The following is a 72,089-nucleotide window of genomic DNA, read 5'->3' on the forward strand; positions in this document are numbered from 1 at the left end:
GTTTATGTACGTGTAACCTTTGTTGAGTGATGTCGGTTTTTACAAGCATGTCTCGTAAACTGCGTCCCCTCTTGTAGCACGGCATGATGGAGGTATTTCTAAAGCAAGGTAGTGTTGGGTCAGTGTTCAGCGATATTACAATCCGCCCGGCGGACAAAGGGGGAGCAATCATCATTCAAGACAAAAGCGCTTACATTAGAGAAATTGATTGGCAATTATCGGACATCAGCACCTATAAAAAGTTACGGAACAATCCTACTGCTAAATACAAACTAGAAATTGATGGCATCCTTAAACAAGCGGTGCATGACGGCCACATCAACTCTAAAACAGTGCATTCATTAACGCAAATGCATCCCATCATTCCTGTATTGTACACCGTACCTAAAGTTCATAAAGACAGTCTGAATCCACCGGGACGTCCAATTACATCTGCTAGGGGATCTCTGACTCAATCAATTTCATTATTTCTCGATTCACTTATTCAACCATTAGTGATCAAGCAAGCTACATATTTAAAAGACACAACACACTTGTTACTCTTGCTCAATGAGATAACAAACGTTCCAAAAAATACCATCATGTGTACGATGGATGTACAAAGTTTGTACACCGTCATTCCACATGATCAGGGTCTTTTGGCAATGCGACAGTTCCTTGAAGAAGAGAATTTCCAGGGCCTGCATATTCCGTTATTTTTGCAGTTACTGGAATATACTCTTACCCATAATTATTTTTTACATAATGGAGACTTCTACGTGCAGCTTACTGGCTGCGCAATGGGGTCAAATGTAGCTCCAAGTTACGCTAATGTGTACATGTTTGCGCAAGAACATAGGTTCTTTGACACAGTGATCATTCAAGCAAACATTTTGCTATACAAGAGATACATTGACGATCTCCTCATCTTTTGGACCAGCGGGGAGTCAGACCTGCTTGATTTGCATAAGAGAATCAACAACAGCGATACTCCAATTAAATTAACCATGGAATTCAGCCGGACGGCGATACACTTTTTGGATGTACAGATTGGCATTGATGATGGAGGTATCCACACAGCCATTTATCATAAGCCAACGGATCGTAACACTTTATTAATGAGCAATAGTTTCCATCCTCCAGCCCTGAAAAAGAGCCTTCCAAGATCTCAGATGCTAAGGGTCGCCCGGATCACGAGTAACAGCGAGCAATTAGAAACAGCATTAGATCAAGTGATCACACAATTCCAACAAAGGGGTTATGACAAACGGCAGTTGGAACAAACAAAGCGGGAGGTTTTGTTGATTCCCAGAACCAAGCTATTTGGATCGCTTAGATGTCAAACCAACAACAAAGAAATACCCTTTATCACACAATATACTACCGCAAGTTCTGTGACCACCAGGGCAACACGAGCCTTATGGCCTATTGTGAACACTGACCCAACACTACCTTGCTTTAGAAATACCTCCATCATGCCGTGCTACAAGAGGGGATGCAGTTTACGAGACAAGCTTGTAAAAACCGACGTCACTCAACAAAGGTTACCTGTACATAAACCAGGGTGTCAGCACTGCCTTTCATGTACCACCTGCAAACACATGGTCACAGGCTCAGTCTTCATTCATCCTAAAACCACGCAAAAGTTTAAAATCAAACATTATGTCACCTGTACGACACAATATGTTATTTACATCATTACGTGCCCATGTGGACTGCTATATGTGGGTCAAACCACTCGTACTTTTCGCGAGCGAATGGCTCTGCACAGATCAGCCATTTAGGCAGCCCTGGAGGGCAAACCAAACGAACAACCAGTGGCGAGACATTTCAAACAAGCACAACATCAACTGCATCATTTAAGGCACATCATTATGGACCACATACTGCCTCACACGAGGGGAGGTGACCGTGCTAAAGTTTTAGCACAGAGGGAAATTGAATGGATCCATCGTCTATCGTCCTTAGCACCTGAGGGTCTCAATGAGCACATCGCTTGGAGTGTGTTCTTATAAAAGTCCTTACCTGGTTTAGATCCTTATTACGCATCTTAGTGCATTGGACAATGGCCCTCATTCCGAGTTGTTCGCTCGGTAAAAATCTTCGCATCGCAGCGATTTTCCGCTTAATGCGCATGCGCAATGTTCGCACTGCGACTGCGCCAAGTAAATTTGCTATGCAGTTAGGAATTTTACTCACGGCTTTTTCATCGTTCTGGCGATCGTAATGTGATTGACAGGAAATGGGTGTTACTGGGCGGAAACAGGCCGTTTTATGGGCGTGTGTGAAAAAACGCTACCGTTTCCGGAAAAAACGCAGGAGTGGCCGGAGAAACGGAGGAGTGTCTGGGCGAACGCTGGGTGTGTTTGTGACGTCAAACCAGGAACGACAAGCACTGAACTGATCGCAGATGCCGAGTAAGTCTGAAGCTACTCAGAAACTGCTACGAGGTGTGTAATCGCAATATTGCGAATATATCGTTCGCAATTTTAAGATGCTAAGATTCACTCCCAGTAGGCGGCGGCTTAGCGTGAGCAAATCTGCTAAAATCCGCTTACGAGCGAACAACTCGGAATGAGGGCCAATATTCACTTAGGGAGCATGATTCATTTGAAGTCGTTTAATGTATAGCATTTGCCATGATATACTGATCAGGCTATATAAGATATGATTTAACTTTATGGTCCAAGCTGGGCCTATATTCTTTATATATATTTTTATAGTCTTGTACTGGTGTTGGTTTAAGTACCTAATAGGTTTTTAACATATCACACATGGTATAACTACCAGTTATTCGTCACTATTATTCACATCACGCATTCTTTGGCACAGGGAGAGGCACTGCACAAAGAGTCATTTTTAATGTACGCACATTCACTTGGAATTACCCAATATAGCACCCGGCTTCAGCGGTATACCGCTGAATGTTTCTAGTTCCCCTTTTGTATATTATGTGTCACTTTTTGTAGCTTTTGCACAGAGCTTCTAGTTACTTGTCACCATCACTTATGTTATGTATTTTCCGCTAGGAACAGCGGGTTACTAGCGGCGGTGGTGATGCCCGCAGTTGCCTGGTTACCATAGGACGTCACTTCCTGGTAACGGGTTACAGGAACTTACCGGAAGTCCCGCCGGACGCCGGCTCCCGCTGTCCCAACGCGCGGTCTGAATGATTCACTAGCATATAAAGATATGTGTCACATTCTGTTTGTTTTTCGGTTCCTGCACTGCATATAGCCTTGAAAAAAGCGTCCTGCGTGGCGCTGAAACGTCGGCAAGATATGCCTTTGTTTATCACTTTTTGATCCAGTAATACACTCTATTTGAGTTTACAAGTCCCTGGAGTGCCGCTTGGTTTTTATTGATTGGGAGCACGCCGAGGCTAACCCCCTCTCTAGAAGACCACAGATTCCTATACACTACAAGGAAGGCACTGGGGCAGTTGCTTTATGGGCATGGAGTGCCAACCATTCCAGTTTGCTATATATATGTATATGTATATATATATATATAGTAATTATTACAATAACAACACCTTAGTATCCTGGGGTGATTTGAACTTCTATGGTAGAAACTAAATATATTTATTCAAAATATAAGGTAATACACCAAATGGTATTCTGGAGGATACTACTCCCACAGCGGGAAAACATAAACATTAAAAGGAGACCAGTAAATATCTCCTGTAGCATGCAGAATTTAAAATTCAGCACAGAGTGCATTATTATCTAGCAGAATATGGTCTCTGTTGACCAATGATGATTTTTTTGCCATTTTAAATTAGCAACACATGCTGCCATTCCCACTGTAGCAGAATTCAGTGCAAGGCGCAGCGCTATAGCCAAGGGTGAATATCCTACTAGGCACTTGAGGCACATGCCTTGGCGTGGCACAAGCTGGGGGGCGGCACACCAGGCTGATGAAGCCAGGTGATTCTTTCTTTTTTTGTCATTGTCAATATAATGGAAGTGGGACAATGGGCAGCAAATTGTGGTCCTGGAGGTAGTAGTGGGATGACGTTGAGGCTACTTTGGCAGCCTTGAGGAATTCAGACTGGTTCCAAAATGAAGGGGGCAGTGATGGAGTGGTGGGCAGCCAATAATGTGCCTATGCCTACGTAGATTTCTGAATACATCGAAGGACGTCTTTTATCTTTTCAGGGCGACTCTTCACATGCGAATTTTAGCAATAGCAGATTTGTGAACATCGCTATCTCAGCCGCAATAGCGATCCATAATGAACCAGACCCTGTAGCCGATCCTGGCTATAGCATAGGCATGCTCCAGGCACCATGTCTCCACATTACACCTCTGACTGCAGGGGATTGGGTAGAGAGCCAGTACATTGCAAGATGTTCAATCATATTAAACACATTGCAACTGCTGTGGCTCAACTGGCAGGAGTGCTGGTCTGCAGTTCCAGCCTTCACCAGACCAAATCCTGTAGAGTACCTAAATGGTTTTTAGTGGATGAACTTGACACCATACTCCTAACATTACTCCTTCTTGGGTAGGGGTCAAGGGACCCCAATATTGAGGTTTGGATGGATGTGGCTTATGAAAGGTTCTCTTTAATCTACAGGCACTCAATGATTTTGCAGAAACCCAAGATATTTCTTCAGACCCATATCATTTCCAATGTACCAAGTATTTGGCTTGACTGAAAACTCTTTCCATAGCATAACGTACCCTAGATGACTATCCACAAGGACTGGAGGGAGAGAGAAATCATTACACCACACTTTCATAACTCAATATTCGATACCACATTAAATTAACAGTAAAGAGCTAGCAAGTCCCAGCAAAAAAATTCACTAATAATGGGCAAGCACTGTGCAAAATCTGTGCATACAGTAATTATTAGTGAGAAGTTCATCAGTAACCAATAACATTTCCTTCAATATACAGTATAAGTCAACAGAAGAAAAAAGGGGGGTGTTGTAGGTGCACTGTCTCTAGCATTACTGATATCATACAGCTTAGCATATAATAAATAGTGGAGTTTAGTTATGAATTGATCAATGCATGAAGCTGCAGCCCCGCGGCAAGGGACTCCCTTGCCGCGGGGCTGCAGCTTCATGCATTGATCAATTCATAACTAAACTCCACTATTTATTATATGCTAAGCTGTATGATATCAGTAATGCTAGAGACAGTGCACCTACAACACCCCCCTTTTTTCTTCTGTAGAACTACAAGTCTCAGTAGGTAGCACCTCACATTACTGGCAGCTATAGGTGTGCAGTCTAAGGCCCCTCCCTAGCATACAGTCTAAGTCAGCTATACAGTTATATTAGGATGGTTTGGACCCAAAAAAAGAAACCAATAAATCAATAAATAAAAATAGTGTGTACAGACACAAATGAATGTGTTAAAGCAATGATCCATTGACGTTCGGTTTATGGGGGTAATTCTGAGTTGATCGCAGCAGCAAGTTTGTTAGCAATTGGGCAAAACCATGTGCACAGCAGGGGGGGGGGGCAGATGTAACATGTGCAGAGAGAGTTAGATTTGGATGGGTTATTTTGTTTCTGTGCAGGGTAAATACTGGCTGCTTTATTTTTACACTGCAATTTAGATTTCAGTTTGAATACACCCCACCCAAATCTACCTCTCTCTGCACGTTATATCTGCCCCTCCTGCAGTGCACATGGTTTTGCCCAATTGCTAGCAAACTTGCTGCTGCGATCAACTCAGAATTAGGCCCCAAGTGAGTTATTAAATTAAAATGGGCTTAAAGCTTAATATCTCCGGTTCTGAGGGTCCAATCTGCTCAGAATCGGGTTGAAATGGAAGGGGAGACGATTAGCTACTGGCGGATACAAACCACAAGTTTCTGTGACCCCCACAATGCCCATGGCAAGCATTGGAACCCATGGGTGCGTCTGAATTAATGGGCCCATTATAGTCTGTGGGAAAATGGGTCCACTTTGCATCCTGATATCTCTGGTTCTGGGTGTCCCAGAGTGTCAGGCCCAGTACCATACAAAAGAGGAGACTCGTGGCTTTCGGGTTAGACCAACCATTAGTTTATGTGACACCACAAAGGGAAGCAGCAAGCAATCACGTGTCGGGTCCCCTCCAGTTGTCCGCCCAGTTTGCACGGGATATGGGGTTTCTGGCTAGATAGAATATAGTACTGTACAGAGATGCTAAGCATGGTAATTTGGCATTCAGGAATTTAGGGAGGAGCTTTTATCTCTCCCCATTATACTTAGAAAGATAACACTTGCCACAGTACATTACAAGCTGTTGGCGCTATTCAGTACTCAAATGCAAAATACTGTACAGAGATGCTAAGCACAGTGATTTGGCATCCAGGAATTTAGGGAGGAGCTTTTATCTCTCTCCATTATACTTAGAAAGATAACACTTGCTGCTGTAGCCTTTGGAGCAGAGTACGTTACAAGCTGTTTGTGCTATTTAGTACTCAAATACAAAATACTGTACAGAGACACTAAGCACAGTGATTTGGCATCCAGGAATTTATGGAGGAGCTTTTATCTCTCTCCATTATACTTAGTAAGGTAACACTTGCTGCTGTACGTTACAAGCTGTTCGTGCTATTTAGTACTCAAATACAAAATACTGTACAGAGATGCTAAGCACAGTGATTTGGCATCCAGGAACTTAGGCCCTCATTCCGAGTTGTTCGCTCTGTAATTTTATTCGCATTGCAGCGATTTTCCGCTAATTGCGCATGCGCAATGTTCGCACTGCGACTGCGCCAAGTAAATTTGCTAAGAAGTTTGGTATTATACTCACGGCATTACGAGGTTTTTTTTTCGTTCTGGTGATCGGAGTGTGATTGACAGGAAGTGGGTGTTTCTGGGCGGAAACTGTCCGTTTTCTGGGAGTGTGTGAAAAAACGCTGCCGTTTCTGGGAAAAACGCGGGAGTGGCTGGAGAAATGGGGGAGTGTCTGGGCGAACGCTGGGTGTGTTTGTGACGTCAAACCAGGAACGAAACTGACTGAACTGATCGCAGTGGCAGAGTAAGTGTCGAGCTACTCAGAAACTGCTAAGAAATTTCTAATCGCAATTTTGAGAATCTTTCGTTCGCAATTTTGCTAAGCTAAGATTCACTCCCAGTAGGCGGCGGCTTAGCGTGTGCAATGCTGCTAAAAGCAGCTTGCGAGCGAACAACTCGGAATGAGGGCCTTAGGGAGGTGCTTTTATCTCTCTCCATTATACTTAGTAAGATAACACTTGAGATACAGTGCTGACCACACAAATACTGAACAAATGGATAAACCACCTGTCAATCTTGCCTGTTATTTTATACAACTTCGGGAATTTACTAAGAATTTGTATTCTCAATCACTGCCGACAATAGCCAAACACTGTTGGGAAAGCATAGAATTTGTAAAAATATGGAGCTTTCAAATAGAACTGCTTTTTGCTGGCATGTTTGGATAGCCATGCATGGATCAGTGAGATCCGTGCATGCTTCTCTGTGTAAAAGGGTCAGAAATAGTTAAAAATGGGAAAAAAATTGTGTGGGGTTACCCCCTCCTAAGCATAACCAGCCTCGGGCTCTTTGAGCCGGTCCTGGTATTTTAAATACCGGGGGGAAATTGACTGGGTCCCCCAGTATTTAGACAACCAGCACCGGGCTCTTGGCCCGGCCCTGGTTCCAAAAATATGGGGGACAAAAGACGTAGGGGTCCCCTGTTTTTTTTTTTTAACTTCAAGAATTTTTATTGAGAAAAAATATAAAATTTTATGGGGTACAGAAAAGAAAAGAGGGGATGAGTAGTACATCATACAACATGGTATATAGGTATACAATAAAACATAAATCAAACGGAGGGGTACAGGAGGGGGGAGGGTAGGGAGTATCCAGTAAATCCAGAGTGCTTGTACTCTCACGGGCTAGAGAGGAATCAAGTGAACCTTCTCGAGAAATAGAGGGACAGAATACGCCCAACAGTTACAGATGTAATACTAGAGATCCTAAAGCGATAGTACGAGGAGGGAGATAGAACCAATAGCGTTACAAAGGGAAACCTAGAATCCAACATAGTGAATAGAGGCTATTGAAGAGAAAGAAAAAGGAGGAAGGTATGTAGGAATGTGACCATCGATACATTTATAGGAGATAGTGTTGGCTGGAATAATTGGAGGAGGAATCTCAGTAAGCTGGTACAGCAACTCTTTACTCACTGTCCGGTTGTTCGATTAAACTAGTCTGAGGAGGGTCGCATGGAGAGGGGTTGCGAAATTAATGGGAGCCCTCGCCAGCCGTAACAAACTGCTGCCACAGAGACCAATTTTTCCTTGGAGAGGGTGAACTGTCAGGAGGGGGGAAATATTCAGTTTCCATAAGAAAGTGGTGATTCGTTTTGGGGATTACTTTTAGTAAAGTAGGGGGCGCAGGTTGTTTCCAGAGTTGGGCCAAGTTAGAGCGAGCGGCAATTAAAATGTGACCTAGTACATATCTGCTAGATGGGGGGACCGACGAGGGAACAATATGTAATAACGCGAGGGCAGGGTCCGGGGTTAGGTGAGTATCGAGAACTCTATTAATCAGGTCAAAAACTTCAGACCAATAATTAAGAAGGTGTGGGCAGGACCAAAATATGTGGAAGATGTTTCCCACAGAGCCACAAAGCCTCCAGCATTTATTACTGCTGGAGGGCCAAAATCTGTGCAGTCGGTCGGGGGTCAAAAATATTCTGTGGATTAGTTTTATGTGCATCTCGGTGTGGTTCAGGCATCGGGACATGGAGTGGGAGGCTAAATAAACTTTTCGCCAGTCAATTGGAGATAGCATCCTGCCTAAATCTGATTCCCATTTCAATTGTGCGTTAGATTTGGAAGGGGAAATAGGAGTAATCAGTAGGTTATACCAGAATGTGATATTACCCCTGGATTTATTCAAGGAGAGACGAGAGAAAAAAATTTGTGAGGTCATGTCCGATGACAATGAGGCATTGGGAATCGATCTCCACCAGTGTGCGATTTGCAAGTAGTGAAACAGTTCTGAAGTGGGTAGAGAGAACTTAAGTTGAAGGGCTGGAAAAGGCAATAGAGAGAGTCCGTCGAGAAGAGCACTTAAACATGATATACCTGCTTGTTTCCATTTAGAGAGATTCAGATGGGGTATCATCTTTGTGAGTGTAGTGATGGAGATCTGGGTGAGACAACTGGTAGGAGTCTGTAAAGTGGCAGATAGTTTGTCCCAGGATGTTAGCGTAGCTTGTGTGGATGGAAGCAGGTGTGGAAAGGCAGGCCGGAGCCTATTGGTAATGCGGTATAAATCTGCAAGGGGGAGCGGGAGGGCTCGAGTCTGTTCAAGGTCCACCCAACCTATCTGGGTGTTGACATCGAAATAGTGTTTAAGAGAAGCCAGGAGACAGGCTTCCTGATATAGGAGGATGTTAGGTAGATATAGACCTCCTAGTGCTTTAGGCAGGACTAATTTAGAATGTGCCAGGGAAGGCGGCTTCGAGGATCAAACATATCTAGTCATTATAGAGGAACAGGTCCGGAGGACCTTCTTTGGAAAGTTTTATGGGATCGTACGGAACAAGTACATTAATTTGGGGAGAAGAGACATTTTAAAAGCAGCCATACGGCCTAGCCAGGAGACCTCATAGGAGGCCCAGGATTTCGCCAGGGCCTCAAGCGTCTCTATTAGAGGGGAGAGATTGGAAGTGAAAACATCGGGAGTATGGGTCGGGATGTTAATACCAAGGTATTTTATCTAGAGATGAGCGGGTTCGGTTCCTCGGAATCCGAACCCGCCCAAACTTCATGTTTTTTTACACGGGTCCGAGCGACTCGGATCTTCCCGCCTTGCTCGGTTAACCCGAGCGCGCCCGAACGTCATCATCACGCTGTCGGATTCTCGCGAGGCTCGGATTCTATCGCGAGACTCGGATTCTATATAAGGAGCCGCGCGTCGCCGCCATTTTTCACACGTGCATTGAGATTCATAGGGAGAGGACGTGGCTGGCGTCCTCTCCGTTTATAGAGATTCGAGAAGAGAGTGAGACAGAGAGAGACACAGTAGTAATTTGGGGAGCATTAGGAGGAGTACTACTACTACTAGTACTTGCTGAAGTGATAGAGAGAGATAGTGTGACTGTATTATCTGACTTGTGGGGGAGACACTGACAGTGGGGAGCAGTTAGAGTCTGAGAGCAGGACTCAGGACTCAGGAGTACATAATATAACGTACAGTGCACACTTTTGCTGCCAGAGTGCCAGCCACACTGCCATTGTTTGTGACCACACTGACCACCAGTATAATATATATTGTGATTGTCTGCTTAGGACTCAGGAGTACTACTTGCAAGTTGCTGATAGTGTGACCAGTGACCTGACCACCAGTTTAATAATCACCACCAGTTTATGAGTTTAATATATATTATATATATATATATAATTGTATATAATATATATATAATATTGTATACCACCTAGCACCTACCCGTGTTTTTTTTTTTTCTTTCTTCTTTATACATACTACTATAGTAGCTTACTGTAGCAGTCTGCGGTGCTGCTGAGCTGACAGTGTCCAGCAGGTCCGTCATCAGTCATTACATAATAAATATATAATATATATACCTGTCCGGCTGCAGTACTAGTGATATTATATATACATATATATTGATTTCATCTCATTATCATCCAGTCTATATTATCAGCAGACACAGTACGTTAGTCCACGGCTGTAGCTACCTCTGTGTCGGCACTCGGCAGTCCATCCATAATTGTATACCACCTACCCGTGGTTGTTTTTTTTTCTTTCTTCTTTATACATACTACTATAGTAGCTTACTGTAGCAGTCTGCGGTGCTGCTGAGCTGACAGTGTCCAGCAGGTCCGTCATCAGTCATTACATAATAAATATATAATATATATACCTGTCCGGCTGCAGTACTAGTGATATTATATATACATATATATTGATTTCATCTCATTATCATCCAGTCTATATTATCAGCAGACACAGTACGTTAGTCCACGGCTGTAGCTACCTCTGTGTCGGCACTCGGCAGTCCATCCATAATTGTATACCACCCACCCGTGGTTGTTTTTTTTTTCTTTCTTCTTTATACATACTACTATAGTAGCTTACTGTAGCAGTCTGCGGTGCTGCTGAGCTGACAGTGTCCAGCAGGTCCGTCATCAGTCATTACATAATAAATATATAATATATACCTGTCCGGCTGCAGTACTAGTGATATTATATATACATATATATTGATTTCATCTCATTATCATCCAGTCTATATTATCAGCAGACACAGTACGTTAGTCCACGGCTGTAGCTACCTCTGTGTCGGCACTCGGCAGTCCATCCATAATTGTATACCACCTACCCGTGGTTGTTGTTTTTTTCTTTCTTCTTTATACATACTACTATAGTAGCTTACTGTAGCAGTCTGCGGTGCTGCTGAGCTGACAGTGTCCAGCAGGTCCGTCATCAGTCATTACATAATAAATATATAATATATACCTGTCCGGCTGCAGTACTAGTGATATTATATATACATATATATTGATTTCATCTCATTATCATCCAGTCTATATTATCAGCAGACACAGTACGTTAGTCCACGGCTGTAGCTACCTCTGTGTCGGCACTCGGCAGTCCATCCATAATTGTATACCACCTACCCGTGGTTGTTTTTTTTTTCTTTCTTCTTTATACATACTACTATAGTAGCTTACTGTAGCAGTCTGCGGTGCTGCTGAGCTGACAGTGTCCAGCAGGTCCGTCATCAGTCATTACATAATAAATATATATACCTGTCCGGCTGCAGTACTAGTGATATTATATATACATATATATTGATTTCATCTCATTATCATCCAGTCTATATTATCAGCAGACACAGTACGTTAGTCCACGGCTGTAGCTACCTCTGTGTCGGCACTCGGCAGTCCATCCATAATTGTATACCACCTACCCGTGGTTGTTTTTTTTTTCTTTCTTCTTTATACATACTACTATAGTAGCTTACTGTAGCAGTCTGCGGTGCTGCTGAGCTGACAGTGTCCAGCAGGTCCGTCATCAGTCATTACATAATAAATATATAATATATATACCTGTCCGGCTGCAGTACTAGTGATATTATATATACATATATATTGATTTCATCTCATTATCATCCAGTCTATATTATCAGCAGATACAGTACGTTAGTCCACGGCTGTAGCTACCTCTGTGTCGGCACTCGGCAGTCCATCCATAATTGTATACCACCTACCCGTGGTTGTTTTTTTTTTCTTTCTTCTTTATACATACTACTATAGTAGCTTACTGTAGCAGTCTGCGGTGCTGCTGAGCTGACAGTGTCCAGCAGGTCCGTCATCAGTCATTACATAATAAATATATATACCTGTCCGGCTGCAGTACTAGTGATATTATATATACATATATATTGATTTCATCTCATTATCATCCAGTCTATATTATCAGCAGACACAGTACGGTAGTCCACGGCTGTAGCTACCTCTGTGTCGGCACTCGGCAGTCCATCCATAAGTATACTAGTATCCATCCATCTCCATTGTTTACCTGAGGTGCCTTTTAGTTGTGCCTATTAAAATATGGAGAACAAAAATGTTGAGGTTCCAAAATTAGGTAAAGATCAAGATCCACTTCCACCTCGTGCTGAAGCTGCTGCCACTAGTCATGGCCGAGACGATGAAATGCCAGCAACGTCGTCTGCCAAGGCCGATGCCCAATGTCATAGTACAGAGCATGTAAAATCCAAAACACCAAATATCAGTAAAAAAAGGACTCCAAAACCTAAAATAAAATTGTCGGAGGAGAAGCGTAAACTTGCCAATATGCCATTTACCACACGGAGTGGCAAGGAACGGCTGAGGCCCTGGCCTATGTTCATGGCTAGTGGTTCAGCTTCACATGAGGATGGAAGCACTCAGCCTCTCGCTAGAAAAATGAAAAGACTCAAGCTGGCAAAAGCACCGCAAAGAACTGTGCGTTCTTCGAAATCCCAAATCCACAAGGAGAGTCCAATTGTGTCGGTTGCGATGCCTGACCTTCCCAACACTGGACGTGAAGAGCATGCGCCTTCCACCATTTGCACGCCCCCTGCAAGTGCTGGAAGGAGCACCCGCAGTCCAGTTCCTGATAGTCAGATTGAAGATGTCAGTGTTGAAGTACACCAGGATGAGGAGGATATGGGTGTTGCTGGCGCTGGGGAGGAAATTGACCAGGAGGATTCTGATGGTGAGGTGGTTTGTTTAAGTCAGGCACCCGGGGAGACACCTGTTGTCCATGGGAGGAATAGGGCCGTTGACATGCCTGGTGAAAATACCAAAAAAATCAGCTCTTCGGTGTGGAAGTATTTCACCAGAAATGCGGACAACATTTGTCAAGCCGTGTGTTGCCTTTGTCAAGCTGTAATAAGTAGGGGTAAGGACGTTAACCACCTCGGAACATCCTCCCTTATACGTCACCTGCAGCGCATTCATAATAAGTCAGTGACAAGTTCAAAAACTTTGGGCGACAGCGGAAGCAGTCCACTGACCAGTAAATCCCTTCCTCTTGTAACCAAGCTCACGCAAACCACCCCACCAACTCCCTCAGTGTCAATTTCCTCCTTCCCCAGGAATGCCAATAGTCCTGCAGGCCATGTCACTGGCAATCCTGACGAGTCCTCTCCTGCCTGGGATTCCTCCGATGCATCCTTGAGTGTAATGCCTACTGCTGCTGGCGCTGCTGTTGTTGCTGCTGGGAGTCGATGGTCATCCCAGAGAGGAAGTCGTAAGCCCACTTGTACTACTTCCAGTAAGCAATTGACTGTCCAACAGTCCTTTGCGAGGAAGATGAAATATCACAGCAGTCATCCTGCTGCAAAGCGGATAACTGAGGCCTTGACAACTATGTTGGTGTTAGACGTGCGTCCGGTATCCGCCGTTAGTTCACAGGGAACTAGACAATTTATTGAGGTAGTGTGCCCCCGTTACCAAATACCATCTAGGTTCCACTTCTCTAGGCAGGCGATACCGAGAATGTACACGGACGTCAGAAAAAGACTCACCAGTGTCCTAAAAAATGCAGTTGTACCCAATGTCCACTTAACCACGGACATGTGGACAAGTGGAGCAGGGCAGGGTCAGGACTATATGACTGTGACAGCCCACTGGGTAGATGTATGGACTCCCGCCGCAAGAACAGCAGCGGCGGCACCAGTAGCAGCATCTCGCAAACGCCAACTCTTTCCTAGGCAGGCTACGCTTTGTATCACCGCTTTCCAGAATACGCACACAGCTGAAAACCTCTTACGGCAACTGAGGAAGATCATCGCGGAATGGCTTACCCCAATTGGACTCTCCTGTGGATTTGTGGCATCGGACAACGCCAGCAATATTGTGTGTGCATTAAATATGGGCAAATTCCAGCACGTCCCATGTTTTGCACATACCTTGAATTTGGTGGTGCAGAATTTTTTAAAAAACGACAGGGGTGTGCAAGAGATGCTGTCGGTGGCCAGAAGAATTGCGGGACACTTTCGGCGTACAGGCACCACGTACAGAAGACTGGAGCACCACCAAAAACAACTGAACCTGCCCTGCCATCATCTGAAGCAAGAAGTGGTAAAGAGGTGGAATTCAACCCTCTATATGCTTCAGAGGTTGGAGGAGCAGCAAAAGGCCATTCAAGCCTATACAATTCAGCACGATAAAGGAGGTGGAATGCACCTGTCTCAAGCGCAGTGGAGAATGATTTCAACATTGTGCAAGGTTCTGATGCCCTTTGAACTTGCCACACGTGAAGTCAGTTCAGACACTGCCAGCCTGAGTCAGGTCATTCCCCTCATCAGGCTTTTGCAGAAGAAGCTGGAGACATTGAAGGAGGAGCTAACACAGAGCGATTCCGCTAGGCATGTGGGACTTGTGGATGGAGCCCTTAATTCGCTTAACAAGGATTCACGGGTGGTCAATCTGTTGAAATCAGAGCACTTCATTTTGGCCACCATGCTCGATCCTAGATTTAAAGCCTACCTTGGATCTCTCTTTCCGGCAGACACAAGTCTGCTGGGGTTCAAAGACCTGCTGGTGAGAAAATTGTCAAGTCAAGCGGAACGCGACCTGTCAACATCTCCTCCTTCACATTCTCCCGCAACTGGGGGTGCGAGGAAAAGGCTCAGAATTCCGAGCCCACCCGCTGGCAGTGATGCAGGGCAGTCTGGAGCGACTGCTGATGCTGACATCTGGTCCGGACTGAAGGACCTGACAACGATTACGGACATGTCGTCTACTGTCACTGCATATGATTCTCTCACCATTGAAAGAATGGTGGAGGATTATATGAGTGACCGCATCCAAGTAGGCACGTCACACAGTCCGTACTTATACTGGCAGGAAAAAGAGGCAATTTGGAGGCCCTTGCACAAACTGGCTTTATTCTACCTACAGTAAGTTGCCCTCCCACAAGTGTGTACTCCGAAAGAGTGTTTAGTGCCGCCGCTCACCTTGTCAGCAATCGGCGTACGAGGTTACATCCAGAAAATGTGGAGAAGATGATGTTCATTAAAATGAATTATAATCAATTCCTCCGTGGAGACATTGACCAGCAGCAATTGCCTCCACAAAGTACACAGGGAGCTGAGATGGTGGATTCCAGTGGGGACGAATTGATAATCTGTGAGGAGGGGGATGTACACGGTGATATATCGGAGGATGATGATGAGGTGGACATCTTGCCTCTGTAGAGCCAGTTTGTGCAAGGAGAGATTAATTGCTTCTTTTTAGGTGGGGGTCCAAACCAACCCGTCATTTCAGTCACAGTCGTGTGGCAGACCCTGTCACTGAAATGATGGGTTGGTTAAAGTGTGCATGTCCTGTTTATACAACATAAGGGTGGGTGGGAGGGCCCAAGGACAATTCCATCTTGCACCTCTTTTTTCTTTCATTTTTATTTGCGTCATGTGCTGTTTGGGGAGTGTTTTTTGGAAGGGCCATCCTGCGTGACACTGCAGTGCCACTCCTAGATGGGCCCGGTGTTTGTGTCGGCCACTAGGGTCGCTTATCTTACTCACACAGCTACCTCATTGCGCCTCTTTTTTTCTTTGCGTCATGTGCTGTTTGGGGAGAGTTTTTTGGAAGGGACATCCTGCGTGACACTGCAGTGCCACTCCTAGATGGGCCAGGTGTTTGTGTCGGCCACTAGGGTCGCTTATCTTACTCACACAGCTACCTCATTGCGCCTCTTTTTTTCTTTGCGTCATGTGCTGTTTGGGGAGGGTTTTTTGGAAGGGACATCCTGCGTGACACTGCAGTGCCACTCCTAGATGGGCCCGGTGTTTGTGTCGGCCACTAGGGTCGCTTATCTTACTCACACAGCTACCTCATTGCGCCTCTTTTTTTCTTTGCGTCATGTGCTGTTTGGGGAGGGTTTTTTGGAAGGGACATCCTGCGTGACACTGCAGTGCCACTCCTAGATGGGCCCGGTGTTTGTGTCGGCCACTAGGGTCGCTTATCTTACTCACACAGCTACCTCATTGCGCCTCTTTTTTTCTTTGCGTCATGTGCTGTTTGGGGAGGGTTTTTTGGAAGGGACATCCTGCGTGACACTGCAGTGCCACTCCTAGATGGGCCAGGTGTTTGTGTCGGCCACTAGGGTCGCTTAGCTTAGTCATCCAGCGACCTCGGTGCAAATTTTAGGACTAAAAATAATATTGTGAGGTGTGAGGTATTCAGAATAGACTGAAAATGAGTGGAAATTATGGTTTTTGAGGTTAATAATACTTTGGGATCAAAATGACCCCCAAATTCTATGATTTAAGCTGTTTTTTAGTGTTTTTTGAAAAAAACACCCGAATCCAAAACACACCCGAATCCGACAAAAAAAATTCGGTGAGGTTTTGCCAAAACGCGGTCGAACCCAAAACACGGCCGCGGAACCGAACCCAAAACCAAAACACAAAACCCGAAAAATTTCAAGTGCACATCTCTAATTTTATCATGAGGTTCTGCCAATTATAGGGGTAAGATGATTGGAGGGCTGGCAAGGAGTGGGAAAGGTTGATGGGTAAGGCGTCTGTCTTAGTGGTGTTGAGCTTATAATAAGAAGCCTGGCTATATGCATCTAAAGTAGAGTGTAAGAGAGGAAGAGTGTGGATGGGATCAGAAATAAACAGGAGAACATCATCCGCAAAGAGACTTAATTTGTGTCGGGAAGATCCAAATTGCAATGCTGGAAAATGGGGATTATTCCGGATTGAGATGGCTAGAGGTTCAATTGAGAGGACAAATATTAGGGGAGAGAGGGGACACCCTTGTCTAGTACCATTGGTGATTGGAAAGGAGTCGGAGAGGAATCCATTGCTAAGCACCCGGGCCGTGGGGGAGCTATATAGCGCCAAAACAGAAGCCAAGATACGATCTCTAAAGCCAAAACGAAGAAGAACTTCACGCATATACGTCCAGTTCAGTCTATAGAAGGCCTTCTCGGCGTCTAAGGACAGCAAGAGAAGGCCTTGGTCATTTGAGAGTGAGTCAATCAAGTTAAAGACCCTGCGCGTACTATCTGACGCTTGTCTCCCAGGCACAAAACCAGTTTGGTCCGGGTGCACCAGCAATGGAAGTAATTGGTTAGCACGTGTCGCAATCAGCTTGGCATATAGTTTAATGTCACAATTGAGCAGTGCTATAGGACGATAGTTGTGTACGTAAGCCGGGTCTTTGCCAGGCTTGGGGATGGTGACTATGCGTGCTTCCAACAGTTCTGGTGGGAGGGTGCCTAGACTCAAGAACGCGTTGAATAGGGCAGTCAAATGGGGGGTAAGAATATCGTGGAAAGCAATATAGAAATCAGCAATAAACCCGTCAGGGCCAGGGGCCTTGTTTCGGGGAGAGTTTTTAATAGCTTTAGAGATTTCAGCAGGGGACCAAGGGGCATTAAGTGATGACAACTGCTCCTGGGTAAGAGTGGGAAAGGGAAGATCATCTAGAAAATAAGAAATAGAGAGAGGAGTGGGTTGGGGAGTTGAGGAGTCATCCAGCAAGTTGTAGAGTTTGGCATAGTATTGTGCAAAGAGGTTTGTTATGTCCTTAGGGTTTAAAACTTTTTGTTTTGAGGGGGAGTAGAGAAATTTAATTTTGTTTCTAGCTTGTTGGGCTCGTAGTTTGCGGGCTAGCAGTCTACCAGATTTATTACCTAGGAGATAAAAATGTTGCCTCATCCTATGCAATGCCGCTACTGTACGAGCAAGCAGCAGTCGTTGGAGATGGCTACGTACATTATAGATTTCTTTTTTAAGAAGTCTGGAGGGATTAGCTATATTCTCTGCTTCGAGAGCAAGCAGTTCATCTTCTAGTTTCGACTGCAATTGGAGGGCTTGTTTTTTGAGGGTGGCACCAGCCTGGATAGCCGCGCCACGAGTAACTGCTTTAAAGGCGCACCAGTGGTTCACAGTAGAGGTGTCTAGAGGGGAATTAGTAGCTAGATAGGAGTTTATGGAGTCATGGATAAGTTTCTTGGACAAAGGGTTATTCAGGAGGTAAGGGTATAGGCGCCACTGTCGTAAAGGGTGCTGGGTGTCATGAAGGTTCCATTTCCAGAGGACGGGGGCATGATCAGACCAGGTGATTGGAAGGATATCTATATCCCTAGTTCTCTGTAGAGACCATTTGTCACACAGAATTAGATCTATTCTGGAATAGGAGTTGTGAACCGAGGAATGGAATGTATATTCCCGTCCCGTGGGATTACGGGTTCTCCATATATCGTATAGATCAAATTCTGTGAGAAAATTGCGGAAGGCTAGGGAGGGGCCGGATTGGGCAGAGGGATAACGAGATTTATCTAATTTCGGGTCTAAAACTAAGTTATGATCCCCCAATATGACCAGAGAGCCTTTAAGCGATTTACGTATCGTGAGGAAAAGTTTACATAAAAACGGTACTTGGTTAGAGTTGGGGGCATATAGGCAAACTAGTGTAGCTGGTTTATCGACAAGGAGGCCTGTTAAAATCAGGTATCGGCCATTTTTGTCCGAGATCTGAGAATGGAGGAGAAAGGACACATGTTTGCTAAACAGGATAGCCACCCCATTGCGTTTGAACGGGCCGTTTGCAAAGTATCCTACAGGGAAGTTGCTGTTTTTAAAAAGGGGAGGGTTAGCAGAGGTGAAATGGGTTTCTTGTAATGCAATTACATCAGCTTTTTGTTGTTGGAAAAAAGAGAGTGCCAATCTGCGTTTGTTAGGCGAGTTCAGTCCTTTAACATTAAGAGAGAGAAGATTCAACATTGGAAATACATGTCAGAAATGAAACGAAGAAATCTAGACAGAGCATTGTAGGTGGGAACATGTAAAAAATCAGAGTACCACAGTAAATGTAGAACAAAGAGGAGTCTGGAGCTCTGAAGGGAAAGGGGCAGGTGTCTGAACCAGGGAGTGGGGAAACAAAAAAAAAAGGTCCGGTATATTGGACCTGCATGACTACTGCAGGGGAGGGAGAACAAAAATACGGGAACTTGCAGTAGTATAGAAAGAGTTGGAGGCGGGCTGGCGGAGCAGACACCGCCACTTCAACATAACAACCTGAAAAAATGCAAACATGTATAGTAAATCACGTGGAATAACATGGATAAAAGCATAAGGGGCGAGAGCACAGGGTCGTCTGTAAGTATTACTAAGACAGAATAGCGCCCCTTAACAAATAAGACAAATCTAGACGACAACTAATAACATTGAAGAAGAAGAACCAATGAAAAACAAGAAAAAGAGTGAACCTGTAACAAATAAACCTAGATAAGAATAGGCAAATGAAATGAGCAGCAACGTCAGTAGGGCTTCCCATCTCATTAGAGGGAAAGGTGTCTAAAGCCTCAGAGGGCCAAATCACAATTGGAAGGACCTAACATAACTATCACATAGCTCAGGTATTAGACCAGTCGTGGCGAACAGCAGAAGTACGCGGCGGTGCAGCCGACTTCTGAACGGTAATGTCCCAGTCCAACAACACTTTAACTCTCGCATCTAGGGAGGATACGATGAAGGTAGAATCCTCGTAGGTAATTATCAATTTAACAGGGAATCCCCAACGGTACATGATGTCATGTGATCTGAGGGCGATAGTGATGGGTGCAAGGGCCCGCCTCTTTGCGATGGTGACAGCAGAGAAGTCCTGAAAAATTTGAAGACCCCCTAAGGTATCTGAATTTTTGGATTCTCTAGCGGCTCTCATGATACGTTCCATAATGGGAAAGAAATGGACACGGAGGAGGGTGTCTTTAGGGAGGTCAGAAGAAACGGTGCGAGGTCTGGGAAGGCGTGGATGCGGTCAATCAGGAGCTCTGCAGAGTCCGCAGCAGGGAGTCATTTTTTGAATAAAGCTGTGGCATAGGGTTCTAGCTCAGAGTTGCTGACCGAGTCTGGTATGCCCCTGATCTTGATGTTGTTTCGTCGCGACCTGTCCTCCATATCCGCAATCTTTGATTTAAACTGGTCCAGCTCCTGTTGCTGGAGGTCATGGGAGGAGACTAGTTCGTTATGGGATGTAACAAGTTCTTCAACCTTGCGTTCCAGGTGGTCAGTTCTGTTCCCTATTGCTACCAGCTCGGTCTTGACCTCACGGACAGCAGAGGTCAGGTCTTTGGAGAGTTCTGACTTGAAGGCAGCCAAAATCTGCCAGAGGGATCTCACTGTCAAGGGTGTATCAGATTCACAGTCAACTCCTGAAACCGTGAGAGTGGAGGACAGGAGATTCGACATCCCAGGGTCCGGCAAGGTAGATGGAGAGAGGGAGCACCTCGTCACAGGAGCAGATGGTAGCATGGAGAGGCGTACCGGCACTGATCCTCCAAGCCGGGAATGTGGCACTTGTGGGCAGGCACCAGGACCGGAGTCCACAGTGCCTTGGCTGTGACAGGGCACAGATAGTTGGGCTGTGGAGCAAAGTCTCAATTGTGCAGGGCCTCAGAGGGGTGAGTGAGCAGGCACACTGGTGGGGAGAGGCAGAAGCAAGTGAAAATGCAGGGGTACACTGGTTACAGAGTGCATAGGAGGGTCTGGCACTGAAGAAAGCTCTGAACTTACAGTTTGGGTGTACCAAGATGGCTGCCGCCGGGAGCACAGGCAGGAGAACTCCTGGAATAACTGCAGCTGCTGAGGGCTGAGAGGCAGAGGCAAGTGAAATTGCAGGGGAACACTGGTTACAGAGTGCATAGGAGGGTCTGGCACTGAAGAAAGCTCTGAACTCACAGTTTGGGTGTACCAAGATGGCCGCCATCGGGAGCACAGGCAGGAGAACTCCTGGAATAACTGCAGCTGCTGAGGGCTGAGAGGGCGCCAACCCACTTCCAAGTGTGCCCGAGGGGTCTGTGGAGGTAGAAGGTGAAGTGCCCACAGGTTGGAGCAAGCAGGGGAGCAGCCACAGGTCCCATTTTGGCCGTGATCCGGTCCCGGAGCATGTTTCCGGGGAGGCCTTCAACTCGAGGCCCCGGCTTCAGGGTAAGGAGTAGGCCCCAGGCAGGGAGCTGTGTAAAAATCCACTCTGCGGTACCCCCGACCACAGGGCGGTATCCACAGCCGTGGGCAGAGCTAAGCCAGAGTAAATAACCACAGGGGTCTGCAGTAATAGGTGGCTTTTAACCCCGAGGGTGCAGAAGCTCTAATAAATCACAGCCACTCAGAGCTGCATCCAGGCCACGCTCCCAGGGGTCCCCTGTATTTTTAAAACCAGCACCGGGCTCCACTAGAGAGAATGCCACAGCCGGGGGATACTTTTACACTGGTCCCTGCGGCCGTAGCATTACCCCCCCAACTAGTCACCAATGGCTGGGGTACCCTGGGGGAGTGGGGACCCCTTAAATTAGGGGGTACCCCCTCCAGGCACCCACGGGCCAGGGGTGAAGCCCAAGGCTGTCCCCCGCACCCCAGGGCAGTGGGTGCAGGGCTGATAGCCTTTTCAAGTGTAAAAAATAGAATATTGTCTTTTGTTTTAGAACTACAAGTCCCAGCAAGCCTGCCTCACTTGCTGGTACTTGGAGAACCACAAGTACCAGCATGCGGGGAAATAACGGGTAGTTATTTCAGCAGTTATGTAACAGGCAGTTATGTAACCTGTAGTTCTACAACGAAAGAAATACCCAAATAAAAACAAGACACACACACGTAAAAGTACACATTTAATAAAACACACTTACACACTCATACATACATCCCACGCCGGGCAATCACGTCCCCTTGTCCAGTAGAATCCAATTGGGGTACCTGTGAATCAAAAACCCAAAATACTCACCTATTATCCGGTGTTGATCAGTCCTCTTCGTTCCTGAAGTAATCCACGGCTTTAAAAAAACAAACCCGAAAATTCTGAGCCACACCACTAAAGGGTATCCATGTTTACACTTGGAACCCCTTTCCCCGAATGCCGGGACCCCCCGTGACTTCTGTCACTAGGAGTCCCAGCAGCCAATCAGGGAGCGCTATGTTATAGTGCTCTCCTGATTGGCTGTGCGCTCAAGGCCTGTCAATCAGGCAGAGCGCACTGGTTAGAATGGAGCTTAGTGCAGCTCCATTCTAGCCTATGATGGGAACTTTGCGGTCTGCGGCTAACCGCGAAGTTAATTTGGGTCACCCACATACTGTTATATACTGTATGACATACTGTAGCACATTGTAGCATAATGAGACCCACCACTAAAGTAGTTTTTACGCTGTAGTTCAGTATTGTATTTTAAGGGAGACCACATGCATGCGCATTGGTGATTTTAAAAAGCTAAATCTGGTGGATGATCTTAGGTATTACACTCAAAGGTAATGCCAAATGCTCTGTGCGCCACCCTACGACTAGCCCGCAGCTACTTGTACCCAGGCACGCTGCGTATGCCCGATCGCGACTAACACCTCAGCCAGCCAAGATAATGGAGGACCCATCTGTATTTGTTTATTGATTTGCTCTTTCTTCCATGCAACAAAGATATGAGACTATAGCAATAATTTCTGCAGTACTGCAAATATAACTTTGTTCCAACTCCTAATGTCCAAACTTGCATCTCAACCAAATTGACAGTATTAGACAGTATTACATTTCAATAAATTTATCATCTCATATAAAGCTGTATATTTTGTAAAATGAATTTTAACTGTGGCATTTAGGAATTTACTAATGGAATTAATTTAAAAAGACAAAACAACAGTACATAAATTGTCACAAAATCAAAACCATAAGATAAAAATAATAATAATACTTAATTTAGATTTAATATTAACTTACTATACATTAATATTGACTCTGGACATAAATATGTATTTGAATTTCACACAAGCATTGTTTAAAACCTAAATATAAATAAGGTCACATCCATTAAATTGAAATCAGAACCTGACATTTTGGCAAACCACATTCGCTTGTATACATTTTAATTCTGAAGTGCTATAATTTTAAATATAAGTCAGATGTTATTATATTTACTAGACTATTATGTTTTATTTCCTTGTTTTAATGTATGTCACTGCTAACAAGGCATTTTTTTTTAGTACAACCATGGGGATTTTGTTTTACCTGATGTGCATGTGAGAATTTCCAAGTCGATACATTCATGCTGTTTACAGTCTTTTACATTTATTTTGGCACCATTTTCAGATCAGAAGGAGTTAATGTTCTGGGGGACAGGATGTATATATATTTTTTTTTTAACCATGATGACTAATTTTTAAACTTATCTTCTAAAGGTTACTCGATACCGGAAAGCAATTATGCGAATGAAATGAAAAAGAGAGAAGAAAAATATCTGAAAGCTGATTCATTCTGAAACATGGTTCAACTGATTCTCAAGTATGAGTGTGTGTGTTTGTGTTTTAAAAATATAACCTTGAGGAATTGTTTTATTTTGCAGCAGAGTGTACTGTAATAACTACTAAAATTAAACGATTAGGACTTTATTGCTTTCATAGTAAAGATTGGAGTTGTGTATAAGAAAGCAAAAATGTAAAATATTGTCTTCAAACTAATAATTAAAATTAATAAATAATGACCATGGCCCTCATTCCGAGTTGTTCGCTCTGTAATTTTCTTCGCATCGCAGCGATTTTCCGCTAATTGCGCATGCGCAATGTTCGCACTGCGACTGCGCCAAGTAAATTTGCTAAGAAGTTTGGTATTTTACTCATGGCATTACGAGGTTTTTTCTTCGTTCTGGTGATCGTAATGTGATTGACAGGAAGTGGGTGTTTCTGGGCGGAAACTGGCCGTTTTATGGGAGTGTGTGAAAAAACGCTGCCGTTTCTGGAAAAAACGCGGGAGTGGCTGGAGAAACGGGGGAGTGCCTGGGCGAACGCTGGGTGTGTTTGTGATGTCAAACCAGGAACGAAACTGACTGAACTGATCGCAGTGGCAGAGTAAGTGTCGAGCTACTCAGAAACTGCTTAGAAATTTCTAATCGCAATTTTAAAAAGCTTTCGTTCGCAATTTTGCTAAGCTAAGATTCACTCCCAGTAGGCGGCGGCTTAGCGTGTGCAATGCTGCTAAAAGCAGCTTGCGAGCGAACAACTCGGAATGAGGGCCCATGTGTGTGGCTAAAGGTATAATCTGTGTCTATTACTTCCTTGATTACCAGGAAATTACAGAAAATAATAATACTGTAGGAACAAAAAAGTCCCAAATTATTTATTTATTGACAGTTTCTTATATAGCACAGCAACTTCCATTGCGCTTTACAATCGGAAACAACAATGATAAAACAATAACAAACAGTCATAGAGGTCATAAGGCCATGCTAACAAGTTTACAATTTAAAGGACATTACACGATTTTAGCATTTTTTATCAATTTAAAAAAAAATACAGGTCCAAACTCCAAAGCCAAAACCTAGACATGTGAGGACGTATTGACAAAACTAAAACATCAAATTAATACAGAGCCATAAACAAAACATGAAGGTTGGCGTATATCTCTACAGGAAATAGCCCATTCTACAGTATATCTGCACTCCTTCCCTCCCTCTATAGAATGAGATAATAGAATCACAAAGAAATTAGGACTGTCAGAGAAGAGCTACAGGCAGTATTCTAAGTAAAATAGGACTCTAATAGTAATGGAAGCCTTAGAATAAGTAAATTTACAGTTATTCATTAACAAAATAAAGCTTAGTAAAGATGAAGCTGTTGCTGGATAGCAATACACAGAAAGGCATGGCACCAATGAAACTTTTGCACAGGGCTTATTGTGGTCCTGGAGAGGTGGCAGAACTCATTCCCCCTGCAACCAACCCCCCTACCATGAGATGGAGCCTGTGTCAGTGCTAGGGTTTTAGGCATTCCCTTGCAAACTATAAATTTGTATCCTGCCTCTCATACTTTATAAAGGCACTCACAAGGAAGGGACATGGTCTGAGAGTACCCCTATTTCATATTACACCACATAGTATTGACCCTTATTCATTTTACAGCACACAGTAGTGCCCCTTATTCACATTACTGTATATCACTCTGTTGTGTCCCTTATTCACATTATGCTACACAGTAGTACCACTTATACACTTTATGCCACACAGTAGTGACCCTTTTACACAATGCCCACAGTAATGCCCCTTATACACAATTCCCACAGTAGTAGTGCCCTTCACACATAATACCCACAGTAGTAGTGCTGCTTATACACATAATGTCCACAATAGTAGTGCCCCTTACACATAATGCCCAGAGTAGTTCCTCTTATACACCTTATGCTCACAGAAGTGCCACTTTACATATAATGCCTACAGTAGTGCCCCTTATACACATAAGTCACACAGTAGTGCCTCTTACATACATCTCTGCCTCTGTAACTCCAGCAGCTCACTTCCTGTGTCCCTCCAGCAGCTCCATGCCCTATGTCCTTCTAGCAGCTTCCCCTACTCTCTGTGTCCCTCAGGCCCCTCTCACCATATCTTCAGCATGCACAGAGCCTGCTCCTCTTCATGGCTCTTCTTCACTTCAGCAGCGGTGACAGCATGACATCACATATGCCATGTTAGAAAAGGAAGCCGTTGGGGCCTGAGGAGGGGACAAATGCCACCTGCCAAACACAGAGTGTGAGTACCAGGAGGGGCAGACCGCAGGCAGAGGAGGACCATGGAGCCACCAGGACCCAAGGAAGGGGGATGCAGACACAGCTCATCAGTGACGCTAACGCCACCTGCATCATTTATTGACGTGGGGGGCAGGGTGGGCCTTTCTGTTGGAATTACTGTGCAGGGCCATGGCTGGGTCCACCTACCATTACAGGTGACAGAACTCAGCTCTACCCCATTCTCCCCCACTTTAACAACTGCTTTTACATTGTTAAGTCTGTTTAATTTTCAGGAAAGAAAAGCAATACCTTAAATGCACAAATGTTCAGGCCACTGCGACCGCTAAGTGTGTGTGTGTGTAAAACCCCTATGAAATGCGTACACGTTGCATAAGCACGCCATCACGCTGTAAGCACAAAGTAGCTACACGTGCGGCAGAATACACTTTATAACCCCTAACAGGAAAGGAATGCGACACCAATTGTATATGTAATGTTGAGGTCCAACCCAGCAACAAATATTTACTCAAAAGGGGGTTACAACAGAAATACAATAACACAAGAGAATAAGCTACAACCAATGATACATACATTTGATCGCCTGTGCCACCCGGTCCCGGTCCTCAGTCAATCTGGAAAGATGACCTTCAGCGAATGTGTGAGACCGGCCAGGAGGCTTGGCTTTTATACAATGGTCCAAAGCATGAAACAAAGGAAACTGTAATTTCTTCACCCATAGGTCAAAGGGCTGGTCATTTACAGTACAGTAGGGGTCATAGGTTGGTTTGAATAGGTGGGCGATGCCTGGTCCAGGTGCACTTGCAGATGTTCTCCACTGGGTTCCCGCCGAATATCAAGAGTACAGTACATACAGTGTAATATTAATATTACATTCCTGCATATATCTATGCGCAGGAGCGTGCTACTTTCTGCAAACTGCTATCGGAATATTGCCCTTGAAATACTGTACAGCTGGATACCAAACACCACTGAGAATGTTGATTTTCATACAGGACTAAAAGCAACACTTTAAAAAGACATTTCATACACTTTAAATGAAGCCGCTGTGACCGCTATACTTAATCCGCAACCTACGGACTTTTTACACCGTTAGCGTACAGAGTCCCGTACCGAGTACGGACTTTGCGTACAAACGCCGCGCTGGCTGTACAAAGTACACACAGCGCGTACACACCCAATGATACACCGTGAACCCTTAACAGCTATGCAATGCGATAATAATACACTTTAAACCTTAGCAGGGAAAGGAAGACACGATACCAGATTGTAATTAAACTACTGGGTTCCGACACCACAGCGTATTATTACTGAAAGGGGGTTACAATAACAAAGCAATACAATACAAAAGAATAATGGCTACAGTCAATGATACATACTTGTTTGGATTTCGCCGCGCTACCCAGTCTGGTCCTCGGTCATCTAGATAGATAACTTTGTGAGTCTTGTGTGACCAGGCCTGCAGCAGGCATCTTTTATACAATCTTCCAAAACTTAACACAATGGACACTGTAATCTCTTTGTCCATTGGACACAGGGATGGTCATTTACAGTACAGGAGAGGTCATAGGTCGGTTTGAATAGGTGGGCGATGTCTGTTCAAGATGCACTTGTGGGTGGTCTCCTCTGGGTTTCCGCCGCATACTTAATGTACAGTAAATACAGTTTATATCTATATTCTGCTCCTGCACATAACTATTCGCAGGAAATTCTGATCTTCTTCAAACCAACACCGGAATATTACCCTTACAATACCCTACAGCTGGATACCAAACACCACCTTATAACCTTGTTCTGTCCCCTCCTATCTTGTAAAGGTGAATCCCTTTGTTCTGTTACCATTTAAACTGTTGTAACTTACTGATGTGGTGCAGGGAGACTATGTGTACATTGTGCACTATTTGGATTAAATATGTAATGTGTTTTGATAGCTTTCCATGTGTTCACAAACTCTACCGTAAATACTCATGCCACGTGCTAATGCGCAGGACCGCGAGAGCGACCATACGCAAATTGCGGATATGTGCACGCACGGCAGAACAAGTACACGCGCGGAGGCCATCTGTGTGTAGTTTGTACGTGATGTGTGTACTGCAATATTTTCCGACTTTGACACCACCTCCTAACCTAATTCTGTTCCCTCATATCCTGTAAAGGTGAATCCTTCTGTTTTTATACTTCCAAAGTTAATGTAATTTGCTGGTGTGGTGCATGTAGGCTATGTGTAAATTATGTACTATGTGGATTAAATATGAGATATGTCTTTGTGGCTTTTCCATGCGAATGCATATGCTACCGTAATTACTCATACCACGCGCTAATACGCAGGACTTCGTGAGCCAGTATACGCAACGTGCGAGTATGCACACGCACGGCAGAACAAGCACCCACACGGAGGCCACTCTGTGTGGTGTTTGCACGTGATACATGTGGGTCTAATATTTTCGACTTTGACAACATTTTGCCCAAATACAAACTCATTAAACAGTATATATCTTAAATAGCTGTTAATTACATTTTATAAAACTCCTGAAAGTAAAGGAACTACTGTATATTTGACATGTACATATGTATACAGGATGCCCAACATGTGACTTATTCGGTCTTAAATTAATCAAAAGACATTTTTGAAATTATTGATAAAGTAATAATTTATTACACCTCAGTAGCAGTGTAATTTTCAGAATCATGTGCCTTGGCTAAAAAGTCTAAATCGGGAATGCCTTGAAATAGGCACAATCTCCAGAATACTCAATTATCTCGTCTTACAAAATTGGATATTGTATTTGTGGATCAGGCACATACTGTAGTCCAGTACATTATTACAGCTATCTCTCGACATGGTGGAATGCCCAATCACATCCCTGCAAAATTTGTTCCCTTGTCTTTTACCACAAAAAGCCACATGCACTTGTGTAACACAAATAGGTGAATAGCAGGGCCGAGTTGGCTATAGGCCTTACCAGGAATATTACTGGTAGGTTGATTAAATTTCATGACATCATGGGTCTGCTAGTGCAAAGTTGGCTGTCCAGTCCCAAAATATATGATTTGGGCCAGCATGTCTGTAGTCTGGGTTGGGTGTGGTCTGTTACCTTAGAGAGCATTGTGTGACACCTTACACAGGCTGGCTATTGCAGTGCCCATGTGGATACTTCCCCCATCTTTGCTCGTTCTCAATTTCCTTTCACTTCTTCTGGCTTCCTTCACAGGATGGAACTATTATGCATGACATATTTGATGTACCTGGTTTTTGTCTGTTGCTTTCTGACCCTGCTCTATTTCTATAGAGCCTTGTGTTTTTTTCCTCCATCTACGAGTCTGTCTCTATGACCCCCGTTTTCTTTCCTCCTAAGTGTCTGTCTCGGTATCATCCCACTGGATCTGTCTTTCACTTGTGTTACTATTAGTCTCTATGCCGCAAACATTGTGTTAATCCTAACCATCCCTTTGTGTGTGTTTCCCTTTGTCAGTATGCTTCTCTGAACCCTCCACCATTGAATATCTGTCTCTGTTTCCAAGTTTGTATGTGTACCAAAACCTCCACATCTGTCTCTGTTTTACTTGACCCATGCCCAAATTATTTAAGTGCCTCTTTCTCCACATTATGGGTGTCTGACCCTTTTTTAGTCCCCAATTTTGGTCACATTATGGGTCTATACATCATGCTCAAAATGAGTGTATATGCTAATGAGTTTTGAGACACTGTCTATCAGGGACTCTTCATTAAAGATGTAACATGCAATAAGGAGTCAATTATGAAAGGTCAAAGTAGGTTATGGCCGGCAAATGTTGTGATTGCTGATAGCAAACCCAGCAGATAAAATTGCCTTTGTAAGGAAAGCTTAATTAAAGAGGCTTGGTGGGATATTTATTCCAATGGAATACCTGTTCTGTTATCACCATCTCAGGCATTGTTCCCACTTGTTATTGCTAAGACTAATGATAAACAAATACCATTACATTACTTTGTTTTGTCTATGTCTACAGTTGTTTTGGTCAGCATACATGTGGCCATTTACCAAATAAAATCCAGGACCAATATAAATTCACAATCTGTCCCTGATGACCAATCATCAAATACATTTCTCACAATGTTCTCACAATGGCACTTTGACTTCCATAGTTAATTGCAAAAATGTCCCCATTGAACAGTTGTGTGCTATACTTACTTATAGTTGGTCTAAAAAGTGTTGCAAGGTTCCAGGACCTGGGTTAGTGCTGTAAATATAGTGTAAGTAAAGAAAGCCGCCTTGCCTTCCATGAAATCAAGAGTTGGTAAAACAAGAGTCTCTTAATCTTGGGGTTATGGGTCTGAGACCTACACTGGGCGGCAGTTTTCCCTTTTGCTATACCGTTGTATGTGGAACACTATATACCCTCACCACTAAAGCTTCAATGGCCTGCCTCACTGACACAAAACTCATTGCCATGTCAGCAAAATCTCCAGACTGTAGTGACCGGAAATCGAACCTAAGCTTCTTGGATGGCAGCAAGAAGAGGCTATCAGAAAATTACTGAGGTTACTGCTGCCCTTAAGTTGCCTCAACCAAGATCCCTGTTGTCATTCAGATAACCAAGCACATTCGCAAACACAAATGCTCATGTTACCTTCCGCATCCAGCATCATTGTAATTAGATTTATACTTGTTATTACTGTTATTTTATTAAGCATTTATAACGTGCCAACATATAAATGAATATACATTTTTAAGGAGCAATAATTACAAACCGAAAACAAAAGGGTGAAGAAGAAGCTGTGCTCAAAACAGTTTCTATTCTAATGATAAAAAAAGCATAATCTCTTGCATAATTTTGCCATTTCAGTGGTATGTACAGGGTGATTCAAAAGTCGCAGTACACCCTTTTGTTTCAAAAACTGTGCAAGAAATGGGAAAATTGAATACTCTAGTAAGGTATGGGTGAGGTGGGCTATCTTTTAGGGTATGTACCGAACATGGGCGTCATCTTGAAATCGGCCATCTTGAATCTACAGTAAGTCAGTTTTTTCAATTAGAAAGTGGGACGTGTAACATGTCAAACAACATCATAATTCGCTGAAAAGTTTATTGCTGTCAAGCACAGTCACAGTTTCTCGAAATTTGGAAATTAGGCACCTGACAGTTTTATGTGAAATTGGAGGTCTTTCTGGGTGCCGGTTGTTAAAATCTGCAGCTATGACATGGAAACTTCATTCTCCAGAAATCAAAATGACCTCAATTCTCTCCTCTTTTGTCAAAGCCATCTTCAGTTATCTGCAACAAAAAGTGTTGTAACTTTTGAACCATAACTGCTATTTCAAATCTGTTTGCAGCAATAACAGTTTCAACAAATTCTGATGTTGTTTGACATGTTGCATGACCCCTTTCCATTTAAAAAAACTGACTTAGATTCAAGATTGCTGATTTCAAGATGGTGCCCATGTTCGGTACGTACCCTAAAAGGTACGTACCCACATCACCCATACCTTACTGGAGTATTCAGTTTTCCCATTTCTTACACAGTTTTTGAAACAAAAGGGGGTACTGCGACTTTTGAATCAATCTGTACATTAGGGTTAAATGAGCAGAGTGCCACCAAATGGAGTCTCCTGTCCTAGGATTTGTAATTCAACAATTCCAGGACTGATACTTCCACAATATTGATTTATAAAAATAATTTTAGCATATTTTCATTTTGGCTGGGCATGGGCAACCTGGACCTGGTTTTTGCATTTACATTTATTACTTCTAAATTTTTTTTAAACAAAGTTCGAGTTATATTTTTGCTGCTAACTATTCAATTTCCTGTAAAATATTCTGAATACTGTTTAAGGCAGTGGATTATGTAGTACAAACTGTGCCAAATTCTGTTCTTTATGACCCTTTATTGGACAATGAATTTTGGATGGACTTTTAGTTCCAGTTTATTGGAAAGAATGTCTCATTTTGTTATGAATGAAATTATTAATAGCACAAAATCACTCATCTTTGTATTTCCTTATTTTATGCCATTTTTATCCAGTTAATAATTTGGCAATTGTAAGGCAAGTTAAATGAGAAGAAAAGCATGCTGTACAAGACGAAAATCAGTTAAAATGCATATTATTGCTTTACAATATATGAGGAGCACTGCCTAACATCTAATAAAGATGGGCATGCTGCTAGGGGCTGTGTGGGAAAGACATGTATATTTGATAAATGTAATTTACAATATTTTATCTATGGTGTTCCAAATTATGGAAAAAGGTTTTATTCACTACAGTATAAGAGTGAGAGCTACTGTATGAAATGCCAATTTCTGCAACATTGTCTATTGATTTCTTTCCAATTTATATGGCAATTTGCAAGTCAACTAATCTGCTAAAGCCACATCACAATAGGCGTGATTCAGATTTGTAAGTAAAGCAAAAAAAGCATGTAACTTGTTGTCTGGAACAAACCATGTTGCTAAGCATTGGAGCAAATACATTTATATTTTTTCATGCAGGGTAAATACTGGCTGCTTTTGGATGTACTGTAGCCCGCAAGTATCAGACAACTTTATTTTTACACTGCAATTTAGATTTTAGTTTGAACACACCCCACCCAAATCTAATTCTCTCTGCGCATGTTACATCTGCTTCACCTGCAGAGCACATGGTTTTGCCCAGTTGCTTGCTCTTATGCTTTGCTTGCAAATCTGAATCAGGCCCAATGTAAACATCCACTTTTGCATGCCTAATTCAACAAAAATATTGTGAATGTGATCACTGATTTCTGCACTATATAGAGCAGTGAGAGTCTAGTAAATGGACATTGGGTATAGAAATCTCCAAAAATAATCAGAAGGTCAATAAAAGCCTTAAAATTGGGAAAACTTTTATCAGTGGAAAATGCTCACCAAAAGCCTTTATCTATGCATTGGCCAATGAAATGAATGGTAAAAAGCTCTGTTATGTAACTAAATACATAACAGAGTACATGTCTATGTGACACTGTACATCTGTACATATATTTGTGTAACTGTGCACATGTGTGACTGCATGTCTGTGTGACTCTGTGTATGTCTATGCGACTTTGTTTCTGTGTGATTTTGTGTCTATGTATGCCTGTGTGACTCTGCATGTCTACGTGACACTGTGTGTGTCTGTGGTACATATGCATGTCTGTGTGACTTTGGTCCTTCCTGTCATAAGTTAAGGCTCCAGGTTCCCTGAACCTTTACTCCAATATGGCCCACTAACTTACATTCCTGCCCTCTACCATGGGAGGCTGGCATTCAGTCCATCCAGCAGACAGTGTGGACTATCAGCAGAATGGTCACCCAAGGGCCGCACACGTCAGGGGACCAGAATCATGCTGGCTTGTGAGAAGAGTGGCTCAGGCAGCAACAAATGCTGTTACAGGAAACATTGTAAGGGTGGGAGCGTCTGAGTGGGAGGTGCAGGGAGTAGTCAAAAGAAGGTACCAGGTAGCACAAATGGTAAGGGCACAGCGTAGCATATTCTGCTTTGAACATTTTGCTTCAGTCTGCAGGTTCCAAGATTTGAGATTGAATTGGCTGAGTCAGCAGGAGCCTGCAATGCACAGAGTCTGAGTGGCAGTGGGGATGCAAAATTACTTCCTTTTGTAGAGTCATTCAAGGCATTACTAAATCTTTTCAATAGTAAAAAAATGAGATGAATCTAAACTCCATGGTTAGAGAAGGGTAAAAAATTAAGAGTTTTCAAGAATCCAGTGCTATAACATAATTCTAGTTCCAGTGAAAGAGATAACAAAAATAGCCCATTCGGGTGAGTGTGGAATGTAATTAACAAAGTGTGTCATTGTAAACTATTAAAATTGGTACCACCATTTTTTAATCATTGGCATTCCCACGGGCACTGATACAAAGAAGTATGGATTGTTTTCCAATGGTAAAAAAAACTCCTGAAAGGGGAGGTAACCTCTATAAAACATTCAACAAAAGAATTTCTTTATACAAGCTCCATAATGTACGTAACAAGACAGACAGAAGAGAGATGTCCTTAGGAAACACCTAGGGATTAGCCAGGACCATGTCTAATTTGTGGGAGATGTCTAAATGCTATAGATTCAGATAGAGTTTGCAGGCTATGCGTACAATGTTGAGCTTCTAAAAAGGTCAAAATACTGTACGTGGCCTGAGAAGTTCAAATTTGTAACATGTTAAAAAAAATGTAATAGGTTTGTATTAGGGATGAGCGGGTTCGGTTCCCTGAGAACCAAACCCTACTGAACATCACGTCCCGAGCCCGGATTCGAGTCTGGCTTGGGACTTCCCGCCAGGCGCGGAAACCAGAACGAGGCAAAACATCTTCATCCCGCTGTCGGATTCTCCCGGGTTTTGGATTCCATATAAAGAGCTGCGTGTCACCTCCATTTTCACTCCTGTCCTGGAAAGTGTAGCGAGAGGACGCGTCTCCTCAGTGTCTGTGTGGGAAAGTGGTGTGCCGCATGGGGTGGCGACCTGCTCTTTTGTGTCATTCGAGTGCTCTCTTGTGCTGCATGTCACGCTCGGCTGGAATGAGGTTTGCCTGAGGAAGCGGACACTTGCGAGGGAAGAAAACGAGGTGGCTGGATGTAATTCCTACTCATGTGTCAGGAGCAATGGAAGTGGAGACTACCGAGATGGCATAGTCAGTGTAAATAATGAACTGTGGGTGGTAATCTGTGACTTGCAAAACTGAAGACTGTGAGCTGTTGCTTGAATAACGAGGCTGAGGAGCACTGAAGATGAAGGACTGTGAACGGTGAGCTGTGGCTTGGATAACGAAGCTGAAGAACACTTGAAGATAAAGGACTGTGTACGGTGAGCTGTGGCTTGGATAACGAGGCTGAAGAACACTTGAAGATAAAGGACTGTGGTTTCATAGACGAGGTTGAAGAACACTGAAGATGAAGGACTGTGAACGGTGGGCTGTGGCTTAGATAACGAGGCTGAAGAACATTTGAAGATAAAGGACTGTGAACGGTGAGCTGTGGTTTGGATAACGAGGCTGAAGAACACTTGAAGATAAAGGACTGTGAACGGTGAGCTGTGGCTTGGATAACGAGGCTGAAGAACACTTGAAGATAAAGGACTGTGGTTTCATAGACGAGGTTGAAGAACACTGAAGATGAAGGACTGTGAACGGTGGGCTGTGGCTTAGATAACGAGGCTGAAGAACATTTGAAGATAAAGGACTGTGAACAGTGAGCTGTGGCTTGGATAACGAGGCTGAAGAACACTTGAAGATAAAGGACTGTGAACGGTGAGCTGTGGCTTGGATAACGAGGCTGAAGAACACTTGAAGATAAAGGACTGTGGTTTCATAGACGAGGTTGAAGAACACTGAAGATGAAGGACTGTGAACGGTGGGCTGTGGCTTAGATAACGAGGCTGAAGAACATTTGAAGATAAAGGACTGTGAACGGTGAGCTGTGGCTTGGATAACGAGGCTGAAGAACACTTGAAGATAAAGGACTGTGAACGGTGAGCTGTGGCTTGGATAACGAGGCTGAAGAGCACGGTAACTATCGACAACCAAGATCCTTGAAGAATCAAGATTACCGAGTACGCCCCTCTCAGATGGTATCAGGTTAGGGACGGCGGGACTGCTGCAATCAGAAAGACCAAGGCAGAGCAAAGCTGGAGAGTAACCAAGGCACCGAAGTAACCTGGGAGCACAGGGCTGGAGATCCTACACCTAAGTAGTAACTTGAAGCACTGGCACTCATAACTTGAACCAGCTCCCTTATAAGAGGAGAGATCTCCCTGGATTGGCTTGACAGAATGAGCATGTGCAACAGGTTCAAGCTTTAGTCTCCAACATGGCCGCCCCTGTGCAGCAGACACATTTTAGTGTTTACCACCTGAACTCCCCCTGGCCTCTCCGGAAGCTGCTCCCTAGTGCCAGCAAGCCAGCTGCAGCAGCCTCCGGCTACTACGAGCGGACCCGCCACAGCATCCCCTCACCGCCGCCAATGGACCCATTGCAGCGTCCAGCATCGCCGCTGCCCGCCAGACACCTGAGCGGTAACTGCCGCGGCTCCGATCATACTTAAGGCTCCGGGATGTGACACTGCATAAGTCCAGTGGTGGTGTCTTGTGCTGCATCAGTCCAGTCACAGTGGTAATGTTCTATGCTACCATAAGACCAGTGCTGCTATTTAAGTCCAGTCCAGTGCAGTGATGCTGTCTTGTGCTGCATCAGTCCAGTGGTGGTGTCCTGTGCTGCCATGAGTCCAGTGGTGGTGTCCTGTGCTGCTGTATATGTCCAGTCCAGTGGTGCTGTGTTGTGCTGCATCAGTCCAGTGGTGGTGTCCTGTGCTGCCATAAGTCCAGTGGTGGTGTCCTGTGCTGCCATAAGTCCAGTGGTGCTGCTGTATAAGTCCAGGGGTACTGCCGTATAAGTCCAGTCCAGTGGTGCAGTCATGTAAGTCCAGGGGTACTGCCATATAAGTCCAGGGGTACTGCCGTATAAGTTCACGGGTACTGCCGTATAAGTCCAGGGGTACTTCTGTATAAGTCCAGGGGTACTGCTGTATAAGTCCAGTCCAGTGGTGCAGCCATGTAAGTCCAGTGGAACTGCCATATAAGTCCAGTGGTACTGCCGTATAAGTCCAGGGGTACTGCCGAATAAATCTAGTGGTACTGCCATGTAAGTCCAGTGGTACTGCCGTATATATCCAGTGGTACTGCTGTATAAATCCACGGGTACTGCCATATAAGTCCAGTGGTACTTCCGTATAAGTCCAGACCAGTGGTGCAGCTGTATAAGTCCAGTGGTACTGCCGAATAAGTCCAGTGGTACTGCCGTATATGTACAGGGGTACTGCTGTATAAGTCCAATGGTACTGCCGTATAAGTCTAGTGGTACTGCCGTATAAGTCCAGTGCTACTGCCGTATAACTCCTGGGGTACTGCCGTATAAGTCCAGTGGTTCTGCCGCATAAGTCCAGGGGTATTGCCATATAAGTCCAGTGGTACTGCTGTATAAGTCCAGTCCAGTGGTGCAGCCGTATAAGTCCAGGGGTACTGCCGTATAAGTCCAGTGGTACTGCCGTATAAGTCCAGTCCAGTGGTGCAGCCGCATAAATCCAGTGGTACTGCCGTATAAGTCCAGGGGTACTGTCGTATAAGTCCAGTCCAATGGTGCAGCCGTATAAGTCCAGGGGTACTGTCGTATAAGTCCAGTCCAATGGTGCAGCCGTATAAGTCCAGGGGTACTGCCATATAAGTCATGAGGAACTGCCGTATAAGTCCACCAATATTGTGCGTGCATTACATCTGGGCAAATCCAGCATGTCCCATGTTTTGCACATACAATTAATTTGGTGGTGCAGAATTTTTTTGAAAAATGACAGAGGCATGCAGGAGATGCTGTCGGTGGCCTGAAAAATTGTGGGCCACTTTCGACATTCAGCCACTGAGTGCCACTCCTAGGTGGGCCAGGTGTTTTTGCCGCACACTGGTGTCGCTTAGCAAAGTCATTCAGCTACTTTACTGCACCTCTTTTTTTCTTTGCATGATGTGCTGTTTGGGGCCTAGTTTTTAAAAGTGCCATCCTGTCTGACACTTGCGTGCCACTGCTAGATGGGCCAGGTGTTTGTGCCACACACTTGTGTCGCTTAGCAAAGTCATCCAGCTACCTCATTGCACATCTTTTTCTTCTTTGCATGATGAACTGTTTGCGGCCTAGTTTTTAAAAGTGCTACTACGGACAGAGTATAGGAGAGAAAATGGAAGTGATCTAGGCAGAAATAAAAGATATAGGAATGTAAAACAAGTAGGGAAAGCAAAACTCTGAATTCCAAACAAAAAGTTGCATATCCCTGCCTCACAGCTCACAAAATGAATGCCTAGCAGAGCTTCCTAAAATGCCCCCAACCCTACCCATTGAAGAAACTACAACAAACACATTAATTGTTCAGCTCCCTATGCTATGCTGACATTCCACCACTACGTAAGGGTTTACATATCTTCCTGCTCGTCTCTACCACTCACTCATCACTTTCGTCTTTTTATAGTTAGTTGTAAATACATTTTCAGAATGCCTTATTGATAACCAGAATATCAGAGTGGGATAAAATTGTAGCCAGCATTTGAAAGGGATACAAAATCTTAAAAAGGAATCTCCTTTTTTAAAAGTCAAGGGGGGTACTCACGGGAGAGATGTGTGCTGAGCGATCTTAACACAGACCGCTCAGCACACATCTCTCACCCCGCTCAGCACAGCGCGATGTGCTGAGCGAGGGGGAAAGCCGACGGGGGGCCGCTCACTTCACACAACGGTGAAGTGAGCGACTCGCTAGATTGAGCCTGCATGCAGGCTCAATCTAGCATCGGCGATAGCGATGCGCGGGGCCGCGCATCGCTATCGCTGGAGGGCATACACACGGCAGATCCGTGCTTAAAATCTAAGCAATCTAGCAAGATTGCTTAGATTTTAAGCACGGATCTCTCCGTGTGTACCCCCCTTCAGTTTACTTAAGTCTCCTACCCATTGGAGCTTACATTTACAGTAAAAAAAAACCAAAACACAAGACTAAACAAATACATACAAGTGTACATTAGCAGTACATAATCTACACAGATAATGTGCTATGTTGACCAACGAGTGACTCATGTGGTTTAGAGGCTCTTGTTATACATACAGTCCAAGACCCCAACACTGTTTTAGAGTAAGGGGCCCTACTCACTGGCCGACCCGCCGCCGAGCTGCCCGACGGCGGATACGGCCGACGAGCGACCCGGCGGCGGGGGGGCAGTGACGGGGGGAGTGAAGTTTCTTCACTCCCCCCGTCACGCGGCTGCATTGAAGTGCAGGCAAATATGGACAAGATCGTCCATATTGGCCTGCATGCACAGCCGACGGGAGACCAGCGATGAACGAGCGTGGGGACGCGCATCGTTCATCGCTGGAGTCTCCACACTGAAAGATATGAACGAGTTCTCGTTCATTTATGAACGAGATCGTTCATATCAGTGGCGTAGCTAGAAATTTTTCTTCCCCAAGCCAAAAAATTCTTCGGCGCCCACCCCCCCCCTTCATGCTCCATAATTGGGAGCAAGAAAGGGATAAATATGCGCGCGCCGAAGGGGCGTGGTTTCATTGGAATGGGCGTGGTTTCGCATAAAGGGGCGTGGTATTGCAGGAAAAGACTACCTTATACCCCAGTTTTGCAACCTGCACGCCCATACGTTGGCCACCACAGGAAAGAAAAATAATCCTGATTCATGCCCCTTACATTATTTGTCATTTTTCCTCCTTATAGTAATGCCCAGTATACATTATGCCACATACTGCAATGGCCCTTAGACATTATGCCGCACACAATAATGCACATGACACAATATGCACACACTGTAATGCCCCAGACACATTATGCCACACAACGTAATGCCTGTGACACATTATGCCACACACCGTAATGCCTGTGACACATTATGACAGGAATCGCAATGCCCGTTATACATTATGCTACACACTGCAATGCCCCTGATACATTATAGCACATACAATGTCTGTGACACATTATGACACACACCGCAATGTCCGTGATACATTATGCCACACACTGCAATGACCCTGAGACATTATACCACATATCACAATGCCCGCGATATAGTATACCATACACCGTAATGCCTGTGACACATTATGACACACACCGCAATGTCCGTGATACGTTATGCCACACACCGTAATGCCCATTACACATTAAGTCCTACAGTAAGGCTTCTAATTACTTTTCAATTACCTGCTCGTTGTCAGGGGTTTCATGCACTGGGTGTCATGCTCGTTGCCAGGGGTTTCATGCTCTTGGTTCCATGCACGGTGCCAGGGGTTTTCATGCTCAGGGTGTCATGCTCGTTGCCAGGGGTTTCATGCACTGGGTGTCATGCTCGTTGCCAGGTGTTTCATGCACTGGGTGTCATGCTCGTTGCCAGGTGTTTCATGCACTGGGTGTCATGCTCGTTGCTAGGAGGTAGTCCTTGTTGCTAGGGCTGTGCTCCCAGTGCCACATATGTCCCCAGTGCCAGATATTCCCCCACGGTGCCAGGTACTCACATGCCCCAGTGCCAAATATAGCCCCCCCCATGTGCCAGGTACACATATACCCCCCCAGTGCCACATATGCCCCCCAGTGCCAGATATTCCCCCCCAGTGCCACATATGCCCCCAGTGCCAGATATGCCCCCAGTGCCATATATTCCCCCCCAGTGCTATATATGCCCCCAGTGCCATATATGCCCCCAGTGCCAGATATTCCCCCCCAGTGCCATATATGCCCCCAGTGCCATATATGCCCCCAGTGCCAGATATTTGCCCCCAGTGCCATATATGCCCCCAGTGCCAGATATTCCCCCCCAGTGCCACATATGCCCCCCAGTGCCACATATGCCCACAGTGCCATATATTCCCCCCCAGTGCCAAATATGCCCCCAGTGCCACATATGCCCCCAGTGCCAGATATTCCCCCCCGTGCCATATATGCCCCCAGCGCCAGATATTCCCCCCGTGCCATATATGCCCCCAGTGCCAGATATTCCCCCCCAGTGCCATATATGCCCTCAGTGCCAGATATTCCCCCCCAGTGCCATATATGCCCCAGTGCCAGATATTCCCCCCAGTGCCATATATGCCCCAGTGCCAGATATTCCCCCCCCAGTGCCAGATATTCCCCCCCAGTGCCATATATGCCCCCAGTGCCAGATATTCCCCCCCAGTGCCAGATATTCCCCCCAGTGCCATATATGCCCCAGTGCCAGATATTCCCCCCAGTGCCAGATATTCCCCCCCAGTGCCATATATGCCCCCAGTGCCAGATATTCCCCCCCAGTGCCATATATGCCCCAGTGCCAGATATTCCCCCCAGTGCCATATATGCCCCAGTGCCAGATATCCCCCCCCCCGCTTTTTGGAGGGACACGGAGGGCACAGCTCACCTCTCCTTTGTCCCTCCTGCTGCATCATCTCCGGCGGCCGTGGGTCTAATAGGGGGAAGTGCCGGTTCGTGAGCCAATTAGAGCTCACAGACGGCACTTTCCCCTATTAGACCCGCGGCCGCCTGAGATGATGCAGCAGGAGGGACACAGGGAGGCGCGCTGTGCCCTCTGTGTCCCTCCAAAAAGCGGCGGAGGGAAGGAGACTGCAGACTGACATGCGGACGCTCGTCCGCATGTCAGTCTGCTGTTAATCAGTGGCGCCCCCACAGCCCCTCGCCCCCAAGCCACCGCGAGGGCTGCGGGGGCAGTAGTTACGCCACTGGTTCATATCTTTCAAAAAATCGCCCAGTGTGTAGGGCCTATAAGATAATTTTGAAAGATGACATACCTATTCAACTTTTATCTATTTTAATTATTTTACTACTTAAATAATTTGGGTGTAACATTTTTGGGTTTAAAGAGACCTCTAATTTCAGGTTGATGGGGAAAATGTAATAAATAATCCAGAAGTTTAGAGAATAAAGTTTAACTAGCTGTCAAGCTTCAGATTGTTTTTAGTAATCTGTAATGGAAGAGAGGGGAAGGAGGCACAATTAAGTTGCAAGTATCTTTATAAAAATGAGGTGTATACAAGTACATTTACAAAACAGAACTCTCAAACATGAAAGTGGATAAATCAATGGGGCCAGATGGGATACATCCTAAACGAGCTTAAAGGGGTGCTGGTAACACCATTAATAAAATTATTCAACCAGTCACTAGCTACTTGAGTAAATCCAGAGGACTGGTAAAAGAGTGAATGTATAGTAGTCAAACTGCACAAAAGTCGAAGCAAGGAAGAGGCAAACAACTACTGGCCAGTGAGCCTTACATCAATAGTTGGGGAAATTGATTTAAACACTCTTAAATGAAAGACTTGAAGAGTATCTCAAATCCAGATACTTACAGTGTCCTAAGCAGCATAGGTGGGTGGGTGAGGTTTTAGATCATTTCAAACCAGATTCTTTGACTTTTTTGAGTGGGTGAATAAAGTAATAGAACAAGGTGTGTGTGTGTGGGCTATATGTAGCTTATCTAGATTTTAGTAAGCTTTTTACTAGTGATGTGCACCGGAAATTTTTCGGGTTTTGTGTTATGGTTTTGGATTTGGTTCCGTGGCCGTGTTTTGGATTCGGACGCGTTTTGGCAAAATCTGCCTGAAATTTTTTTGTCGGATTCGGGTGTGTTTTGGATTCGGGTAGTTTTTGTTACAAAAAACCCTCAAAAACAGCTTAAATCATAGAATTTGGGGGTCATTTTGATCCCATAGTATTATTAACCTCAATAACCATAATTTCCACTCATTTCCAGTCTATTCTGAACACCTCACACCTCACAATATTATTCTTAGTCCTAAAATTTGCACCGAGGTCGCTGGATGACTAAACTAAGCGACCCAAGTGGCCGACACAAACACCTGGCCCATCTAGGAGTGGTACTTAATGCAAAAGAAAAAAAGGGGTGTTCCGCACTAGTAAAAAATAGCAGACAAAACCTTATTACAAGGTAGAAATGTCCGTAACCGACCTTGGAAATATAACACTGATGTGTAAATGAAACTGTCGGTGGTGCTCCCAGAGTCAGTGGGGTTACATTGAAAAAATCAAGAAGGGAAAAGAAAGACTCTATGCTGGGGCACTCTTATTGAGAAAATGATACAGTAAAATGTAACCTTTATTATGGATCATTTAAAATATAGTGTGACAGACAAGATAAGGTATTCCAAACACAAATATAAATGCCAAGGTAATTTCAAATTAACAAGCAGTGAATAACGCAAAAGATGAAAATTTATTATATAATTGGAGGAGTAGCTTAACATATGTCCACTATCAACAGGTGGATAGTTGGAGTCTCCTGTGATGATATCCCGTGAGTTAATCTTAGCACCATTGAATTGAAAGGTTTGTTGCCTAGTATGGTGTTGAACCACCTTCTGTATCAATGTCTGACGATAGTGTCATCACCTGGCCCATCTAGGAGTGGCACTGCAGTGTCAGACAGGATGACAGATTTAAAAAATAGTCCCCAAACAGCACATGATGCAAAGAAAAAAAGAGGTGCACCAAGGTCGCTGGATGGCTAAGCTAAGCGACCCAAGTGGCCGACACAAACACCTGGCCCATCTAGGAGTGGCACTGCAGTGTCAGACAGGATGGCAGATTAAAAAAAATAGTCCTCAAACAGCACATGCAGCACACATATGGATAGTATACTTGACGACACAGAGGAGGAGCAATGGACTAGTGTACCGTACTGCTATATATATACTGGTGGTCAGCAAAAGTCTGCACTGTCCTCCTACTATATACTGCGCACAACTAAAATGCAGCACAGGTATGGATGGATAGTATACTTGATGACACAGAGGTAGAGCAATGGACTACTGTACCGTACTGCTATATATATACTGGTGGTCAGCAAAATTCTGCACTGTCCTCCTACTATATACTGCGCACAACTAAAATGCAGCACAGGTATGGATGGATAGTACACTTGACGACACAGAGGTAGAGCAATTGACTACTGTACCGTACTGCTATATATATACTGGTGGTCAGCAAAATTCTGCACTGTCCTCCTACTATATACTGCGCACAACTAAAATGCAGCACAGGTATGGATGGATAGTATACTTGATGACACAGAGGTAGAGCAATGGACTACTGTACCGTACTGCTATATATATACTGGTGGTCAGCAAAATTCTGCACTGTCCTCCTACTATATTCTACAATGCAGCACAGATACAGTATGGAGCGTTTTTCAGGCGGAGAACGTTCTCAGTGTGCTGCAAATATCTGTGCTCAGTGTGCAGCAAATATCTGTGCTCAGTGTGCTTGCAAATATCTGTGCTCAGTGTGCTGAAAATATCTACATTCTCTGCCTGAAAAACGCTCCATATCTGTGCTGCATTGTAGTATATAGTAGGAGGACAGTGCAGAATTTTGCTGACCACCAGTATTATATAGGAGGACGGTACAGTAGTCTACTGCTCTACCTACCTCTGTGTCATCAAGTATACTATCCATCCATACCTGTGCTGCATTTTAGTTGTGCGCAGTATATATAGTAGGAGGACAGTGCAGAATTTTGCTGACCACCAGTATATAATATATAGCAGTACGGTACAGTAGTTCACTGCTCTACCTACCTCTGTGTCGTCAAGTATACTGTCCATCCATACCTGTGCTGCATTTTAGTTGTGCGCAGTATATATAGTAGGAGGACAGTGCAGAATTTTGCTGACCACCAGTATATAATATAGAGCAGTACGGTACAGTAGTCCACTGCTCTACCTACCTCTGTGTCGTCAAGTATACTATCCATCCATACCTGTGCTGCATTTTAGTTGTGCAGAGTATATATAGTAGGAGGACAGTGCAGAATTTTGCTGACCACCAGTATATAATATATAGCAGTACGGTACAGTAGTCCACTGCTCTACCTACATCTGTGTCGTCAAGTATACTATCCATCCATACCTGTTGTGCATTTTAGTTGTGCGCAGTATATATAGTAGGAGGACAGTGCAGAATTTTGCTGACCACCAGTATATAATATGTATCAGTACGGTACAGTAGGCCACTGCTCTACCTACCTCTGTGTTGTCAAGAATACTATCCATGCATACCTGTGGTGCATTTTAGTTGTGCGCAGTATATATAGTAGGAGGACAGTGCAGAATTTTGCTGACCACCAGTATATAATATATAGCAGTACGGTACAGTAGTCCACTGCTCTACCTACCTCTGTGTCGTCAAGTATACTATCCATCCATACCTGTGCTGCATTTTAGTTGTGCGCAGTATATATAGTAGGAGGACAGTGCAGAATTTTGCTGACCACCAGTATATAATATATAGCAGTACGGTACAGTAGTCCACTGGTCTACCTACTTCTGTGTCATCAAGTATACTGTCCATCCATACCTGTGGTGCATTTTAGTTGTGCACAGTATATATAGTAGGAGGACAGTGCGGAATTTTGCTGACCACCAGTATATAATATATAGCAGTATGGTACAGTAGGCCATTGCTATTGATATATTACTGGCATATAATACCACACATTAAAAAATGGAGAACAAAAATGTGGAGGGTAAAATAGGGAAAGATCAAGATCCACTTCCACCTCGTGCTGAAGCTGCTGCCACTAGTCATGGCCGAGATGATGAAATGCCATCAACGTCATCTGCCAAGGCCGATGCCCAATGTCATAGTAGAGAGCATGTAAAATCCAAAAAGCAAAAGTTCAGTAAAATGATCCAAAATCTAAATTAAAAGCGTCTGATGAGAAGCGTAAACTTGCCAGTATGCCATTTACGACACGGAGTGGCAAGGAACGGCTGAGGCCCTGTCCTATGTTCATGGCTAGTGGTTCAGCTTCACATGAGGATGGAAGCACTCATCCTCTTGCTAGAAAAATGAAAAGACTTAAGCTGGCAAAAGCACAGCAAAGAACTGTGCGTTCTTCTAAATCACAAATCCCCAAGGAGAGTCCAATTGTGTCGGTTGCGATGCCTGACCTTCCCAACACTGGACGGGAAGAGGTGGCGCCTTCCACCATTTGCACGCCCCCTGCAAGTGCTGGAAGGAGCACCCGCAATCCAGTTCCTGATAGTCAAATTGAAGATGTCACTGTTGAAGTACACCAGGATGAGGATATGGGTGTTGCTAGCGCTGAGGAGGAAATTGACAAGGAGGATTCTGATGGTGAGGTGGATTCTTTAAGTCAGGCACCCGGGGAGACACCTGTTGTCCGTGGGAAGAATATGGCCATTGACATGCCTGGTCAAATTTAAAAAAAAAATCACCTCGTCGGTGTGGAATTATTTTAACAGAAATGCAGACAACATTTGTCAAGCCGTGTGTTGCCTTTGTCAAGCTGTAATAAGTAGGGGTAAGGACGTTAACCACCTAGGAACATCCTCCCTTACATGTCACCTGGAGCGCATTCATCAGAAGTCATTGACAAGTTCAAAAACTTTGGGTGACAGCGGAAGCAGTCCACTGACCACTAAATCCCTTCCTATTGTAACCAAGCTCCTGCAAACCACACCACCAACTCCCTCAGTGTCAATTTCCTCCTTACACAGGAAAGCCAATAGTCCTGCAGGCCATGTCACTGGCAAGTCTTATGAGTCCTCTCCTGCCTGGGATTCCTCTGATGCATCCTTGAGTGTAACGCACACTGCTGCTGGCGCTGCTGTTGTTGTTGCTTGGAGTCGATCGTCATCCCAGAGGGGAAGTCGGAAGACCACTTGTACTACTTCCAGTAAGCAATTGACTGTCCAACAGTCCTTTGCGAGGAAGATAAAATATCACAGCAGTCATCCTGCTGCAAAGCAGATAACTCAGGCCTTGGCAGCCTGGGTGGTGTTAAACGTGTGTCCGGTATCCACCGTTAATTCACAGGCAATTAGAGAATTTATTGAGTTAGTGTGTCCCCGGTACCAAATACCATCTAGGATCCACTTCTCTAGGCAGGCGATACCAAGAATGTACATAGACCTCAGAAAAAGAATCACCAGTGTCCTAAAAAATGCAAGTGGAGCAGGGCAGACTCAGGACTATATGACTGTGACAGCCCACTGGGTAGATGTATTGCCTCCCGCAGCAAGAACAGCAGCGGCGGCACCAGTAGCAGCATCTCGCAAACGCCAACTCGTTCCTAGGCAGGCTACGCTTTGTATCACCGCTTTCCATAAGAGGCACACAGCTGACAACCTCTTACGGCAACTGAGGAACATCATCGCAGAATAGCTTACCCCAATTGGACTCTCCTGGGGATTTGTGACATTGGACAATGCCACCAATATTGTGCGTGCATTACATGTGGGCAAATTCCAGCACGTCCCATGTTTTGCACATACATTGAATTTGGTGGTGCAGAATTATTTAAAAAACGACAGGGGCGTGCAAGAGATGCTGTCAATGGCCCGATGAATTGCGGGCCACTTTCGGCATTCAGCCACCGCGTGCCGAAGATTGGAGCACCAGCAAACACTCCTGAACCTGCCCCGCCATCATCTGAAGCAAGAGGTGGTAACGAGGTGGAATTCAACCCTCTATATGCTTCAGAGGATGGAGGAGCAGCAAAAGGCCATTCAAACCTATACAGCTACCTACGATATAGGCAAAGGAGAGGGAATGCACCTGACTCAAGCGCAGTGGAGAATGATTTCAACGTTGTGCAAGGTTCTGCAACCCTTTGAACTTGCCACATATGAAGTCAGTTCAGACACTGCCAGCCTGAGTCAGGTCATTCCCCTCATCGGGCTTTTGCAGAAGAAGCTGGAGAGATTGAAGGAGGAGCTAAAACAGAGCGATTCCGCTAGACATGTGGGACTTGTGGATGGTCCCTTAATTCGCTTAACCAGGATTCACGGGTGGTCATCTGTTGAAATCAGAGCACTACATTTTGGCCGCCGTGCTCGATCCTAGATTTAAAACCTATGTTGTATCTCTCTTTCCGGCAGACACAAGTCTGCAGAGGTTCAAAGACCTGCTGGTGAGAAAATTATCAAGTCAAGCGGAACGTGACCCGTCAACAGCTCCTCCTTCACATTCTCCCACAACTGGGGCTGCGAGGAAAAGGCTAAGAATTCCAAGCCCACGCGCTGGCGGTGATGCAGGGCAGTCTGGAGCGAGTGCTGACATCTGGTCCGGACTGAAGGACCTGCCAACGATTACTGACATGTTGTCTACTTTCACTGCATATGATTCTGTCACCATTGAAAGAATGTTGTAAGATTATATGAGTGACCGCATCCAAGTAGGCACGTCAGACAGTCCGTACGTATACTGGCAGGAAAAAGAGGCATTTTGGAGGCCCTTGCAGAAACTGGAGAGTTTAGTGCAGCCGCTCACCTTGTCAGCAATCGGCATACGAGGTTGCTTCCATTAAATGTGGAGAAGATGATGTTCATCAAAATGAATTATAATCAATTCCTCCGTGGAGACATTCACCAGCAATTGCCTCCAGAAAGTACACAGGGACCTGAGATGGTGGATTCCAGTGGGGACGAATTAATAATCTGTGAGGAGGGGGATGTACACAGTGATAGGGGTGAGGAATCGGAGGATGAGGAGGAGGTGGAAATCTTGCCTCAGTAGAGCCAGTGTGTGCAAGGAGAGATTGATTGCTTCTTTTTTGGTGGGGGCCCAAACCAACCAGTCATTTCAGTCACAGTCGTGTGGCAGACCCTGTCGCTGAAATGATGGGTTTGTTAAAGTGTGCATGTCCTGTTTATACAACATAAGGGTGGATGGGAGGGCCCAAGGACAATTCCATCTTGCACCTCTTTTTTCTTTCATTTATCTTTGCATCATGTGCTGTTTGGGGACTATTTTTTTGAAGTGCCATCCTGTCTGACACTGCAGTGCCACTCCTAGATGGGCCAGGTGTTTGTGTCGGCCACTTGGGTTGCTTAGCTTAGCCATCCAGCGACCTTGGTGCACCTCTTTTTTTCTTTGTATCATGTGCTGTTTGGGGACTATTTTTTAAATCGGCCATCCTGTCTGACACTGCAGTGCCACTCCTAGATGGGCCAGGTGTTTGTGTCGGCCACTTGGGTCGCTTAGCTTAGCCATCCAGCGACCTTGGTGCACCTCTTTTTTTCTTTGCATCATGTGCTGTTTGGGGACTATTTTTTAAATCTGCCATCCTGTCTGACACTGCAGTGCCACTCCTAGATGGGCCAGGTGTTTGTGTCGGCCACTTGGGTCGCTTAGCTTAGTCCTCCAGCGACCTCGGTGCAAATTTCAGGACTAAAAATAATATTATGAGGTGTGAGGTGTTCAGAGTAGACTGGAAAATGGAAATGAGTGAAAATTATGGTTATTGAGGTTTATAATACCATGGGATCAAAATGACTCCCAAATTCTATGATTTAAGCTGTTTTTGAGGGGTTTTTGTAAAAAAAAAACGAATCCAAAACACACCCGAATCCGACAAAAAATTTTCAGGGAGGTTTTGCCAAAACGCGTCCGAATCCAAAACACGGCCGCTGAACCGAATCCAAAACCAAAGCACAAAACCCGAAAAATTTCCGGTGCACATCACTAATATTAAATTAATACATTATAGACTGTACAAAGGAGGGCAACTAAAATGGTGCATGACCTACATCACAAAACTTACCCGGAAAGAATAAAAATTATCTTAATATGTATAGTTTGGAGCTGAGAAGGAAAAAGATAGAAACCTTCAAATATATCAAGGGTTTTAGCAAGATACAGGAGACAAATAGTCTTCAAAGGAAGAGAAGTATTAAAACATGTGGACATGCGCTGAAACTGCAAGTAGGTAGCTTCAGGGGAAATTTGAGGAAAAAGTACTTCACAGAAATAGTAGTGGACAAGTAGAGTAACCTCCCATCAGAGGTGGTAGAGGCTAATACAGTAGAGCAATTTAAACATGCTTGTGATAGACATAATGATATCCTTACAATAAACTAAAGCTGAAATAGGGTTTGATGTAACAACAAGGTTAAAAAATAAGTTTTAAAAAGGGGCAGACTAGATGGACTAAGTGTTTCTAATCTGCTGTCAAATTCAATATTTTTACGTTTATCGTGGGCTGGCCGCAGACATCAATAAATATACCCCTAGCAGAATTATCTATAATCACACAATCTAAATAACTTCTGAAATACATTTTTTGTAATAACTATTTATCTTAGTTTGTACTGGAGTAGTATCATTGAGAACAGCAAGTGCAAACACAGTAACTTGTAATCCATAGGATCGCATGGGTGCGGCTTCTTCCACGAATGGATTGCAGCCGTGCTCGAATAGTCACAATCGCGGCACATTTGCACCCGTGACCTATTTGTGGGTAAGATGATAGCTGACACATCTGTATGTCCAGCATTTTATAGGGAATTGATATTTTCATATTGATATAGAGGAGTACCCCAGAGAAAGATACTCTACCTTCTTCACTGTCTGATTATATCCATGTTAATGTTGACAATACAGCTAATCTCTCCCAACCTACTTTTAACTACATCTTAGAGCAATTGCTTGTGCAGTATGATTATGTATGCCCAGGGCTGGTGCAAGGTTTCTTGGCAACGTAGGCAAAACTTCAGCCTAACAACCCCCCCCCCCCGTCCCACACACTCGCTCTCCTTGTCTGATTGACTGCATCTCTCACCTTTACCTATTCCCCGCAACTTGCTTGCTACCCATTCAGCTCCTTCTTCCCTCTCAACCCTTAACCTCCCTGCACCTCTCATTGCTTGTTTCACTCCGTACCTGCTTCCTTGCCCCACTGCCTACCTGCTTCCTTCTCTCACCCCCACCTCTCACTAACTTTCACCCACTGTCACACACACACACACACACACACACACACACACACACCAGTAATTCACTGTCACCCATACACAGCATTCATCCAATGTCACCCACACACAAGCAATGCACCCAGAAGTGCTCATTTAGTGCCACCTTGTACTGCGCATCTGGCTGTGAGGAGCCCGGGAGGCAGCTGCCATCCGCAGGGGCTATGTATCCAGCTAAATCACTGGAAAAGTGTGGTACAGTAGCTGCAGCAGGTGAGATGGCTGCTCAGCGGCTCAGGACAGCTCAGCTCTGCTCTGTGTCAGGATCAACCAGACTACAACAACAGCCGGGGAGGGAGGGCACATGGAGGATGTCCCGGGTCCAGGACTCCCAGTGCTGCTGTGTTTTAAGTGCAAAGGGGAAGTCTCTGACTCTCCTCAGCCTGGCCCTGGCAGCCCTGCTCCTCATCTCTAAAAACAAGAAGAGGAGCTAAGGGTATGATAGAGCAGGCTAGGGGGCGGCGCCACACACGGTTATTCATTCCCTTGTAAACAAGAGCATGGCATATCAACGCTGGTGGCTGATAGCCTAACAGGCAGCCCTGGATGCCGGTGGTGAGGTGAGTGATGGCTAGACGGACCCACGCCGCGGCCGCCCATAGGCTAACCTAGAAGTTTTTTTTTTTTGTAACAATGGATACAACAGGAGCATGCCGCCCTCCAGTGACTGGCACCCATAGGCAGCTGCCTAATGGTAGCACCGGCCCTGCGTATGTCCTAAATTGGTGTATTTCCTGAATATGATGCATCATTGTTACAATAAAGGAAGAATTTGCAGGAATGAATGCTTTTTCTTAAGTTTTTGGTACATTTGACTGTAGTCATGAATATTTAATTTAAGAGATCTATGCTTCCACAAATGTATATATTTACCTGCATATTAAGATTACTGTAGAAAATATTTTGTGTAATTGTTATTTGTTTTAAAAAAACAATGTGTTGTATTTACCATGTATGATTTTCTGCTAATATTTTTCAAATATTGTATTATTAGTATACTGTAATTAGTGCAGGTGCTCTAATCTTATTGTTAAGAAGCATGTTGTCACAGAAATATATTCGTCAAATTCTAACACGGTGTCTTCCTTGGAATTGGATTCTTGGGAACACTCAAATAACACTTAAGAAAAGAATCATGTTGCAGATGTTCAGAAATCTATAGCAACAGCAGTGAGCAACCAAATAATAATTAAATAGGATGTTGCCCACCTGTGGGATGTCTTCACAGCAGACAACCTCATTGTCAGAAACAATCCAGGGTCTGGAACACAGGAAATCTGTTACATTTTTGAACGAGTAGACAAAGGCAGAGTTCAGAATGCCATCAAGTTCACTTCACAGGTATCAAGTACAAGATTATCTAAAAAGGGGAAGACAAAGGCAGGGTCAAAATCCAGTCCAAGGGTCAGATCAGAGCACGTTTTGAAAGACAAGGCTTTGTTTCCATAGGTGCAACCAATCACATAGCAAGGACTGACAGGAGAGGATCCCTTTTAAAGGAGAAAGGAAGCGCGGCTTTGGACTGACATTGGCCATCTGCTTCTGCGCTTGCGTACCAGCCTCTTAGAACTGCATGCCATTAAAACATTGCTGACCATTGCGGAGGGAGCACAGCCACTGGTTCGGAAACAGCTGCCTGCTCATGGTGAGTGGACTTTGACCTGTCACACACATCAACAGAGACATCATAGCATTTGTCTATAAGCCAGTTTCTATTTATTGTTTATACTGCAGAAGTGTTGCGGCTGGTTACATACACAATGATGTCAAGAATATGTTAGGTGTAAATGTATTATTTTGTTGGCCAAGTAATGTATTCTCATTGCATGGTATAAAATTAAATGGGCATTTTAATCATTTTAGGTTGCTATTTTAGAGGTATTGAGTAAATAAGTAATTGTTTTTCTTTTAGAGAGTATTAGGCTTCTATGAGGTGTAGAGGTGAGACATTGGGTCAATGCTCTTGATGTATCTCATTAACCTTATTTTCAAGATTATTTTACTATATAAAAAAGTAACTATTGTGTGAAGTATTCCTGACATTTTTTATAAATTATTGATTTTGAACATAGCTACATTCACACATAAACACATTTTTTATTTAAATATAGTATTTAATAATTATTCATTTATTTTCTACTAGTGATCTTATCTTAATATGTTTAACTAGTTTTCCTGATAATTTTGCATTAGGTAACTTGTACTGTATCTCTGTATTTGCTGTGGGAATACACATTTTTTGTTAACTTCTATGTACTCTAAATAAAAATGTGGATAATTTAATAATTCTCTATATATTTAGTTTAAAATAAATTATACTTTGTTAGCTTCATTTTAATTCTAATTGATACACTAGTCACGGTCAGTTATAGCCAAGTGTTTTTTGTTACCAGACTTTTTACTTTTGACTGTTTATTTTTCTGTTGGCTGCTACTGACTTAGCTTATGGGCTTACCTCTCAAGAGTCAAGTACCTCATAACAATGTGAGTCTCAGGATTGACTTAAAGTTAAGGAAGTTGCATTTGAACATGTAGACAAAAATAAAAAGATTTTCTAAAACAATATTTTTATCTGCAGTCTTAAATTTAAAGTGAAGTTACTTATATGAATTAGAGTTTGAGGCCTGTCTTAAAGTTAATGGGTTTTTGAAGAAGGGTCTGTGAGTTGAATTCACCAAAGGTAAAAAAAAATAGGTTTGTTTGTATTTTTACTTTTACAAGCATAATAAAATACAATATCGATCTTTAAATAATAAATACAGTAATTTCAAGAATTACCTAAAAAATAAAGCATAAATACGGAAATGGCTGCACATCTGCTGAGGTGTATAATTGCTCTTAAGGTGCCAGTTCTGCGCACCAATACAGACTAGAGGTTTATGCCTTCTTTACCATAGCTCATTTGTCTGTGTCATACTTCCCAACTGTTTTGTGTGAAATAGGGTGTTGCTTTCATGGTGCAATTTTGTCCCGACTTTAGCTGAGTAAATGTTGGGACATGCTGTATGACTAGGATGTACCTGAATGTGTACAACTGCACATGTTTTACTGGATTTTAGGGAATACCTATGATTTTGAAGTATACTGATGGCCCACCTATGAACGAAAGTCTTCAAGGAATGTTTTTGAGTCACACATCATGAGGAATAGCAATCAGTATACCTTTCTAGTACTGGTAGGATTCTGACCACCCTGTCCACAGAACGGTAGAAATTCTTAGTGACATGGCTTCAAAAAATGTGTTGGACAAATCTGCTCCACCATATCCCAAAGGTGCTCTACTTGAGTGAGATCTGGTGACTGTGGAGGCCATTGGAGTACACCAAACTACTGTAATTGCCATGCTCATGGAATCAGCTTGATATGATATGTGTACTGGATATAGCACATTATTCTGTTGGAAGTTGCCATTAGAAGGGGATGCAGTCAAAATCCTGGCATTTGGGATCCCGACAGTCAGAAGACCAGCAGTGGGATCCCAACTGATCCTGGAAGTAAATACTAGGGTTGGGGTTAGGGTCAGGGAAGGGTTAGGATTAGGCTGCGGGGGTGGAGAAGGTTAGGCTGCGGAAGGGGGAGGTTAGGCTGCAGGAGGGGTAGGTTAAAGTTAGGATTAGGGGTAGGGTGAAAATACTTACCAAGATCTGTCAGGATTCTATCTGTCCAGATTCCGTTGTTGGTCTTCTTATTGTCAGGATCTGCTGGGATTTCGTACCCAACCTATTAGAGGAGGGAAGGACTATGGCCATAAAGCAAGGCAAATGGTCATCAAAAATACTCATATAGGCTATGGCATTTCAGCAATGCTTCATTGGTATTTAGATGCCTAATGTGTGCCAAGAAAGCATTCACCAAATAACTACACTACCACCACTATAGTAACATAGTATTTGAGGTTGAATAGAGACAAATTGCCCATTGTGGTCAACCTGTTTTAAGTTGTGATGATTCTACATACTCGCTGAATAATGTTTTATGACTAGTTAGCTACTATAACTCATGTTACACCCGGATTGACCACATTGATATTTTAAGTACTATAACCTTGGATAGCTTTTTTATTCAGAAATGTATCCATTTATTTTTTAAATCCAATTACAGAGTCCGCCATTACCACCTCTCTGGCATTGAATTCCACAACCTGATTGCCCTAACAGTAAAGAACCCTTTCCTCCGTTGTGTTCGGAACTTTCTCTCCTCCAGCTGCAGCGAGTGCCCACGTGTTCTTTTAATAAATAATTCCTCTGATAACTCTATGTGATGTCCCTTTACATATTTGAAGATATTAATAATATCTCCTCTTAGGCGCCTCTTTTCTAGTGTATACATATTCAACCTAGTAAGTCTTTCCTTATAGTCCAGTCCTTCTAGGCCTTTAATCAATTTAGTAGCTCACCTTTGTACCCTTTCGAGTTCACTGATGTCTTTTTTATACAATGGTGCCCAAAACTGAACACAATATTCCAGGTGTGGATGCACCAATGCTTTATACAGCGGCATGATTACATCCCAGTCCCTTGTCTTAATTCCCCTTTTTATGCACGCTAGCACCTTACTTGCCTTCTTTACTGTGTTTTGACATTGTGTATGGTTATTAAGCCTATTATCAATGAAAACCCCCAAATCTTTTTCCAACTCTGTTTCCCCTAGACGTTCCCCATTTAATATGTATGATGCAAGTTTGTTTTTAGTCCCAAAATGCATAACCTTGCATTTGTCTGTATTTAACCTCATTTTCCATTTAGATGCCCAGAGTTCAAGTTTAGATAGATCATTCTGCAAGGACTCCACATCCAATTCTGAATGAATTACCTTACACAGTTTAGTATCATCTGCAAAGATTGACACTGTGCTTTCCAGGCCTATTTCTAGGTCATTGATAAATATGTTGAACAGTAGCCATCCGAGTACGGACCCTTGTGGTATTCCGCTGACTACTGGGGACCAGGTTGAGGACTTCCCGTTGACCACTACTCGCTGTACCCTGCTATCCAACCAGTTGCTTATCCATGTGCAAATAGTTTTTCCTTGGCCAAGCTCCTTTAATTTGATCATCAGTCTTCTGTGAGGAACTGTATTGAAGGCTTTTGCAAAATCTGGGAAGGCCACATCCACTGCTTTTCCTTGATCAAGATTATTGCTCACTTCCTCGTAGAAGCTAATTAAGTTAGTCTGACATGACCTGTCCCTCACAAACCCATGCTGCTTCTTGCTAATAATTCTAGCAGACTTAGAATTCCTTCCAATATTTTCCCCACTATAGATGTCAAACTAACTGGTCTGTAGTTTCCCGTAAGATTTTTGGATCCCTTTTTAAATAATGGCACTACCTCAGCTATACGCCAATCCTTCGGTATCATGCCTGATCTAATTGAACTATTGAAAATCAAGTATAGGGGCCGTGCTAGTTGTGAACTAAGCTCCATATGAACCCTTGGGTGAAGTCCATCAGGACCAGGTGATTTATTAATCTTAATTTTGCTTTGTCTCTCCCGGACTACTTCTTCACTTAAACAAGTATCTAACCATGAATCATTACTGTCACAATGTTATGCTGTACTCCCACCATCAGTTCTTCACTGGTGAATACTGATGAAAAGAATTTGTTCAGTATTTCCGCTTTTATTTCGTCATCATTTATCAATTCTCCTAATTCATCTTATGATGGACCTATATTCTCCTTTTTTAACCTTCTACTGTTTATGTATTTAAAAATTTTTTTTAGGATTGGTTTTACTCTCTATAGCGATTTGCTTTTCATTTTCCATTTTAGCTGCTCTTATTGCTTTTTTGCTTTTCTTATTACACTCCTTGTATAAGTCTGAACAGTTGACACAATGGATCATGGATTTATGTTGTTTATGCCAATTTGTGACCATCTAATGGCATGTGGCAGCAGAAATTGAGATTTGTTATGCTAGATTTTTTTTTCCATTATTCAACTGTCGAATTGTGCCTACTGTTTCCTGTTGTTAGCCAACAGCAGTGGAACCTGGTGTGGTCTTCTTCTGCTGTTGCTCTTCCACTTAAAATTTAGATGTGCTATACATTCAGAGATGTTCTTCTGTATGCCACTATTGCAATATATGGTTATATAAGCAACTGTCTCATTCTGATCTCTGTCTTAACATCTTTTTCCACAGATCTGCAGCTTATTTGATTTTTTTTATTTTCTCAATATTCTCTGTAAACTCTAGAGACTGCTGTGCATTAATATCCAGGGAGATCAGCAGTGACTGAGATGTTCAAAGTACCCCATCAAGAACAAACAATCATTCCATGTTAAAAAGTCACTTATATCCCACTTCTTCCCCAATTGTGGTGTTTGAGATGAATAATATTGTAATTAAACCTCTTGACCATGGTGGTCATTCCGAGTTGTTCGCTTGCTAGCTGCTTTTAGCAGCATTGCAAACGCTAGGCCGCCGCCCTCTGGGAGTGTATCTTAGCATAGCAGAATAGCGTAGGAAAGATTAGCAGAACTTCTACTAAATAATTTCCTGCAGTTTCTGAGTAGCTCCAGACCTACTCCTAGATTGCGATCAGCTCAGTCCGTTTAGTTCCTGGTTTGACGTCACAAACACACCCTGCGTTCAGCCAGCCACTCCCTCGTTTCCCCAGCCACTCCTGCTTTTTCCCTGACACGCCTGCGTTTTTTAGCACACTCCCGGAAAACGCTCAGTTACCACCCAGAAACGCCCCTTTCCTGTCAATCACTCACCGATCAGCAGTGCGACTGAAAAGCGCCGCACGAACAACAGCAAAACTGCTATGTTTTTAGTTAAATAATTAAGCGCATGCACGCTGCGTACCATGCACATGCGCATTTAGCAGCAAATCGCAGCATAGCGAAAATCGGCAACGAGCTAACAACTCGGAATGACCACCCATGTCTGTATTATTTTATGTATTGATTTGCCTTCACATGATTAGCTAATTAGAAATTTGCATTAACATGTAAATATGTGTACCTAATAAAGCTGCCACTGAGAGTAATTTTATTAGATGTTCAAAATATACTAAAATTCTGACTTCACCAATAGAGATGTAATTTGGGTAACTATAAAACCTTCATATGGAATGGATTCCAATTTGCCCACTTATAGAAATGACCAACCTATACAGATCCAATCATTGTGATGCCTCTCCATGTTAAATTAAGGTTGACAGGATTTTTTGTTACATTGATCATTACTGCAAATGACAGCTGCTTCTATTATATGTTTCCTTTTCATCATCATCATCATCATCATCATCATCATCATCACTTCATACAACTTCACAAACATTGAAAGCAAGTTGTCTAATGCTTTACAATGCACACACTTGACAAATGATTTCTAATCATTACATATGTTTTATTGTAAATAAGTCAAATACAGATGCATCTGCATTACATTTCTGGTTTTCATTACCACTGTTACAAGCATCAGTGCCACAGCAGAGCAGCACTGGAAAATAGGAAACTGAAAAAGAAAAAAACTTATAATCCCATTAAAAATAAAGAGGTTGTTATAGAGAAAATAGGTACAAAAATATTTAATTTAAGTACACATGTTTTACTGAAGGAAGAAAGGTCAGTATTGGAGAAGGGTCTGAAATTCTGTCCTTCTACAAAGGTTAATCAATTCAATGTTTTTGTCGACATACAGAAGTTTTTGAGAAAATTAACCTTGAAAAAATTCTTCAGTATGAAGTCAAGTGAAATGATAGTACAGGAGTCAGTTGAAATGACCCCTTTTAGGCCAAAATCTACATTTTTCCCCTAACATCTCACAGGGTGTTTCATTGAGTCCTTTTGAGCTCTAATTCAAGAAGATATTCAAAAACTAGATGCCGATAAAATCAAGAGTAATTTGACGTTCAAAGAATGAAAAGGAACTGGTAGGAAATGAAGGGCTCATAATTAAACCGGCAGACAAAGATGGGGAATTGTTCTATTTGATAAACCTGACTATGAAGCAATTGTACATCAATTACTAGAAGATAAAGACACCTACAGAAAAATACGAGGTGATCCCACTATAAAGATGAATTTGAGCTTAAAGGGATTGGTGGATTTGTTTAAAAATAAGGGGACTTTAACTGAAAAGGAATCAGGGTTTATTTACATAGAGGATCCGAAAATGCCTACCATTTACATTCTCCCCAAAATCCACAAAAACCCAGTAAAACCTCCGGGGAGACCCATTGTTTCTGGGGTGGAATCTTTATCAGCGAACCTTTCCCGATTTATAGACTTCCACCTTCAACCTCTTGTAGTTAGGAATCAATCACATTTAAAAGATACTATAGAAGTCATACAATTTTTAGAGACTATAGAATGGAAAGAAAATTATTATTTGATCACTGCAGACGTAAGTTCGCTTTATACAATAATTGACCATAACCAAGGTACACAGGTGGTTAAAATAAGGATAGGAGAACATCTTCGGAATATCCGTAAAGGATTGGATACGCATGCACTGTCGAAGCACTTTAAGGATGTTCATAATTGTGATATCAAACATGTGAGAAACTTTATGGTATTAAAAAAAGTATCCTCCAATGTAAAAGGGGGTGATATTGCTGTAAGATTGGCAAAATGTGAGATGTCCATGATCTACAACTTTAAAACATTAGCACCTATGGGTTTGAATAAGGATTTCGAATTAAAATGTTTTTTTTTATAAAAATTAGTAGGAATCTTTATATAAATGTTATAATTTGTTCAGATTTTCTATGAGTATTAGAGATATATGAATCTTACTGTTCTGCTACCAAACATATTTTATGTATCTTATTTTATGTATTAATTCAATTTGTTATTAATTTACGCTTTTACTGTTATTGTTTTTATATGATATGCTGCTAGAACAATCTGAAAAGGTGGCGCTGAGAAAGGTGAATAATCAAAGACTGCCTCTTGTTCGAGATACAGCTATAAACTGAAAGATCATTCCTGGAAGTGACGTCTCACATTGGTAAGATGCAAACATCTCACGCCAGGGGAACGCAAATGCGGAAGTGAAGTTCTTCCGACACGCTGAGCGGGATATGAGCCACTTCCGATTGGAGGATGGTGTGGCGCCAAAAGGAATTGAAAGTGCTCTTCCGGAAAGGCTGGAACGGAGGGATGGAACAGACATTTTTCTCAGCAATAGGAGGATGTTTTAGAAGATAGTTAATCCATGTCTGGAAATAGGACTTTTTTGTTAATTATGTGATGACATCATCAAAGGGGTATAAAGGGATGCCCAGGGATGATATACCATTATGCCTTGAAAAAGATACCATAGTGTATCGAAACGCGTCGGCAGTTCGTTTGTTGTGAAGGGGAGACACTGGTACGGAACCATAGAGGGACCAACGAGGTGCTGGGGACGCCTGGTATTATTTCAATCATGCCTTGTTTGTCTACTTTTTTAGTGGACAATCCTAGATGGTGAGAGTCCAGTGATTTTACCCTGTTCTGGTTGTTAACTTTTTATGCAATTAAAAATGGTATTATACTATACCTGCTCCTTTCTTTTATGATACCAAATTGTACGAGGGAACCCTACCATTGAGGAATAAGAAAACAGGAGGGGAATGTGTATAAGGCTTGACCTTCTCCATTTCATGTGCTGTGTGTATTCGAATTGGTAGACATATCCTCACGGTACGGACCCCACTTGCAATATTGTGGAATAATTTTTATCATGTTAACAATATTACACTATTGTATTTCTATTTTATTTTTCATATATCTATGGGAGTAATACGAGAAATCTGAGATTGAGGATTTCCATCTCCTACATAGGAGTACAATCTCCAGACCTAGAACAATTGGCGCCTGTGGACATTCTAGTGATATCTTTTGTTTATTACTGTGCTGGTCCCGTCCCCTGATGTCATGCCCATGGCTAGCGACAAAAATCACAGGGCCTGGTACATTCATGTTGCAGGGGTCTCACCATCTCTGGGTCCCTTGCAGGTACAGGCAAGTCCCTTGAGAGTCTTTCTTACCTATATGTGGTTTCCCAGCAACAGGTAACCTCTGAAAAAATTGTTCCTCCCTGGGCAGATAGTGACTTCAGTCGGTATTCACTATTCATGTAGTAGATAACATTAACTGAAGAAGTCTGTTTCCACATGAATATAACCAATGTTATCATCATATAACAGGTACAGCCTGACAATACATGGTAACAGAATCTTTGAAGCAGGGCAAAACGTGAACTTCCTTGATCAAACAATTTTAGAATATTAAACTGTATTTTCTAATTGATATCAGTAACTCCTCTTTTTGTGCCTTAGGGGGAGATGTACTAAGCCTTGAAAAGTGATAAAGTGGAGAGTGATAAAGTACAAGCCAATCAGCTCATAACTGCCATGTCACAGGCTGTGTTTGAAAAATGACTGGAGCTGATTGGCTGGTAGTTTATCTCTCTCCACTTTATCACTTTTTAAGGCTTAGTACATCTGGCTCTTAATTAAGATTGCTGTCCCAAGCCTTTTCCTTCTAATCTCTCCAGCCCCCTAGTGTCTATCCAGCTCCAGCCATTCTTCTTCTGATACAGTCACAGCCAACCCCTTTCTGTCTCTGCAGCACCCCAAAGTCTCTCCGGCTCCGGTCAGCCCTCTTCTGTCTCTCCAAGCTCCAATGTCTCTGGAGTTCCAGACAGTCTCATCAGCTCCATACAGTCTCAGTCTGTCTGTCTAGCACCCCAGTGAATCCAAGCAAGGCGGGAAAACCCGAGCTATCACTTGGATTTCCTCAAAACCCGGAAGTTCGGATGGGAACCAAGCTTTCTCATTTCTAGTTAGGAACTGATTAACTATCCTCAAAGTTCGCAATGATGTGCCTAATTATGTAGCAGTAACAGCATATGTAACAGCATAAAGAATTCATTCCATCCGGCCAACTAGTGATGGTGATCATTTGTTTGCTCCCAAATGCCAAAAAACATAAAAAAAATTGTCAGTCCAACTAGTTGGAAAAATCAATCATGTTGATTTTTTTTCAACTAGCTGTCTATTAATCGTTCTAGTGTAAGGGAAAGACAATTTCCCCCAATTGAACGATAAGTGGACCCTGGATGGCAGTGTCTGCCTACTTTTTCAAACTTGACACTTTGTTCCAGACAACATATGTTGAACATTGTTGTGGTTCTTTTTCCGATAACCTGACCAGCATTGCAGATGCTGCCGGTGTTCTGTTCCAGCGGGAAGCTGCTGCTACCTTTGGTGTGCTGAGACGCTTGGTATATATGGAGTGTAAAGTGCCCATATAGCTCCCCATTATGCGGAATCTCCTAATCGGGAACACAGTGCACAGCAGATGGACCCTTGACAGCACTGACCTCTGTCATAGCTACGGACGACTGGCTCCCCTGCTCTGCTCCTGCTCTTGGTGGGCTCTAGCCTGATTCATTACATCCAGGAGCATTCAGCAATGACGATGGCATCAATCCCCTGGGTGCCGTACCCCCGTACTACCAGCTCCTCTTCGTTTCCACACTCACTGTGCCTGCCTGACATATAATACCCACTACTGGCACATGAGAACAACTCACTGAGTGCTGCATAATGCTGGCTACCATAGCAGTGATCAGTTACATTATGAAGCTATCACATAGATGTCCACATGTACAAGGGATATACTGACTGGTATATGGGAACACTAGCTGGTGTACTGGAGTTACTAGCAGGGCCGGATTAAGCCTTGGGGGTGCCCAGGGCACTTAAAACAGGGGGGCCCCGATGGAAGGTGAGGGATGTATATTAAATTGTGCATATCTCCCAACGTGTCCCATTCCAGGAGGGACAAAATGCTCTCTACCTGGACTTCCCACTTAATATATGATTGAAAAACACCAAACCAAGTAATACCAATTTATACACCTGGCGCTGTCACTTACAAAGTGAGAGCAGCTGATCTCAGGGAACTGATCCCAATTTCCCCAAAATGTAAAAAACCAAACAACCAAATAAGACAGCGCTTCTCACTTTGTATAAAATGAATTCATTACTTTTAAATATGCACAATTAATACAGTAAGATACCGGCCAGTATCAATATACACATAATAATAAATAAAGAATAAATAAAAACAATTGGTTAAGATAATTCCAAAATTAAGGAATCTTATTTAAAGCACATTGGTATCATCAGATTACCATCCATATATATTATGGCATAATCCCAATGAGGCTCTAAACAAACAATTTAGCTATACTGTCATTTGCAAAGCAATTTTTAAACATGCACAATCTAATTGTTAGACCCACGTCTAACTATTTCAAGATGTTAATAGCAGGCAGCAGATAGTTAATAATAGAGTCTGCATGTGCAAAAGAGTAAGATGTTAAGCAAGCGAGTAATTTGAAAGCAGAGATATTTGCTTAGAATCCATCCATACTAGTAGGCAGTTTTTTAGTATACTTTGTAGATTATTAATGATATGCTGGCAATCTAAGCTCAGCTGGTCCCAAGAACAAATGAATGAAAGGCAGATTGAACACTACAGTCCAAAGTCCACTTAGAGTACAATAAGCTGTGTACCCATATTTGTACCTCTCCTGATTATGTTGTGGGCATTGCAGCCTCATCCAAGGAGTGTAGTGGATAATAGAAGATCTGTGCAGCGTGTTCTTTGCAGGTGCCTCTCCTCCGTATTACCAGCGGCTGGTTCTCCAATACTGCTATAGGCAACAAAGTGTGGTTTTTAGCCAGAAAATGAGTCCCCAAACGCATTTCTCCGCCTACCCTCCGGTCTCAGCGGCTTCTTCAGTGTGTGAAATTCATTTTATACAAAGTGAGAAGCGCTGTCTTATTTGGTTGTTTGTTTTTTTAATATATGATTGGTGTCACCTGTGTTGAACTATTTCATTGATAAGAAAGGTAATTCAACACAGGTGATTGCAAATATAAATAAAGAAGGAAGTCCAGATATAGAGCATGTTGTCCCTCCTGGAATGGATCATGGTGGGAGGTACAGATTGTGTATATTAAATTAAAATCAATGGTGTATATTGTTTTAACTAATAGTTTAATAATGGCAGGGTACTGTTTATAGCGCCACCTAATTGAAAGACAACTATTTTGTAAACTTCTCTTGCATAACAAAGACAACTTAACCTTAAAATCCACATACAAAAATAAAATAACTTATTTTGTCACATGCAAGAATATCAGCAGCCTCTGTACTACTTACACACTGGGACAGGACTCAGGAGGACTCTCTGTGTTTGTCTTTATCTCTAGTTCAAAATGGTTTAGTTGCTTAACAGTTTAGACAGGACTCAGACATCTAGACAGGGAGGAGGAGAAGCTGGGATCCATGTGTCACTTACAACTCTCTCCACCCTCCTATCATTCCTCTGGTCAGAACCTCTGTCAGTAGCTCATAAAACATAATATGCCTGTGTCTATGCCCGCACTGCATACTGTCCTCGCATTCTGGCTGCTGTTTCTGTGCTGCTTAAGAGGGAAAGCTAGTGATGTCAGTGTGCTCTGGCCGGGGAGGGGGGCCCTGACAAAGGGGGGCCCGGGGTACAGTATGCCCTGCATCCCCCCCTTAATCTGGCTTTGGTTACTAGTATTTGGGAACACTGGTTGCTGTACTGGGGGTGTACTGTGGAACCACCAGGTGGCATATTGTGGGGACCCTGGTTGATATATACAGTAGAAACATGCTGGCATTATATGGTATTATATCTGCAGTCATGCTGGGAGAAGGGGGGGGGGAGTTATTGTTGCAGATAAATTGACTATGAGTTGAAGGTTCAAGCTGCTATTCTGTCATGGCATAGGTTAATATAAAAGTCACTTCTGGGGTGGTTGTACTGGCTTCTATATGCTGGCACTGGTATACTGTGAGGGCACAAGTTAGTGTCTTAGTGTCTAGAGGCACAGACAGGTGTAGGGTTACCACACGTCCAGTTTTTAGTGGGATTGTTCTAGATCCTGGACCAAGAGAACATTGTCCTATACCCACCAGCCACCACTGCAGTCTGTGGCTTCCCTCTCTACCTGCTCCAGCTCCACTCCCCCAGGCTTCATCACTCCTATTCCTGGTCAGAATCATAGCTCCGCCTCCATTAGGGGCAGGAGCACAGACACCAGTGTGCAGTGTGAAAGCTTCTGACCCAGGACCCATTCAACCCGGGTCTCAGGAAAAGGTGCTGATTGGCTGTTTGGGTTCAAAATCCGGGTCCGACCTGGGTTTGCGATGTGAAAGCGGTATCACTGTCTGGGAGTGGAGTGGACCATGGGATGGATTGAGAGTCAGGACAACTAGAGCTGCGTCGCAGTGTGACCACTTGACGGAGAGAGAGAGAGAGAGAGAGAGGAGAAGTCTGTGGACACCAGGCCAGGCTGCGGAGGCTGTGTGGTGGCTGTTTGTGCTTCCGCTTACAGCAGGTTGGTGAATTTTACAGTGACTTTAAATTTAAAACTAAATATACATAGGAGTTATCCTGCAATTGTGGACACAGTCTCCTCAGCAGTCACTGAGTTCAGTGTCAGACTGTGACATCATGCAGACTCATAGTGGTTGTATTGGTTGTCATTTTGCTGTTCATCATGTGTTGTTAAGCACAATGTTTACATTAGATGTGGAAGCAGGACCGGCCCAATGCATATGCGGGGTACGTGGCCGCGTACAGCGTCAGACTGTAGAGGGTACTGCTGCAGAGAGTGAATCACTGTCACTTACTCTCTACAGTGGCGTGGCAGGCTGCTCAGGTCAAAAGATGCAGGAGCATCTGACCGGTTACACTAACCAGGTCTGGCCATCTCCACTACAGGGGGAGGTGGGGGGTTTGCCCTGTTAATAAACATAGTCGTACAGGGCTCTACAGCCTGCTGTATACCAGAGTTTCACTTTTATAACACTTTCCCCTTATTGCAATTATCTGCCAGAGTGCTGGGACAAAGAGATGGAGCAGTGAGTACTTCCAACCCCCTCCCCAGTTCCTGATGGTACAGCCTGCGGAGCACCGGTCGCACTACCCTAGTTACAGTCCTGGCTACAGTCTGTATTGCCCAGGTATTTGAACACCATATCAGGACAAATAAAGAAGCAATGGGATATGAATACATTGCTTACAGAAATAAACTGCCCTAATTGATATCAGGCGATGAGTGCCAGAGGGGCTGTAAGCGTTTTATGAGGCCATACATATGACTTTTTAAAATGTTGTTGGTTGTCTTCTTTTCGTGTACTGCATTTGGCCTCTAGGGGCGTGAATAATTTAACAAAATTTGTGCATCTTTAAATCAATCTGCGAATTGCTAAATTTTGATTGAATTTCAGAGTCTTGCATATCCATTTTCCCACCTCTAAGTTTCAATGGATGTGATGTGATGCCGGTCATCATTTTATGACACATCTACTGTATAATTTCTTCAGGAGTACACTATGGTTTTTCAGAGACAATGGCCCTCATTCTGAGTTGTTCGCTTGCTAGTGACTTTTAGCAGCCGTGCAAACGCATAGTCGCCGCCCACGGGGGAGTGTATTTTTGCTTTGCAAGTGTGCAAACGTCTTTGCAGCGGAGCTCTGCAAAAACATTTTGTGCAGTTTCAAAGTAGGTTTGAACTTACTCAGTCCTTGCGATCACTTCAGTGTTTTTGTTCCCGGAATTGACGTCAGACACCCGCCCTGCAAATGCCTGGACATGCCTGTGTTTTTCAAAACACTCCCAGAAAATGGTCAGTTGACACCCACAAACGCCCTCTTTCTGTCAATCTCCTTGCGACCGACTGTGCGAATGGAATCATCGTAGAAGCCATCGCTGGGTAACGAACCACTGTGTACTCGTACAAGGCGCCTGCGCATTGCGGTGCATACGCAGATTAGCCCCGTTCTGCCATGATCGCTGTGCTACGAAAATCCGTAGCTAGCAATCAACTTGAAATGACCCCCAAAGAGGTAAAATATAATCTATATACAGGGTCAGATTAACAACGGGGCGGATGGAGCTACAGCTCAAGGCACCCATGAAAATAGGTCCAGCGCCCACAGGATTCTCTGCAGACAGTGTTGACATGAAAAAAAAAAAAATTCCTGTCCCCACCAGCGGCCATCTGAATCCCTGCACAACCACCACCGGCCAATTCAAAGCTCTACCTCACTAACCCACCCTGGCGTTGGGTGCCTGAAGCCCCGCCCACTCACCCACAGCTGTATAATCTTGAACCAAAGCCATGCCTACTCAGCATTGGCTGTCTGAAGCCCAAGGCTCTAGAAGCCCTCCCATTCAACCTCCGATCTGAAGCTCTGCTCATGCTGCCAGTTGTAAGAAGCCCTGCCAACCAAACTACGCTCACTAATTTTTGCTGGCCGAAGTCAAGCCCCCATGTGGAAAGCATAGCAAAGCCGCCCGAGGAGCCGCTGCCCTGTGGCATGAAGCTATAAGAACTACAGTAGTACTAGTAAGTAGCAGGGCCGTAACTAGGTGTGTGCCAGCGGTGCCTTACACACAGCGTAACTGCACTGTGGGCGCACCATCTGGCATCACCACCCGCACTGCCGCTGTCCGCTCCCTTGGTTCTCACTCCCTCCCACTGACTGCCGCAGCGGCGCTGCTCTGATCATTTTGTTATGTAGAGAAGCCGCAGGCTGCTATTTTAAGGCCGGGCACTGGATGAGGATTGCCGCGTTGCCGTGCCTTCCCTCCCTTCCCCATTCCCCCGGCTGGGCTGCGCCGCTATTTCCAACTCGGTGGGGGCATACTGTAGCCCATATACTGTATATGATCCCGAGGAGAGCCGCTGCATACTGTACTACAGAGGCAGACTGCCTCCAGCTATGTCTGGCTGAGACCTCTCCCGAGGAGAGCCGCTGCACACTGTTCTACAGAGGCAGACTGCCTCCAGCTATGTCCAGCTGAGACCTCTCCCGGAGAGGTCTGAGCCGGGCATAGCTGGAGGCAGTCTGCCTCTGTAGAACAGTATGCAGCGGCTCTCCTCGTGATCAGGCTCTCCGGTCCGTGTTTATTCTGTAGCATCTGGCCAGTGACAGCAGTTGTTCCCGGCTCCTCGCAGTGTCACATGACTGATGCTGCAAGGGCGTGCTGTTGCCTGAGCAGTGCTTCCCGGGAAACAGAGCGAGGAGCCGGAGCTGAAGAGACAGAGAGCAGGAAGATGACGGCCTCTTTCCTATGTAAGTATATAACTATTGGGGATCGGTGGAGTTAAGTATAGCAATGGGTGAAGGGGAGCACACAGCGGAATATAAGTGGGGCCCCCCTCCTTTATTGTGTTGATTACAAATGAGGGGGGGGGGGGCGAGGAGCACCCCCCCCCCCCACAGACAGTCTGGAAGGGGGGAAGGTGTTTCAGAGACACAAGAAAATAAACATAAAACACAGGATGTACAATAAAAGCATGGGGGCGGGGGGTGCTGTGGAAAACAGTTATGGACATACATAGGGGCAAATATTACAAGGGCACTTGATGGTAATTGCTGATGGTGCTGTGGTGAGGAGTACAGAGCACAATAAATAAATTAAAATACAGAAGATGGGGGTTGGAGAGGTGAGTGCCACAATAAATAAACCCAAAAAAACAGGTGTGCTGTAGTAAGGTAGTATCTCTTCCGGTCTCTCCCCTTCCCTCTTTCTTTTTCTCTCTTGCTCCCCTCTCTGTCTCTCTTCTTGACAGTCTTTCTCCCTGACACGGTCTCTCTCAGACACTGTCTCTTTCTCTCCCCCTGACACTGTCTCACTTCCTCTCTCTTTCCCTGACACGCTCTCCCTCTCGCTCCCATCCCTCTGTCTCTTACCCCCTACGACACCTTCTCTCTCTCGTTCTCTCCCTGACACTCTCTCTTGCTCATCTCTCTCGCTGACACACTCTCTCTCCCTGACACTGTTTCTCTCTCTCCTAGACTCTGTTTCTCTCGCTATCTCTCCCTGACACTCTCTCTCCATCTCTCTCTCTTTCTATATTTCTTTTCCGCCTGCTGTAATTTGTAAAAGGGAGCTCTGCCTGCCATAATGTGTAAAAGGGAACACTACCTGCCATAATGTGTAAAAGGGAGCTCTGCCTGCCATAATATGTAAAAGGGAACACTACATGATGTAATGTGTAAAAGGGAGCTCTGCCTGCCGTAATGTGTAAAAGGGAGTTTTGCCTGCTGTAACGTGTAAAATGGCATAATGTGTGACAGGGGCTCTACCTGGTGTAATGTGTGTAAGTGGCGCTACTGTGCAGCGTAATATAAATTGGTATTATTTTGTGACCACGCCCCTTCCCCATGAAGCCACGCTCCTATATTTTGCCTTATTTAAAATATGATGGTGATGGTGGTGGTGGTGGTGGGGAAGGGGGGTTGGCGATGATATTTCTTGCACACAGTACTAAAATGTCTAGTTACGGCAGTGGTAAGCAGTGGCGGATTTGGGCGCCACATGCACAGGGTGGCATATGAGACCATCTCTCCCCCTCCTCTCTCCCCACGGCCCACCAGCAGAAGGCTCAGTTTTTTTGTTTATTTTTTTTACTAAGAGGGGAGATTGAGATTCTGGAGAGGCCGGGAGGAAGAAGGAGCTGTAAGCAGGGGGAGGAGCTACACAGGACCCAGGCAGAGCGGGGTGCTGCTACACATGTACCTGCTAAAGATGATCCCCAGGGGCGGCTTGTGAAGTAAGCTGTGTGTGTGTGCTGTGTTTGTCTGTATACACTGTGTATACTGTATGTGTACAGTGTGTATATTTTAGTGATGTGCACAGGACATTTTTTGTTTTGGATTCGGCCGCGTTTTGGCAAAACCTCCCTGAAATTTTTTTGTCGGATTCGGGTGTGTTTTGGATTCGGGTGTTTTTTTACAAAAACCCCTCAAAAACAGCTTAAATCATAGAATTTGAGGGTCATTTTGATCCCACAGTATTATTAACCTCAATAACCATAATTTCCACTCATTTCCAGTCTATTCTGAACACCTCACAATATTATTTTTTGTCCTAAAATTTGCACCAAGGTCGTTGGATGACTAAGCTAAGCGACCCAAGTGGCCGACACAAACACCTGGCCCATCTAGGAGTGGCACTGCATTGTCAGACAGGATGGCACTTCAAAAAATAGTCCCCAAACAGCACATGATGCAAAGAAAAAAAGAGGTGCACCAAGGTCACTGGATGGCTAAGCTAAGCGACCCAAGTGGCCGACACAAACACCTGGCCCATCTAGGAGTGGCACTGCAGTGTCAGACAGTATGGCACTTCAAAAAATAGTCCCCAAACAGCACATGATGCAAAGAAAAAAAGAGGTGCACCAAGGTCGCTGGATGGCTAAGCTAAGTGACCCAAGTAGCCGACACAAACACCTGGCCCATCTAGGAGTGGCACTGCAGTGTCAGACAGGATGGCAGATTTAAAAAATAGTCCCCAAACAGCACATGATGCAAAGAAAAAAAGAGGTGCAATGAGGTAGCTGTGTGACTAAGCTAAGCGACCCAAGTGGCCGACACAAACAACTGGCCCATCTAGGAGTGGCACTGCAGTGTCAGACAGGATGGCACTTCAAAAAATAGTCCCCAAACAGCACATGATGCAAATAAAAAAAGAGGTGCACCAAGGTCGCTGGATGGTTAAGCTAAGCGACCCAAGTGGCCGACACAAACAACTGGCCCATCTAGGAGTGGCACTGCAGTGTCAGACAGGATGGCACTTCAAAAAATAGTCCCCAAACAGCACATGATGCAAAGAAAAAAAGAGGTGCACCAAGGTCGCTGGATGGATAGTATACTTGACGACACAGAGGTAGGTAGAGCAGTGGACTACTATACCGTACTGCTATATATTATATACTGGTGGTCAGCAAAATTATGCACTGTCCTCCTACTATATATATACTGCGCAAACTTAAATGCACCACAGGTATGGATGGATAGTATACTTGACGACACAGAGGTAGGTAGAGCAGTGGCCTACTGTACCGTACTGCTATATATTATATACTGGTAGTCAGCAAAATTATGCACTGTCCTCTTACTATATATATACTGCGCAAAACTTAAATGCACCACAGGTATGGATGGATAGTATACTTGACGACACAGAGGTAGGTAGAGCAGTGGACTACTGTACCGTACTGATATAATACTGGTGGTCACTGGTCAGTAAAATTCTGCACTGTCCTACTATATACTACAATGCAGCACAGATATGGAGCGTTTTTCAGGCAGAGAACGTAGATATTTTCACTTCAGCACACTGAGCACAGATATTTGCAAGCACACTGAGCACAGATAATTGCAGCACACAGATATTTGCAGCACACTGAACACAACTGAGAGAACGCTGCACACGTCCTCTCCCTATCATCTCCAATGCACAAGTGAAAATGGCGGTCGACGCGCGGCTCCTTATATAGAATACGAATCTCGCGAGAATCTGACAGCGGGATGATGACGTTCGGGCGCGCTCGGGTTAACCGAGCAAGGCCGGAGGATCCGAGTCTGCCTCGGACCCGTGTAAAATGGGTGAAGTTCGGGGGGGTTCGGATTCCGAGGAACCGAACCCGCACATCACTAGTATATGTGTGCAGTCTCTCTGTGTGTGTATAGTGTATGTATGTATGTATGTATGTATGTATGTATGTATGTGCAGTGTGTGTGTATGTATGTGCAGTGTTTGTATGCGTACAGTGTATGTGCAGGGTGTGAAATACCAATTTGGTAGATGTCAGTGCGCTGTCACAGCTGCTGGTCCGGGTATCACTATTGAGGTCTCTCCACCCTCACAATACACAAACAATACAACATATAGGATACCACTGGGTAAGCGCTGTCAGGAGGTCAAGGCCAAACGTATTCTTAAAGTCTTTTTCTCTTAGTTCGTCGAACCGGAAAAAGAAACAGAATTGTGGACTATAGTGCAGTACCTTGGGTTAAGGATTTTATTACACATCACACACGATGAAAAACAACATTAAGAACATCCCAAGTTAAAATGACACTTAAAATGTACAGCATCTGCTGTTAGGCATTCTTGAGTGGACTTAATCCGACATAGATAAGGCAGTGGGTAATTACCAGATGTAGGTGAATAACAGGCAAAAAGCAGTTCCACAGGCGTGTAACACCAGACTTTTCCGGCTGCAGCAGGAGAGTTCTCTGATGTAGATAAGCCTTCCTACTCTGGCATAGATGATTCCACGTTCTTCTCCAGTCAGATGAGTCCACTGGGGCACCCACGCGTTCCGACCTTGCCTGGGTCTTTCTCAAGGTCAGCTCCCTTTGTGAATCGAACCGAACCCGCACATCACTAGTATATGTGTGCAGTCTCTCTGTGTGTGTATAGTGTATGTATGTATGTATGTATGTATGTATGTATGTATGTATGTGCAGTGTGTGTGTATGTATGTGCAGTGTTTGTATGCGTACAGTGTATGTGCAGGGTGTGAGCAGTAGGGGAACAGTGTGTGTGTGGGGGGGGTGATTGGGTAATGTGGGGTGCTGGAACTATGGGTGGGTAGACGGTGCATTTTGTCCTGTGGGCGCACAGTCTGCATCCTCCCATACTTACTAGTAGTAAGTCTCTCTTACTAAACAGTTTTTTAAGGACTGCAACAGCAACGCTGGGATCCTGCACTCCCCTTGTGGTTTGGGTAATGGTCTGGTGTTCCTGCACTCTGTGGTAGCAGTGAAATTAAGATATTGTTGGAGCTGCAATGAATCAGTGTATACATATTTTTTCCACCTGTGTCAGATAGCGTGTGTCTGTGTATTTTCCATTAGGGGACAATGGGGTAGATGTATTATACCCGCAGTTAACGCGCGGGTATAACGCTTCCTGTTTCGCCTCTTTACTGAGGTGAAGTAGGAAGCAGC

The 72,089-nt window shown here is 44.0% G+C and overlaps 1 long non-coding RNA gene across 1 annotated transcript; it reads left to right on the top strand.

Annotated features, from left to right (window-relative positions):
* Positions 1-21,188: 21,188 nt before the first annotated feature.
* On the top strand, positions 21,189-59,750 carry LOC135057840 (uncharacterized). Its single transcript, XR_010244404.1, has 3 exons — positions 21,189-21,422; positions 23,649-23,751; positions 59,142-59,750. It is a non-coding gene; the product is annotated as an uncharacterized LOC135057840 (long non-coding RNA).
* The last annotated feature ends 12,339 nt before the right edge of the window (positions 59,751-72,089 follow it).

Source organism: Pseudophryne corroboree, chromosome 3 (genome assembly GCF_028390025.1).
Source record: "Pseudophryne corroboree isolate aPseCor3 chromosome 3, aPseCor3.hap2, whole genome shotgun sequence".
Lineage (NCBI taxonomy): Eukaryota > Metazoa > Chordata > Amphibia > Anura > Myobatrachidae > Pseudophryne > Pseudophryne corroboree.